Raw genomic sequence first — 59,023 nt, 5'->3', positions numbered from 1 at the left:
CGTAAATATAACTTAGTTTTGTTTTAATTTTTGAAATACATATTTGATTGACTTAAGTAATTTTGTTGTGGAACCGTGAAAAATAAGATTTTCACTAATAGATCATGAATAATTATATAAGTAAATTTAACATCAAATTTTAACTTAAAACATTAAGGTTCGGATTTATGGATCTTTCTTTCACTTATAGTATTCAACTTTCTCATTCTTATATGATGTGAGACTTCGTCTTATACTTATACTTCAACTATCTCTATTTTTATGGTGGCCATTGGAGGTGGCATGCTCAAGATACTTGCACTATTACTACACTCACGGGACATGCAGCCTAGACCCACTGTCAAAAAGACTTTCGATGCAAGGAATCCCTAGGCTAAGGATCCACCACCACCACCTTACTCATCCGAATCGGTTACCAAGTCGAACCATCAGCTCTGATACCAGTTGTTAGCAATAGCACCTTGAATTCAAAAGGAAATGAGAAAAATCATATGCGCACGCACACACACACAAATACAAACACGAGATTTAATGAGGTTCAGCAAGTGTGCCTACACCATCAGAGCAAAGCTATTTCTTTTCTTTTTTTAAACCATTAAATTCAGAATATGGTAAAGTAGTTTCGGGATAGGGGAACTACTCCTTTGATGGGTGTTGCAATGACTCTATTTGTGATATTTCTATCTATTATTTTTTGGAGATTTATACTTCATCTATTTCACTCGATGGAATTTCTATGAATTAGATTCACAAGAATTGGATAATTAATTTTTCAACAGAAAGGAAAGTTAAACATTTTGGTTTCTTATTGTTTGTTAGCTTATTCCATTTTGATTTGGTAGTTTAATCGTGTAATTTTTTTGTTTTTATATTTTTGGAATATTAGAGTGTGATTTGTTTTAATTGATCCTATTAAAAGTATAAAACATAAAATGGATATGTCATCTTGATAGAGATGAATATCTAAGATAAAATCACACATCGTATAAAAAAAAAGAAGATTGAACACATTATTATTATTATGCACCTACCTAAGTATGTTTTACTTTATATCATTTGATAACGTACATTAAGTCAATTATTTTTTATTAGTTATCATTGTGAAAATTATTATACTGATGATGTACAAAAATCAAAATCTTATTACTATGCGTACAAAGGTCTCAGTACCCTAGTGGTTCTTATTATATGTGTGTGATTTAATAAGTTTGACCAGTAACTTACTATAATTAAATCAACGTCTCAGTAACCTCTAATAATATATTGACACTGAATCAGCAAGTCGAGTTTAATAAAATTAATTTAATAATTTATACCAGTAAAAAAAAATTAATATTAATTTATATTGGATTAATATAACAAAAGGATATTCTTTTGATGAAACGTAAATGCAAAACTTTCCACGAAACTCACGTATTGTTGAATCATTATAATAGTTTAACAATCACACCACTGATAGAATAAAATAAAGAATGAGAATATTCAGATGCATTATCCTTATATATTAGGTACATTGCTTTAATTTACACTTATTTCAAATGCTTTATAGATCATCTTTATATTGAATTTGTGTACTTAATTATTTTATTTTCATGTACGTTAATAAAGCATTGCGGCCTGACTCAAACCAATTCGTGTTTATCCATCTAAGGCCTTTTAATGGCTATAATGTCACACCCAGCCCCAAAATATTTGGCCAATTTCTTGGAGGCTTTTATGAGTGGAGAAATTATACTTCCTAGTTAAGTAGTGATGACCCATTCTCATGGGATGTACTTGGTAAGCTGTTGTTCGATCAGTTCATCCTTGACTTTTGCCATATTGTCCACTGGCATGTATCTAATTGGCAATTACCTTATTTGAGCGTGATTTTTGTTTATTTTCTATTTTCAAAAACTAATTGTTTTGAAAAAATAAAATTATTTGGTAAGAGTAATTTTCAAAAACTGTTTTTAAATTAATATTTCTGTTTTAATTTTTAAAATAAAGGAAAATAAGATTTGTTTAATAGGACCTCATTTTCTTCTTTTTCTAATCTTTAAAACTAGTTTTGAAAATTATTTATAAATGATTTTTGGAGACAAAAATCAAACACATCTTATATCACTTTGGATTTTTTTAACAAATATTTATTGAAGAATTAAAAAAAAACAATTCTTATATGAAAAAACCTTTAAAATTTGAGATGAATAAATTATTAATTTTTTTGGGGGTCACCTTGATGAAATAAATTAATTTTAACTTTAACAATAAATTTAATTGATTTTCATTTTTAAAAGCCAATTATTTTCTTTTTATAAATACTTATAGCAAAGTTTATCTAAAGTGATATTTGATAAAGAGTTTTGAGTTTTTAATATTTTTTTTTTCTTTTTATAAATACTTATAGCAAAGTTCATTACTTATTTTATTTATTTGTATTTTTGTCCCTAAAAAAATAGCCTTTGATCCAAAAGTGTTTGAACGAATACGCAAGTGAAGCTCTTTTCCTGGTTGACAAGACAATTTGTTGTCTTTCACCTCCTGTGTCTTTGGTCCCCAATCATCAATCATAAAAAGATAAAATAGTGACAATAAACGTGCATCTTCCATATAAAAATATTTTTTCAACATGTATGAAAACACTCAAGAATGACTCGTGTGAATATACGGATATCTTATTGTAGTAAAAAAAAAATGGATATCTTACTAGTTAAAATAAGAAAAGAAATTATACAGAAAAAAAAATGCAATAATCAATGTAAATAAAAAGAAAAGTAATAAAAATGAAATAAAAAGAGCATATATTAAATATTTTCTGGGATAATATCAGGCTTCTGTTCAATCCCATTAGTTAAAAGGTAGTAATGGACTGTAGTTTTGGGTTTTAATGCCCTCCCCACTTTAAAAATGTATATTTATTTCCTGTTTAACGAGATTCGCTAAAACACTTTTTTTTTCCTTCTAAAAATACATCTAAGGAGCTAAATATGATATACTTTACTCGCCTGTTCTTGTCAGGAAAACATGGACCCAAGAGAGGGTTTTTTTTTTTTTTTTATGACATGTTCGACCCTGACTTTGATTATTTAAGAAGATATCACCGTACAACAAAGCCAGAAGAGGTAATTAGGAGAAAACAGCCCTTTTTTCTTACCATATTTTGATCCATCAAGTTATTCAATTCATTTATTAAACAAGCATGCTTGCTGCTTTCACGAAGATCAGACAGCTCACAGTGGCCATATAAAAATGTCCTGGTATAGCTTAGTACAAAAGAATACAGAGTATCCGTGCATGTTATAAAAAGAATTTCTTATTATAATTAAGATTAAGATGAATTGATCAAGCATGTACATAACCAGATAAGGTCATGATAGTTAATAAAAAATACTGACATTTTTTAACACTTTTTATTATTATTACAGTTATAATAAAAGGATAATTTAACTAGTTCGCTTGGGTGACATGGATACTCAATTCTCTCATGCGCAGACTCTTGTGAGGAGAAAAAGAAATGAAATTCATGATTTATTCTTTGATGATGGGACTTGGCATATTGATCCGAATGATCTTCATCACGAGGCTACCAGGTATTTTCATTCTATTTTCTCGAAAGATAGTTCTCCTTCTCATTCTTCCTTTGAGGTTCAGAATATCCCCCAATTGAATGAGGATGAGAATCTTGCTCTTTCTGCTCATGTTACGATTGATGAAGTCAGAATAGCTGTGATGGGCATAAAATCATTCAAGGCTCCTGGCCTTGATGGTTTTCAACCATTCTTTTACAAGCAATATTGGCCTATCGTAGGCTTGATCTCTGGAAACTTGTTAGAGATGCCTTCCTTTATGGCACTGTTGATCCGGGCCTCCTTGAAACCTTGCCTGTTCTTATTCCTAAAGTGGAAAATCCAAATCATTTGAAAGAATTTCTCTCATTAGCCTTTGTAATGTGGCCTATAAGGTGATTGTTGTTAGACTCCGTCCTTTCTTAACTGAGCTTACTGACCTCTTTCAAGGAAGTTTTTTTTATCCTTGGATGAGGTACCATGTATATCTTATTCTTACGGGGAAATTGAGGGGAGTAAATACCTGAGACATTTACACCAATGAATTATATACAATCAGATAAGAAAACTTGACATTACACTTTAATTCAAAACTTTAGGATTCAACTTTTTCATTTCTATTCGATATGGGATTTCATCTCACACTTGTACTCCAACAATCTCTCTATTAAGTGTGAGTTTCTTTCATATCATAGTCTCTTCCTCGAGTGAAAGTTATTATATCAATTGTCAGAGAATTTTAGGGGAGTAAATACTAGAAAGATTTATACCAATAAGTCATGAGTAATCACATACATAAGGAAATTTGACACCATATTTTAATCCAAAATCTTAAAATTTAAGTTTATGAATCTTTTTCTTAGTGTTCAATTTTTTCACTTCTAAGAAGACTTAACCTCATACTTTTACTTTAACAATTCTAGCTTAAGAAGTGGTCCATCACATTCATCAATGCAACTCTAGTTCTGGAGTGCTTGCTTTGAAAATTGACCTTGAAAAAGCTTATGACCGCTTAAGATGGGATTTCCTTTAGGATACTTTATATGTTTTTTGGCTTTCCTTATCACGTGGGGTGTAAGTGGTTCAAATTTAGCTGTATTGTGGAATGGTTCGAAGCTTGATAACTTTTCCCCAGCTCGAGGTCTCAGACAAGGGGATCATCTTTCCCTTTATTTGTTTGTTCTCTATATGGAGAGGCTAGCATTGAGGATTGATGAGCTTAGGGAGAATAATACTGGCTCCCTATTTCCCTTTCCAGAGGGGGACGGGTCCTCCTTTGACTCACTTGTTCTTTGCAAATGATGTTCTCCTCTTCTGTAAAGCAACGAAAGACCAAGCCAGGGTAGTGGATTCTACCCTTGCTCTCTTTGGTGCTGCGTCTGACCTTAAAGTCAAGCTTCAAAAGTCTAAGATGATATGCTCTAGAGGTGTGAATGTTGATCTTAGAGGGAGAATTGAGAATATTATGGGATATAGTTGTTCAAACTCTTTGGGAAAATATCTTGGTCAACACCTCATTGAAGGTCATGCTATTGATAATGACTTTAATCACATTGTCCATAAAGTTTAGATGCGTATCTCAGCTTGGAATGGTAAACTTTTAAATCGTGTAGGAAAAATTTGTTTGGCAAAACCTGTTATCTCGTTCATTCCCATTTATTCTATGCAGCCTTATTGGCTTCCCAAGTCTACCCTTGATTTAATTGATCAATTATGTCGTCGGTTCATTTGGGCCAATGATGGAGTTTCTAGGGGGTGGTGTATGGTTTCCTGGAAAGAGCTAATTAAACCCAAAGATCATGAGGGTGTGGGGTTGAGGGATTCTCATTTGGCTAACATATCTCTCCTTGGTAAGATGATTTGGCAGTTGATTCATTTCAAGATAAACCTTGGGTTCCTGTTTTGAGACACAAGTATATTGAGAATATTTGTTTGGTTCGAGCCCTTGAGTACCTTCGGGCAGGGTTCACCGCCAAGATTGGTGAAGGATCTTCTTCCTTCTTTTTTGATGATTGGCTCGTTATGGGCCCAATCTCCAACATGGTGTTGTTTGCCCATATCTCAAATACCTAGCTTCGTTTATGTGAGGTCTGGTCAAATGTTGGATGGAATCTGAATGATGTTTATACAGTACTTCCTGATCAAGTAAGGAATCAAGTTCTAAGAGTGCGTATTCCTTCTATTAGAACTGGTGAGGACTCCTTTAGTTGGATTAGAGACTGTTTCGGGATTCACACAGTGAACTCGACATATAAATGGTTGCTTCAGCGTGATAATCCCCATCCGAATCCAATTTGGAAAAGAGTTTGGCACTCCCCTATATATCCAAGAGAAGCTTAGATTCTTCCTCTGGAAAATTATGCATGAAATGTGAAGCGGCTCCATTGTTATCTCTCAACCTCCGGTGCCTGCTCGAGGTGTTCAGCTCCTGTTGAAGACATCTTTCATGTCCTCATTCGCGTGAATTATGATTCCGAATGGGCATAAATTTTGTGACTATTCTTACGTGTGATAATAGTAGTGTTGTATAGGTTAGGCATATATTGTCTCCTAAGGATGCGTATCTCCTTGTGGCAGTGGCTTAGTGGGCTTGGATGTGGAGAAACAATGTTATATTTTTGAATTAACATTGGTGGGATATTCGTTATGTTTGGCAGTTAGGGTTTTCGGGGACCATGTGCTCGCTACGTTTCTAGCCATAAAGCATGGCCTTAGGTGTTGTTGTTGTTGGAGTGGAAGGAGGAGGTAGTCTCCCTTAGGAACCAGTTAGTGAACTGTTGAGAAGGGGTTGGAATTGCTCTCTTATCTTTGTACCTCGTGTTGCAAATGGACTAGTGGATACACTGGCTCGTTGGGGAACTCAAAGTATTGGTTCGAAGCATCCCCCGGATGGAGCCCTTCTTGCACTAGGGAAGGACAATAATTAATTTCTTTTTCCTTGCTTTCTATCTTTTATTCCATTGTACCAAACATAAGTTGAAGTCGGTTACATGAATGAATGACATGATTTTTCTTAAGAATTTCAATTATTGTCCCTCTTAGTCTCCCTTTTCAAAAGATCAATAATTTATAAGATAAATTGCCTATTTCTTGTTCTAAGGTGTTAGACGATGTCACTTTAATTCTTGAAAATAAAAAAATCTAAAAATGCAATACATCAACCACATTAGCCCATTTGTTGCATGTAATGTGTTACTTATGTGATAATAATTATGTCTTGAAATTAAAATGATATAAAATAATTAAGTTTACATATTTAGACAAAACATTTAATAATTTGTGGAATATATTTGAATTTTTCTTAATTTCAGAACCATAAAACAAAGCTTAACACTTTCACCACCATGATTTATCACTTATTATATTATAAGTATATTTATAGGCGGATTTATAAAATAAAATGTGTTAATAAGATTTCGTATCAGGTTAGTTACTAATTAGTGTTCATTGTTGTATAATAGATGTAGTGCATATTTAATTTACAGCTAAAAATGATGTTACAACGTAGTCCCGAGTATTTCTTGACGAGTTTTAATATGAGCAACACCAAATCCTTTCAAGGCCCCAACCTCCATTTGGCCTACTCGTTGGTGCATTCTAATACAAATTCAACATATAAAAACAAAATAAACGTAAAAACAAAAGTTTTGACCACAAAATTATTTTTGCCTCAAATATAATTTTACAACGGATTCTCAATCATGTTCCTGCTCTCCTGCTCTCCATCCTTTACAGCCAAAAAGAAAATCAACCAGAAGCAGCACAAAGTGAATGGAGAGAAAAGGAAAAATGAAGAAAAAATTAGAAAGAGGTAAAGAAGTTGGAAAGAGCTGCAGACAGTCTTTGCTGCACATGAACAAGTCATGTTTCATGAGCATGTTCGTCCGGGAACATGTGAGTGGAAAGTGAAAACAAAGACCTGCCATTTATTATTATTGTTTAAAATTCGAACCCACCAACTCAAAGTCACACTAATCCCTTCAGAAGCAACCAATGTTGATGACATGAATTAATCATTTGATATTTTACAAATTACTATAATGCAAAGTTGTGTAGCATGTACATAGCATAGGTTATAGCCTCTGCTATGTATGTTTGTCGCTTTAGAGGCAGAATGTGCATATACAATCTATTGACTCTGAGACTGAGATTTGCTGACAAGCTTCTATAAAGTTTCCACTTCTCCGTGTTACCGGCAAAGATATTAATTTAGTCAGCGGTCAACCACATTATGCAATTCTAAGTGTATTTTTGGGGAAAAAATGTTTTTTTTTTAAATTTAATATTTTTCCAAAAATAAATTCAATTAAACACAAATTAAATATAAATTCTCATACACGAGTGAGAAATAACATTCATGTTCTTGTTCCCCTTTTTATTTATATTGCGTAACTATGACTTAGCCGCACATGCAACAGATAAGGAAGAGCAACGTCATGCCTTCACTTTTCAATAATGCTTGGATTTAGAAGGAAAAAAAAAGTGAGAAATATTCCTGTTTTGGAGGGGTGGAGGTTTCACCTGTGAAAGGAAATAGGACACAGAAAAATAAATAAGAAATATAATGAATTTTGTTATTATTTTATTAAAGAGAAATATTAAAAAATAATATTGTAAAATTATTTGGTTTGGATAAAAAGATAAAAGAATTTTTTTTATTTAATATAAAAAAAATATTTTACTTTCACGTAATGTGTAACACACAGGTCATTTAGTCCATTATGGTATGCGTATATAATAGATTATACAGCAAACATAATAAATTATCAACGCAAACATAACAATTTTTCATGGCATCGGCTTAATTTGGTTGATTTTAGTGTGCATATATATAATCGATTATATGCACCTACAAGGAGGATAGTCAATTAAAATATGCATATAATCGACTTATCAAATCCATCAAGAGCTGCGCAACGGTTTAGCAAGATGAGCAAGTGTGAGAACAAACAAGGATTAGTTTAGGAAAGTAAACACTTTGTGTCCAATTCCAACCTGTTTCTCTTCTCCCAAGCGAGGGAATAAGACATGGTAAAAACCATAACTTTAAACTTATCACCTTTCTAATCCATTTGTATTAAACAACACCATTTTTTTTTTATCACCATTACGATTTCTACTCCCTCCACTCATTTTTTTATGTATTTCTATGTTAATACAGTGTAAATAAAGTTATGTTTGAATATATAATGATGAAGGACAAAAAATAAAATAGCATTAAATGAAAATAAAACAATGCTATTATTTTACTGCCTTAGATGTTTTAATATGAAAAACGATTATATCCCATATTCTAAAATTTACAAATAATGATATTGAAACTTTATCAGTTTCATTTCATTATTTTATCATGTTTTAAGCAATTCAAACAATAAAATTTGAAATCATTATATTTCATTTTTGTTTTTTCAATCCAATATATATAGCCTAATAATTAACTCACTTCTATACTTAGATAACCCGGTGCGGCCCATTGGTCTGATTCAAATTCGGTGACTTGCCTTTTGGGTTAGTTTGGTTAACAATAGAACTGACTGCTTTTTGTGTAATATGGTTGACTTGTTTCTAATTTTAATTTTTGGCCTTTGGTCAAAATAATTTTTTGAAGTTAATTTATTTTGCTTGGGAAAGTTTTGACTCCAATGTTAAATTACATGTTTTAAATATTATAATTAAATTATATTCTATTTAAAATATATAACATTTTAATATTATATTCTGTTTGTTTTTTTTTTTACTTTTTTAAGGTTTTTTTTTTAAATTCCTTAACTTGTTAAATTAATTGATAATCTTATCCTTTTTGTGAATCGACCTCCGATCCGAATCATACACCTATGCTCAACTACGTCCACATATATAATATTCATGAAAATGAATGACAAATTTATCTTTAACAATTATAGATTCTTCTTTTATTGTAAGCTTTATAGATTACTTTGCTTTCACTTTTTTTCTCTTTAGTATGTGAAAGGACAATCCCTTACAATAATATGCCTTAAGCAACATTTCTCATTGCCATGTGTTACTGCAAATCTTACGGAATGATTTTTCCCAGCATCCAATAATGCAATGCAAACACATCCACTCATTTTACAGTTGGAATAAGCAAAAACTGCACGTGTTTCACCGTGGCATGTGCTGTTTACCTCGCAGCTGAACCGGTCACAATCATGTCTGTGGTTTTGGCCATCTATGTTTGTTTCACTTTCTTATAAAGTTAATTTTGTATGTATTAACATAAAAATGAATTATAAAAAATATTTTATATTTAAAATAATATTTTAAAATATATTTGAAGAATTATTTTTACTTAAATATAAATGTTTTTTAAATTATGAATCTTGTATGCATGATTAATTGCACTTTTTTGTCCTCAAGTATTATAAGGTTGTCAATTGAATTTCTAAGTATTGTAATTGTCTAATTGAAATTAATTTTTTGGATAAAAACTGCACAATTCTCACATAATTGTGTTATATACATGGGAATCAATTAATATAATTAAAATTTAAGGGATTATTTACGATATCAAGGAACCTAATTCACATAATTAAAATTTAGGTATTAAAACAAAAATACTTTCATTTATATTACATCAAATTTTTTATTTAAAATATTTATATCATTTTATATACATTTTTTCCTTCATGCTTTTACTTTTTTTCTCCAAACCAATGCTTTTACTTTTTTTTCTCCAAACCAAGCATACTAGTAGTTGGTGTTAATTAATAATGAAAGAATTTTTTTTTGACACATCAAGATTAGTAATTAAAGTATGTTTTATCACATTAAATAAATAATTTTTCATATATAAAAAGATTAAATATGTTTTTGGTATTGAATAATATTTAAATTTTACATTTGATTCCTAATAATTTTTTTCTTTTCCTAAAAAAATTATATTTTATCTCTATTACTACATTAATTTTGTTAACTTAGTACATCATCATTTCATAAAAAAAACACACACTTTGATCAAGAAAGATCAATACCTGATCAATCACATATAATATCAAAGACATTATTTATACTTATGGGCATAATTGACTCTATGTTTTCTTCTACTACTAAACCATCACAATCATTTTTGATAAGGAAGAACGGTACCTACAGTAGGGATCATGTTATAGGTCTTGTGTTTTTATTTTTTTAGCAATAAATGCTAATTGTTAATTTATTATTGAATCCCTGATTTTTTTTTATCACTCAATCAACCTTAGATCTCCAAATTTGTGTTCTTATATTGATCATTTTCTTAAACCAATAATATTCAACTAATCTCTAATTAGCTGCATGTACACAAAAAAAGCCGTTACTTGTACATTCTCTCTAGTACGAACGAAAACTTTTTAGATGGTTCAAGTATTCTCTTTACCTCGTGTGTCGCTGATATAAAAATAAAAAAAAACGAGTACTAGTGCAACTCAATGGCACAGCCAATGAATCGCCTTGAATTAGTGATTAAATTAAACCTGAATCCAATTACAGATCATTTAAGCAAACCATTGATATGTACTATAATAAGAAACATGGTTATCCCACAACCCATCAGGAAAAGCTGTTCAATGAATAATTGTACAACCCTTTGAGAATACATCTCAGATGGTGACTAGACTCAAAGAGGGTATGGAGAGCACAAGTTTCTTCTTGATTCCAGAGTAGCATAAGGTTTTGTTGGTATTGTGTGTAACTTGTTTGGGTCTTCTGAGCCAATTTAATGGGTACTCAACACTGGGATTATTTAGTATTTACCATCATATGTATGTGCATATCATTCCCTACATAAGTTTCAATGTCATAGAATAATAAAGCCTCTCTAAGTTAAGTTGTATGGTGTGAAACCAACAAATTTTAATTCTTACTAACATGTCAATAGCATGTTAAATTTTTTAATAAATTCTTTTCAATTAATTTTAGAATTTTGTGATTAGATCGCCAGAGACTAACACCGTAATCTTCTTCCATTAAATAATGTTTACGCGGGAACCTCTATCCATGACCTCTCTTTCACTCCCATGCCACACTCTCTCTTTGAATTTTGTTTTTCCCAAATCATTATCTCTAGATGAAAAGAATTAAAATAAGATCATTGGCGATGATGCAAACATTAGTTTATATATATAAATTCTGACCCATTTGCCCGTGTTGCAGTGTCCTTGCTTTGTCCTCAGACAGTGGAAATGAAGCACTTGAATAAATCAAGGAATCGTACGTTTTTATATCAATTCTGACGCATTTCTTTGTTTGATCACTTTTTCACGTGCATCCTTTATTTGTACGTCTACCGCATTGGTGAATTGGGAGTGGGGGTACTACTGCTTAACTATTTATAAGTTATAACTATGGGCATGGCATGGAGTACTTTTGGTCTTTCCTTTTTTTGCTTCTTACCTGTGTTTAGGAGCATGCCATGATTGTCTTTCAATTATTATGTGTCAAATAATATTGCTCTTATCCTTTTTGATCAATTATATTTTTTATGTAACGAGTATTTTAGAAGGAATTTCATCTTCGCTCTTGAAATCATATGTATGTCAGTGGAATACAATTTAAACTCTGCATTGTGCTTCTTCTTTTCTTTTTCTTTTTTTTTCATTTAATAGCGATCTTGTGCGCACGTTTAAAAGACCTTTTCTTTTTGGTAGTTCTAGGCGGAGACCTTTATTTCAGAGTGAATAATCACTTATTTTGAAAAAGTTCTCTCACAAAGTTGAAATAAAATAAGAGATTATTTTTCTCAAAATAAGTTGAACTAAAAGATACATAAGTATTCACCTAATTGAATTATAAATTAATAATTAATGGGATAGAGATATCAAGTTTATGCTTGTCCATGTGATACCACAAGTTTGTGACAGATGTTAACGAAGTTAGTTCCACTGCATTAATTAAGATAGATATGCTAATAAAGGTTTTTATAATGCAGACATATATATTAGTGTGTGATGTTGTGAGAGAAAAGAAGAAAACCAGCGCAGTACTGTGTGAATGTGCGACTGTGCGAGATGATGGAATGCAATCTAATAGTTAATTAGAATAAAAAAAGCAATTAAAGAAACAGAAACAAGTTGAAGTGGTTGGGTAGTTTTTTTTTTTAAACAAAGATTTAACAGTATTAGTTTTAAGGATTTAATAACAAAATTTTAGAATTATAAGAATATAAAAGTTTTTAAATTATAGAGATTTAAATAAAATTAAAATTTAACCTAAGAAAATTTTCTTAACAATTAAGAAAATAAAAAATACACATAAAGATAACAAAAAAGTGATTTAATTTAAAATAATCAAGAAATTTTTTTTTTGAGTTATGTCATCTTCATGTTGATTCTTACAAGTGTTGCTTGATTAAGTTAAGCAACGTTACTTGTTTGACAAAATTTATTATTGTAATATTTCTTATATAAGTATTGTTCCTTATATTAGTAAGTTTTTTTTTCTCACCAAAAATATAAGCAAGTTTTTTTTTTCTTTCAAGGAAAGATACATTGCTTAAAAATTGTTAATGTTTTTTTTTTATGTTTTAAAAGAGAGAAATCAATACATGTTAAGATCAATAAAATTAAGTTAAGTATTTATTTTAACAAATTAGAGTAAATTTTTGTGAAAAGTATTTAAATCTATATATGATGTTATAGGACCCATAAAATATAGATAAGTAAACTTATTTAAGTAATTATGTATTGTGGATGTTCTTAGTAATTAAATTAATTTTAATTTTAAATTAAAATAAAGGATATTTTAGAAAAAATCTTATTAAGTAAAACATAAGTAATTAAGATTTACTTATATTTAAGATAAAAAATAAAAAAAATTATTATGTTTAAGAATCATTCTTAAAAAAAACACTCTTATTCAAAATAAATATTTTAAATTCATAAAGAGAGAGGGAATTAATTTAACCATGAATATTTAATAATCCTTCCTCTATAAACAATCGTGACTTAGAGCTGGACAATAAAGAATCAAAGAGCGCAATCACCAAATACCCATGTGATCATCTTATGAACCCTTCGTCCCTCCAACTTTTAGGTGTTTGTAGTTTCATTTGGTTTATTAAAAAAATATTCAAATTAAATATAAAAATAATATGTAATTTGATTCAATTTAAACTCAATATTAAATTTGAACTATACATCAAACTAACTTTTTGGAAATTAGTTTAAATTGGTTTGATAGTTTTTTATTTTTTTAAAAAAGTATATGACTTTTAAAATTATGTTTAATTTAGCAACTAACAAAATAAATTTACCTATCTAACAAATAAAATTATTAGCAATACTTGAATACATTTGCATAACTATAGGCAATAGAGTATAAAAAATAATAGATGACATATTACAAAATTTTATAAAAAAAAACATTACAAACCATTTATAGTTAACTAATTATTCATCATCAATGTCATAAACTCATAATTTAATTAACTAAAAAATGTTTGATATATATGAAATTGCATATTATCATTATTTAAAAGATTGGATTTCATAAAAGGATATAAAACAAAAATAATATAAATACAATATATAATATTTTACTATTCGATTTGATTTAATTTCCACTATAGAAACTGGAAAACAAACTATACCAAGCAAATGTTTTGTCAATTAAAATTTTGACAATAAATTATTAACATCTTTAATAATAATAATAAAATACATTTTTAATCTCTATGTTGTTAAATTTGGTTTTAGTTTTCCAAAAAAAGTTATTGGTTTTAGTCTATAAATTTAAAATTTTGAAAAATATTCTTTATTGTCATATATTCATAATATAATGCTACCACTATGTCACTTCAAAATTATCACTAATATATGACACATTACCACTGTGAATATGTGATAACAATCACCATTTAAAAATATATATATATATATATATGAAGGCAGAAATAAGGAAAATAGGATTGAGCAAAGGATATGTCTGAAAACTGAAAAGTGGAGAAATAAAAAAGAAAATGAAAGTGATGTTAATTAAAACTGTACACAATATGTCTCATAGTACAAGACTTGGCTCTGCCTTTTTGTGTGTTAGGCCCTCATAAACGTACTTGTAATATGCTTGCTCGCGAGTTGTTTTTTTTTTTTTTCAAGTTCAGTGGCTAACCCAACATGGTTAGCATCAACCCTTCTTTAGGTCATGCATGTTGTTTGAGTCATTTAATTTCTTAATGATTTCTTTTTTTTGCCGACAGATTGAATTTCTTTAGTCATCCTTGACAAAATAATAACATTCTGTTAAGTCTTCAACAAATGAGTAGTGTTACTACTTTATTCTATTCATCTTATCCTTACATATCCATCTTATTTTTAGCTATTCTCTATAACCATTACCTCTCTCTCTCTCTCTCTCTCTCTCTCTCTCTCTCTATATATATATATATATATATATATATATGTACACAGCACTATATAGGGGGGGGGGGGGGGGGGGTCCTAGACGGTTTTCTTGGTCATAGCGAGTACGTGGTTACAAATTTGAAGCAACGTTATGCATTATCCATATAATACCAATTTCTATTGTATCACAACAAGTTAATTATTCGGGTTCTATTGTATAGTTTCCAGCAAATCATACAATTTAAAATCATACTAGGACAACTAAGGAATTTTCGTTACATTTAACTAGTCAAAATATTATGGGGATTGCAGATAAATCAAATCTGTAAAGTGTTAAATACTATAAATAGTAAATTATAACCGGGATTCTTCCTAGTTCCAACTTCCAGAATGCAGTGTGATCTCTTGAAAAAGCAAGGAAGATTTTGGCTGACGAAAGCGTCCAAAAAATATTCAGCATCTATCCAATATTTTCTCTGCAATTTTTGTAATGTTGTGATTGTTGTCCTTTGTCATAGTAAAAATATCTTCACCAATGCTTATATCAATTATTTGTATCCTAAAGTTGAAGAAGACGCGTGGCTATCTTCGCACCCATTCAATCTAATTGCTCTTGTCGTTTTAGCATAGGGGAGGGCTCCACTTTTCTGAAAGCATGAAATCCTGGATCTAAAACACTAGAATTATAGTATTTAGAATCCCCGTTAACCAATATGCATATCATTGCGTAGTGAAGTGATGATTGGATGAAATTAAAGCACTAAATGAATGGCCAATTAAGAGTTATAGCAAATTCTCATATTATTAGAATATTTAAATCAGATACTAATGAATTATATTGTTAAAAGAATAATTAATATTTGTTAATTTTATGAAATAATAAATATTTAAAAAAAACATGTAAAATGAGACCAACCAATGCTATTACACAATGTCTCAAAAGAAAGGTCATCAACACATGCAACACCAAAAGGATTCTACAGAAGACAGTTTATTAAATATAAATATGTAAAGGGTGGGTTGCCTTTGAAGGAGGGAAAATGAGAGCTAAACCCTGTAGCAGATTCTTCCGGAGACCCTTGGAAAAAAACTTTAGATACTTTAACATATATAATCGTAGGTACATATCATAGATTGATTATAGACTCATACCCCATGATCGACCCAACATATATATATATATATATATATATATATATATATATATATATATATATATATATATGTGTGTGTGTGTGTGTACGTTAATGCGCATTAATAATTAATTAAATTGTATTGTTTGAAATCACCTTCCCCTAAATGGAAAGTGACTCATAGGCCGCCTCAAGCACCTCTTGATCATACCCTTAAAAGAAAGTGGTGGGCCTTGTTGACCATGACCAGAAAGGCAACCCTGAGAATAGTTATTATCATCGTTCAATTTCATATAGATACTTGTATTCTAGTAAATAAAAGATAAATTAAAGGTGCATTCTACTCATGATTACACTTTCCTTGATATTTTTGTGGTGTTTGTTTTCATGTTGTTTGATTGAGAATTATGTCAAGAATGCGTGTAATCAAAATGGCATCTTTAGTAATATTTCAGGAAACACTTGTCCTCTCTACAGATGCAAATTCTATTTTCTTTATGTTCCTAAAATCCTGTTTAGTGAGTTCCTTTTTTAGGGATGTACCTTAAGTTTCAAGGATTAGTTGAGGGCTAAGATTGGATAAAATTACTTACCATTTAAGCGAGTACAATAACTTTTCTTTTAAGTAATTCTCTACTGATAGTCCTAATATGTTTATTAACATTTTTTTCGGTAATATTAGAGGTATCTTCTCATTTCACAATTTTTTAGGCAATAAAAAGAACAATATTTTTAAGTTAACTTTTTTAGGTCGATCCCGAGTCAAATATATTTCTATCTTTTTATGTGTGTGTGTGTATATATATATATATATATATATATATATATATATATATATATATATATATATATATATATATATATATATATATAAAGTACAGTGTTATATGATAGAATAAAATTATTAACAAATTTTATGGATGGAATAAAATACATATTTTAGAACTCTTCAATCCATGAAAGATTCGCTTAGAAAATATTCTCTAGAATGTACTTAATAGATTTTGGAAATAAATTTTTGAACCATTTATCCATTTCCATTTTCCAAAATCAATTTGAGAACGTAGTTTTAAAAAATATTACAAAAATTACAAAAAGGAGGTGTCTAAGTAAAAAGATTAAACAAATAGCAATTGCTCTATTTTTTGTGTTTGTTGTTTCTCCTAAATGGTTTGAACTTGATCCATCTCATTCATTTTTTGGTATTGGTATCCTCCTCCTCTCAAAAAGTCTCAATGCAAAAAATACCCTTAACTCTAACATCTCTTCTACCTCTTTCCTATGCCGCCCAAGCATCCTCTTATCTCGAATATGAATGTGACACCACCAAGGTTTAGGTATTCAATTTTTGTGTAATCGTCTTCTTTTACCATCCAATACGAATTGACACCATTATTCTTTTGGCGATGACATTGAGGTTGTTAATGGTGGTGGTTGGACTTGTTAAGAACAGAATTAGAAGAGGGACAATAATAAAGAAAAGGGGGAGTCCTGGAAACTACGTTGGAACGATGATGGTGATGGTTGGGCTTGGTGACACGGAGGTGCAGACATGGCACACATTGACACGACGGCTTGGCAGCATGGATTCTGAGTTTGAAGAAGGGAAGGGAGGTCTTGTTGGCTATTTTGGAATAGGATACGTTTTCAAAATAACTATTTTGAAATACGAAAACTTATGTTCCAAAATAGCTATTCTTGAATATAAAAAACTATATTTCATAATAGTTATTCTGGAAATGTATCCTATTCTGAAATATAATTTTTCTTATTTTGAAATAGAATAAACACTTTGGAAACCTATTCCGAAGTAGATATTTCAAAATAGTTATTCTGGAAGAGTATTTTATTCTGGAATAGTCGTTCCGGAATGAGAGTGCTTGATAAATGGATATTTTTGTTAGCTGAAATCTTTTGGGAGATGCAGAATAAAAACACCTCAATTTTGACATTCTTGATAGATTCATATGTTTTTCTCCAAAAAAAAAATGTCACATTATTTGATTTGTTTATAAGGTTGTAGATATTTAACACTTCAAACTATGTAACATTTATGAAAAAGAATAATGTAAATAAAAGATGGGATAGTAAAAAAGAGTCTTAACTATGTACATACTTAATTTATGTTTTTGAAAGCATTTAAGTTATGTTATACTCTTGTAATAAGCCCATAATAATAATAATAATAATAATAATAATAATAATAATAATAAGGGTAAATAGCCACTTTTGTTATTGAAATGATTGACAACGTAGATTGTCAGCATAAGAATATATTTGTCATAATATTTTTTCTACTTTTCGTTTTTCCACTTCGTTAACAAATAAATCCTTGAAAGATGAAAATACAAAATTTAGTCCTCGAGAGTATAAAAAGTGTGACAAATATATATCAACGTTAATAATGAATTATGTACTTTTTAGTTCTTTTTACTAAAAGATGCGTGAGAGCACAAGCTCATTTTTGTCATTCCCAAAAAAAAATCTTATTTTTTATTTTCTTTCTTGATTACAATTAAACCATTATCAAAATAAATAGTTGAGTAAATGAAAAATTCATGGTATGCATTGTTTGGTAGATGAAGGGGGGTGCTAGGAACTTATGTGTGTCTACATTTGCTTTTGAGAAGTTGTACTATACGAATTGTTTTGTTTTAAGGAAGAGTCTCTTGAAGGTTTCATTCAATTTGAGGGATATAGGTAAAGGGGTCTCGAGGTTGAGTGGTGGAGGGGGGTTGAGAGTAAAAGAAGTATGCTACTGTATTTTCAGATTTACTAAGGTGTATGATCCCTAAGATCTACGTATAGTGATTAGGAAGGGGTGTCCCAAGGTTTAGGTTGTCATGCGTAGTGACATAATCGACTTGCTACTCTATAATTCGTTGACTTAGTGAAAAATTTCAAGTACTGTTTCTGGACTGAACATAAGTAATGTTGACTGAACCAAAATAAAATACTGGAGCACTCTTTCTATCCCTAAACTCTTTAATTACTTGTTTTTATTGTTTGTGCTTAAACTGCGTTGGGGTTTTGAAAATTAAATCAATTCTCTTCACCCCTTTTAGCTTGAATTATTGAGATCACTTGGTTGATGGAATGGATTTTTTATGGTTAGTTATGGTCATTCCAACATCATAAAGTGACTAACCTCGAATCATGACTCAAATTCTGGTTGAAGGTTTGGGCATGTGTTGGATGAGATATGTTGTAAGTGACTCTTTTTTCTTTTAAGAATACTTCAATTGGATGAATATAATGTTTGAGAGTGAAGATTTCCTAAAATGACCAGAGAGACTTACTGACATTCTCCTCTATATTTTCCTTTCTTGGTCGACAAGTGTTTGATATAGGTCGATTTTTGTGTGGAGGAGAGATTATCTTTTCACTCACTAATTCCATGGAATCATGTATGGTTGCAACTTAGTAGGTACGGTACTTAAGGGGTGCAAAATCTGATTTTTTTTTTTTTTTGGTTATTATGTAATCGCTAATTGCGGGGTAGCAGCTCTGGTACAATCTTTTTGTTTTGTTAAGAACTATGTAGGTGTATGGGGGAATCTATTGAGTGGTTACTTCGTATTTCGATCAATATACAAGTTTATTTGCCGATAAAAAAAAAAACTATAGGTCGATTTTATCTCTAGAGAAACTTTTGGTCAATCATAGACTTAAGGGAGGTAAAGATAGACCGTCAAATATAAGAGACGCTAATATAGATTGGTTAATGCTCCTAAAAATGGCTACTCTTTACATAGAAGCACCATGGTGACTATCTATCTTCTCGTTGATAAAATGTGTTTCCATTCTACATATTTTCTTGAGTTGGTCAATTTGACTCTATTTAGTCTATTGTCCTGTGTGTTGCATGAGTTAGACTTGAACAACTCTCCTCAATCTCTTGAATTGGATTTTTAGAGTGAATCGGTCTTGGTACAATTTTAGTATGATAGCAGAGCTGGTTTAGTTTTAATGTTGAACAATTTCTAGATGTCTAATCTTGAAAATTTCATTCTCAAGAGATGTTTAATTTAGGATGTCTCATATTGATTAAGAATCAATATAACTAGAACACTCGTTATACGACTTCAAACAATTTTTCTCTCTCGAGCTAACTTTTAAATACATGTTTGGTTCAAGTTTAGAAATTTATGTACAGTAAAAATCACATAAAAAAAACAATGCGAAAATAACTACAAGTTACTTTCTAAACCCACGTTGAGTGTTATCTAGCCAGATACCAAACACAAGGTAATTAAGACTAATTAATCAGGCTTAATCTATTTTTAATAATATCTTCCGCAAGGTTAATTTTGGTGTGGAAAGCCATATTTTTTGTTGCTTAGTATACATTTGATTTTGGTTAAGTAAGATGAAAATAAAGTAAATTTCATATGTCTAGGAGGTTTAAGGAAATTGTACATGTATTTTTTTTTTTATAAAGCTTGCACATATCTCCTTTGATGTTTAAGAAAATTACACATGTCTTTCTTGTATTTTTAAAACCTACACAAACTCCCTAAATGTCGTCTCAACATTTGGCAGTAACAAGTCATATACATTAACAATTTTGATTAAAAAATATTAAAATATGTTTTTCTTCCTTATAAATATGAAAATGTTTGAAATTAATCATTACAAAACTTTTTGTCTATATTTCATTCTCGCAAAATTTAAATGTTATTTTTATGTTTGAGACTAAGTTCAAGTTACTAAAATTTACGTGTATGTTATTATAGAATGTGTCAATTTTTTCAACTTTTTTGCATCATTTATATGTATAAACCATGCAGAAACATTGTTTTTGCATTATATAATTGATGTAAAAAAGTAAAAAAAAAACATGATACTTTCTACAAATTAATATACACTTAGTTTTAAACATTTTCTATATCGGTTATACATATAAATGATGCAAAAAAAGTTGAAAAAATTAACTTTCTACGCACCTAGATTCACATGTAGGTTCGGGTAACCCGAGTCCAACTCTAAGCCAAAAAATGACATATTTAAATTTTATAGGGATTACAAATAAACAATTTTTTACAGACAAATTTTAAACATTTTCATATTTACAATAATGAAAAATATTTTATTTTTTTTAATAAAAACGTCAACATACATAACTTGTTACTCTAAATAGTTACTCTTAAATATTTAGACGACATTTAAAAATTTGTGTAAGTTTTAAATACAAAGAAAGAGATTTGTAATTTACTCATAAAATACAAATATCATCGGTACTAACTTTTATATATATTTCTTCAACGTAATAAGCATTTATTCTGCAACATAATCAGGAGGGATACAAAATTTAAAGTGATGTTTTTATTTGGCAAACTAAATTGTAAGAGTTGTGACCCAACTATTCTTATACTGCTTTTTATCTCTCTTCCATTTGAAGGGATCACAGACGTCTACACAGGGTTACGCCATCCCCAATAGAAACAATTGCTGATTCCAAGCGAGAATCGTTTGCTATAAAGTTGTTGAATTCAATCAAAGGCTTTCTATTCTGCCTCAGAATATCCCACTTTACGTCTTCCTCAGGCATAGCAACTGTACCAAAATATAAAGTGTTGTCATATGCAATTATTCCACCCTTTTTCACCAATTTTAACACCAACTCGTGATATTTTATGTATTCTGCTTTATCCGCATCCACAAATACATAGTCAAATGAGTCTTCATGCTTATCCTGCAATTTTTGCCTTGTTATTTTTCTTTTTCACTCTTCAATGATTATTAATTAAAGGAAACAATAAAAATGCAACCAAAAAGTGGAGAAAAATAAAATATAGGATATTAATAATAAGAGAAAAAAATTATTGACTGCATAAAAATTTTATATCATCATTTAATTATAACTCATCATATATAATAAATTTACTGATTTTTATGATAATTGGTCATAATAATAACAACAAATTATAATTAAACAAGACATAATTATTAAACTCTAATAATAAATTATAACAATGACTTTGTTTGGAAGTACTATCAGGAAAATTCATAATTATAATTAATTAAAATTTTGAATCTCATACCGTAAGTTTTGATTGAGTATTACTAGTTCAAAACTTTGAATACTATAGAAAATCGTATATTATCACATAAAAAACCAGTTTAAACTGTCAAGTAATTACCATAACACAATTTCAATCAAAATATAGAAAAACTTACATTAATAAGATCGTTGAGAACTGATAATGCATCACCAAGGATAAAGTCAATTTTGTGCTCCATTCCTGCCTTTTGAATGAATGGCAATCCAATCTCGTATGTTTTTCTATTTACATCAATTGCTGTTATCTGAAGCACCCAATAAAATCGTTTTTGCTTACTTATTAGAATGTGCATACTTTAATGAAAATGACTTGAGATATTGTTTTTAAAAAATATCTTTCTATGGCCATATGCTTGTTCAGAAATATCTTTCAAAAACTTGTATTTGTCTAATCCGTGGTCATAACTCTGCTTTCTTCGACATTATCGAGTAACGTGCTTTTATCCTCTAAAATAGTTTAAAAAATATTTTAAAAAATTAAGAAACACAATTTAACTCTCGTTCTTATATATTTTATTTGTCCTTTTGAGTATATACAACACTACAACAATGTGATATGGTACCTTGCCATCATGAGGCAGAGCAAGAGCTGTGGCAAGAAGAGAATAGCCAGTGAATACTCCAATTTCCAGTGTTTTCTTCGCATTCATGATTTTAAGCAGAATAGATACGAACTGCGCTTCATCCACTGGCACATTCATGATATATTCCCTGCCAACATATATTAACCCTTTATAAAAAAGAAAGTATACTTCCGAAAAAATCAATATTTTATTCTACTATAATTACATGTTCAAAACAAAAGAATATTCAAAAAGAAGAAAACAAATACAATTCGATTCAGTTAACTTACGAATTTTCCTGGCACTTCTGTACCGTGGTCTCTCTGAGTAGCTTTAATTGTTCATGCTCTTTTGGATAGGCACTCGTTTCAAAGATGTACTGTACAAAATATATTTTCGAAAAAATTAATATCTTTATTCAATTTGTATAGCCGTAAAATTGATTATTTTTTTCAAAAGCAATAAAAAAATAAATAGTTGAGTGTTACATGTTTTTTTAATCCCAAATTAACTATTTAGTCCTTTATCTTATTTTTTTATTTATTTTAGTCTTTTATCTTTTTAAAAGTTCATTTTAATTTTTTCTTTTTAAAAAAGTTTAAAGTGATCCTTTCTTTAGTTTGAAATTAACATCGTTGACGATAATCAAATACCAGCGGCTAAAAGTCATGAAAAATCCTAATCCACTTTTTCTCAAATTGAAAATCACAAGTCTCACATTCAAATTGAAATCCTTAAAATCGTACAACAAATTCAACTTGAAAAATTACCAGACATTCAAGAATCAAAGTGAAGAGAGGAATAAAGAATTTCTCATTTAGATGGACGTCCAAGTTCTTGTTGAAGGGATGAGGGAGAATTGCATTACAATGTCTTGCAGATGATTTCGTTAGAGAATCAGAGTTCCTGTTGTATCCAACAACCTCCTCGAGTTTGGGTACAAAAATAGTTGTGGATTAATGATTTTGTGAGTTGAGATGAGAAACCAAAGAGGATGTTATGCAAGTGATTTTAAGAAAGGTAGGTTGCGCATCAAATTTATGTGGATGATGTTATACTAAAGCTTAATCATTAATTAAATTGTGTGAGGTTTGTGAATTTTGATATGGAAAAAAGGAAATTATGGCTTGTGAAGGATGAAACTGATATTGATACATTGTTGTTTCTTTCTTATTTTTTGTTTTATGATGACTTTTAGTAGTTGGTATTTGATTATTATTAGCCGTGTTAACTTCAAATTAATGGAAGAATCATTTTGAATATTTAAAAAAAATGAAAGATCAAAATAAACTTTTTAATAGATAAAAAATCAAAATAAATAAATAAAATAATATTAAAAAAAATCAAATAGTTCATTTAACTTTTTCTGTTATGTTTTGTGCTCTTAGTTTAAGGATATGAGTCATTGGGGTGTTGCATGCCCAAGGTATATATGAATTTGGTGAGTGTTTATTTCCACTTTTCCTAACTAAAAGTATTTAAAAAAAAATAGAAAACAAATGTACTGTATAGTTTGATTAAATTATGATGTAAGAATTGCTGTACTTTTTTTCAAGAAAATAAGTGCTGGACTTTGGAGTATATAAATAAATGAATTAATCAAATGGGTTTAATTTAATTACCTTCATAAGTGCTGAACTCTGGAGAATGCTCTTGTATGCTAAATCACCCGACATGGTTGAAGTAAAATGCAATCAAACTGCAGCGTATACGATATACTGTATATATCTATCTATGAGTAAATAGTTTCTCAGTTTAGTGACTTTATATAGATTATATAGAGGAGCGAGTGTAGAGATTTTGAGCAAAGGAAAAGTAAGCATTCCCCACTTTCCCGCGGTACAAGAAGAAAAGTTTGTTTTTGAGTTTCTATTTTTGCGTCGTTGGGCTGATAAAGACTGTTAAGTTAGCAATTTATTTTTCGATAAATGATTTATTTGGTCTATGAAAACTTAAACTTAGTGTTAATTTAATCCCTCAAAAATGAAATCAATAAGTTATTAGTCTAAATAAGAGTTTTATCTAAGTAAAATTTTGGATTGAATTTTGTTCATAAAAAATGTGATTGGAAATTTCATCAAAGATAGTCCATTACATTTTTTAACATAAATTAATCATCAATAAAATTGATTGATATTTTAAAATAATAACATGATTAAAAAAAGTTTCTAAAAAATTAAAAACACTAATTCAGTTAATAAATGTGTAAACATTGGAATAATTTAGCCATTTCGTTTGTATCATTGTAAAATTGATAAATTTTTAAAATTATTTCAGAAATAAAAAATGAAATAGTTGAGAGATGTTTCTCTTATGTTTTGTGCTCTTAGTTTAAGAACATGAGTCATTTGGAGTGTTGCATCTGTAAGGTATAAACTTGGTGTGAGCATTTATTTCCTCTTTTCCTAACTAAAAATATTTTTTTATGAAAAGAAATCCAATCAACCATTAATTTTTTCCTTTAAAAATATATTTTTATTAGTTTTAGTTTTAAAACATTTAATTTAAAAGAATGATTCATGTTGTTTTATGGCAATGTGGCATATGCGTCCAATTATATCATATTATATATTGTAAGTTGGAAATTTTTATTTTTGATTATTGTAAGTTTACTTTTTTAATTTTAACTTTTGTAAGTTTTTATTTTTTTAAATTTTGATTTTTGTAAGATATTATTTTTATTTTTAATCCGTATAAATTTATGTTTTTTTTTTAATTTTAGTTTCGATAAACACAACCTTATGAAAACTATAAATGAAAAAATTATAATCTTAAAAAACTAAAATTAAAAAAAATAATATAAACTTATAAGTAATAAAATTGAATACAAAAATTCCGAAAGACCAAAATTCAAAAAACATCAATAAATTAAAATTTTAAAAAAATGAACATACAGACAAACAAAAATATTAACTTACAGAGAAAAAATATATATTTAACGCTACTTTTTTTTAACATCTTACACACTATATACTTTTGTGTCATTTTACCCATCATTACACGTATTTTGTGTTCGTGTTACCTTATATTGTTTATGAACAATTTTTAATAATCTTAATAATTTTAGCATACAAATAATGCAAAAACATTCATAATATAATTTTTCATAATTTGTGAGAGTATTTTGACTATATTTAAACAAATAACTGAATATTATATATACTGTATATATTAGTATTCACTCCAATTATTCATCTATTTTTTTTAAAAGTAATTCATCTGAGGTGACATTGTCAATATTATATTACTTCATAACAATTAATATATATTTCAGAGTTTATTGAATAGGACAAAAAAATATAATCAATCATGTCTTAAATCCTTTACAAAATAGACAAAGGAATAAAACATTATGTCTATAATCAGATAAAACATAATCATATTAGATAAAAAAATCAATTAAAAAATCTACACACTCTGTATATTTCGTGTATTACACGGATTAAAATTTAGTACTTCGATTAAAGTAGGATGATCACTGGAGCTTTATATATAAGAAAAATCAGCTTGCAAGTATTAAGCATCAGTCTCAGAAAGCAAAAGATTTGCAAATAATTTTTCATATCAATTTTGAGAAAATAATTAATCTAGATTTATAATTTAAGTATATTTCTCAGCTCACAGGCTTTATATAAGGGTTATTATTAACATACATTTTTTCTTTCTTCCACGTTACTTATATTCTATTTTTCCTTTTTATTTTTTATCACATCATTTATAACATTTATTACTCTTTCTCTTTCTTTATTTTCTTTCTTCTAATCTGTTTCTTTTTTCTGCCCTGCACCGCAAAAAAAATCTACATCGATAATTTTTTATTTAATTACTTATTTATCTCTATAATTATAAAAATATTTTAGTCTTTGTACTTAAAATCTCATTTTAACCGTTACACATTATTTTTAATTCTTTTTAATTCCTACACACATCCTTTTTAATTCTATTAGTTCCTATGATGAAAATTAAAAAAATTAAAAATAGCATATTTATAAAGATTAAAATGGTTTAAATATATATATAAGTTTAAAGGTAAAACTTTTGTAATCATAAGAGCCAAACGAAGAATTAAACATTTTTTTTATATGTAAAAGTACCGAATCGTTAGAGCAGCCTACTCTCACTTTCTCGCGGTCACAAGACGAACAAAGTTTATTATTAACAGGAGAAATGTATTTTTTTTTTCTAACCCTTCAGTTCATTACTGGAAATGAATCTTAATTAATTTAAAATTCAATCGAAAAATAAATAAAATTTGAAAAAAAAAATATTGCTATGAAAAAAATAAAAAAGTATAAAGCAAACAATTTAGTCCCTTTTCAAATATTCCAGAAGGGAGATAAGTATAAGTATACTTGTATAAAAACCACACACACAGGTCTACCCATCATTTGCCTTAATTCAAGCACGCGTTTTGTTTTTCAACGATGGAACTATAATTCCTCGTTTCCAGGGCCCCTTGCTGAGTGCTGATTTCACTGCGTGCGGAATCACTTAGACTTAGGCGGTATTTGATTTGTATTTTATTTTTTGTTTTTATTTTTTAAAATTATTTTTATTTTTAAAAGATTAGAATTCTAAAAATATGTTTGGTTTCACTTCTTATTTTTTATTTTCATGAAATAAAAATATTAAAAATTTATGATATATTGACTTCTTATCATTTTGTATTTTTAGATTGTTTAAAATTACATTTATTATCACCGTAATTTCATTTTATTCGAAATAAGATTTCTGTTCTCAACTGAAAACGAGAATTTATTATTTTTATTTTTTGGTTGTTTCTTGTTTTTATTTTCACTGAAAATATTTTTAAAAATCCAACCAAACACATATATATGTATGTTTTTATTTTTGGTTGCACTTTTTATTCATTATTTTATTTATTTTTCACATATACATATATATGTGTGTTTTGAAAACATCCATCCAAATAAATGAAAGCAAGATGATAACAACTAAACGACTCGTATAGAGAGTATTATTTGATATCAACTCATATAGAGAGTAGAAAAGTTAAAATATAAATGACTCGTGATTAATGTTATTGCGTTTGTTCGAATTTTCTTTGCTTTGTCATCGTCTAGAAGGGTTGTTTTACAAATGCAAAACGAGAAGCCATGACCGGTTCAAACTTCAAACGTTCGCGTCACGGCCTCTTCTGTATTCTTAACTCACAGCCAATGATCAATTTCTCTTAAATTAAAAAAAAATAAAATCAACAAGTGAAGACAACCACTCCAAAAAAATCTTGTTTATTAAAGTTCCAAACAATTGAAAGTCATGTGACTTGTTTCGCTGAAGAACCTCAAGAGCTTTTCTGTGACTTTGAGTTCCCATTATTGGAAAAATTAGTACTGATGGCATGTTATTGGTTTGAGTACACCAATTTTACAAAGCATATAAGTCATATTCCAACATGTTATTAGTTCAAGTAATATAAGATTCGATTCTTAAGTAAAATAATGCTGAGTTTGAGATTTAGAAAAGAAAAAAAGTAATTGAAAAGCAAGATTTTATTATAAGTGATTAATTGAGTTTTTATAATGAAAATTAATAAATATTTCACACAAATATAATGTAATAAAAAAATATACGTCGTCATACGAGACGAAAAGAGAAGAGAGGATGATGCTGGAAAGGTTATTTCAATGTAAAAGGCTGCAATACAAAAATATTCAAGGGTGAGGTATATAATATATGTATGATTGTTTTGACTGAATTTTTATTTTCCATTGTCATTTTTCTCCTCTTTTAAAAGTTGATTTAAAATAATTCAATTATTTTTCTTAAATAAAAAATGATTGAAATGTTGATGAATAAAAAAAAGGGCAATAAAATTGAAATAAAATAATAAGGTATGCCATTTTGTTGCCGTAACACAAAGAAACGTGCACTCTGATTTTGCCCTGGTTTAGTCACCAACTTGTAACCTACTACCATTCCCAAGCTAAGCTTGAGAATTTTTTCCACCAAACTTGAGTTTCTCTGAAAGGAAGAGCTGTTGATAAAGAAAAAGAAGAGAAAGAAACTAAAAGGAAAGAGGTGATGTTAGAAACTAATGTAAGAGAAAAGGTATTAAAAAACACACATTGTGGAATAAAAGAATCTATCTTATATTTAAATTATATTATAAACAAGTGACATATTAAAAAATGTACCTTGTTGATGAGCTCTTAAAGCATAAAAATTCGTCAATAGTGTGAAAACTCTAAGTGTATCCACACGAGACTAACCTCTATTCGCCAACAACTTTGACAAGTGAAAAAAATAAGAATAGAAAAATGATATTGGGATTCATTCAACGTGCAGTCCAAGACTCTATTTATAGCACGTTAAGGATATCAAATTTCTGGTCAGATCAAAATCATTATTGATAGTATCCTTTTTTAAGCTATATTATTTCTTGTTACCTTTTATTGCTAACCATTTAACAATTAAAATTGAAATAATAATTGATCAAGTCAAACTTATATCTAGCCTTCTTTTTAACCCAAATCCCAAATACAAAATCATACATGCTTGTCTCTCTTCTTTTACCAAATCTTTCATATTATTTATATTTTTAGTGCTATCAAAAATATAATAATATTCTACCTTTCTGAAATCAATTAATCATTTGATTATATTAAATTCTCTAATTTAATTAATCATCAAATATTAAAATAATTTCTTTAATAGAGATTATAACACTCGTCTGTGTGTGACCTCATAGGTTCAATACTAAACCGGTAATATATTAATCAAATTAATATACTAATCAAGGTAGGCGTTTAGCAACACTCCTTAACGTCCAGATAACATGAAGTAACATTTTACTTTCAAGAACCATTAAAAGAGTGGTGTAATAATTTCTTTCATCTTTACAACTTTGGGTTAACTCTAGAATATGGTATTATTGTCAAACCCTTTTGAGTTAACTCATAATGACTTAAGAAACTTATTTCTTCTTTCATTTAATTTTCCTGACTAGGATATAATTTTATTCATAGAGTTGAAACTCATTACCAAGAGTTGATGAATTCCTTCTTGATTAATCATTAATTCTACAGGTATTTAATTATATCTAATATTCATTCAACAAGCGTTGTAAAGCATTAGGTGTCCGAAATCAAAATACAACAAATAACATGTTAATTACTATGACAATCTCAGGTCAAAAAAAATTATTGTACCTCTTCTTTTGAGAATTTTCTATTGACAGTTTATGATAAATTGTAATCATTAAAAAATTTTAATTGAGTCAGTTCAATGATCACATCAACATGTGACTCATTTATATATGCAAATTAATAAATGAGATCTATTAATATTTATCCAATAAATACTATTACATATATATTAATCTATCCAAATTATTGATATCCTATCTACAATAATCCCATGATCAAGAACAGTTTAAATTAAAATTAGAACAAACTTATTTTTCATTATCATAATCTCTATTATAATAACAAGTCTTTAATTTTAATCGAGTACATTATCAAATTGATCATTTAATCAAATAGTAAAATATGATAATAAAAATAAAATAATACTTTATTATTAAAATTAGAATTGATTACATAATAACTTGGATCGTGGGCATACAAATTTATTCCCAACAACTAAAATATAAAAAGTTTGCTCATATTATTTTTAGGGATCGAAAAGTTAAAATGGTGTAATTATAAGAACTAAAACATCGAGCTTAGATATGTTATTGCCACATCACCGCTACATCAATGTCATACTACCACAATGTTAAAAGCTTGAGAGATTTGACGACAAAAATTAAAATGTAATTAAAAAATGTATATGCAAAGACTTAAACGTGTACTTTCTAAATATATAAATCAAAACTTAAAAATAATACAAATGCAGGAATCAAATGAATAGTTAAACGTTCATGATATACATGTTCCATTGGACATCAAAAAATAAATTTTCGAAATTCAGTCCATTTCTCCTTGTAAAATTTACCAAGGTGAGACCTTAGATTTGAAACCGATGACATCTTGTGTCTGGATGGAAAAAAAAAATGCATAGTTGCTGCATTATCTTCTTTAATGCCTTGATTCATTTCCTGCATAAGGTTGGTCCTTTGAACATTGCTCTCATTATTGTTTTTTGGGTTCTATTCCAGCAATTGCTACTTACTGGTTCACTTTTTGGCCTTGCTACCTTCTCCTACTTGACTGTTGAAGCTCTTGGAGACACAGCAGTGGTAACAAAATAACATAAAAAAAGGTGGATAATTTGGAGATTTTCAAAATTATAAGTTTAAATATTTTTTTAGTCCTTGTAATTTAGTGATTTTTTGCTTTTAGTCCTTGTAAATTTTTTTTTTGTTTTTAGTCCTTATAAATTATGTTTGTTTTATTTTTCATCGTTACGACGTTTTAGATAATATTTTTTTATTTTTCAAAGTGCTATCTAAATTATTTTAAGGACTAAAAACAAAAAAAAACATAATTTTCAAGGACTAACAGAAAAAAAACCAGGAAGAAAAATAAAATAAGAAAACTAAATTACAAGGAACAAAAATGTATTTAAACCAAAATTTTAAAATTAAAAGGAGGTACAAGGAGAAATATGTGGGGTGCAAGAAGTAATGGCCTGGCAAAGTTTATCATAATGATTATTGGACCTCCCACGGGTGATAAGTAGAGGGCAATTGCACCCGGTAGGTGATAAGTAGAGGGCAATTGCACCTTCTTGTGCACCCAGTAAATTTTTTGTAAATTCGTATGAACATATAAATTGTAAATTTATATTTTCAATTTTTTATTAAAAAAAACATTTTTAATGTTTTTTAATAAATTTAATTATAGTTTTTTATAATTATGATTTTTGATTTTGTCCTTATTATAATTAATTTTGACATTATAATTTATTTTTTTACATATATTAATTTTAAATAAAAATCATAGATTTAATAAAAATTTATATATGTCAATAAATTAATTATTAGATCAAAATTAAATGTCATAAAATTTATTATATAAACATAATTGACATTAATTATATGTGTATTAAATATACCTTAAAAATTTTAGTGTTATATATAGTGATATTAATTATTTTATAACATAATTGACCAGCTCTAAGTGATTAGAGAATCATACTAATAATGCAAAAGTCAAAAGTTCAATCCTTTATGAATCATTAATTTTAAATTAATTCATAAAACGCATTTAAAAAAATTAAAAAAATTTGTAATCCATATATGAATTGCAAATCTATATGTTTATTAGTAGGGGTACTTTCAGAATTTACAAAAATTTACTAGGTGCATAAGAAAAATACTAGGTGCAGTGCAAGAAGCAATTGCCAAAGTAGAGGGATAGCTAATTTATAAGTAATTTTGGGGTTAAGTCCAATTCTAAGAGAAGCGAACAAGCCGATAACAAAGCTATTATCGAAATCTCTTTTAAGTAGAGGTATAAAACCTGCAAAGCATTACAAACTAATTTATTTGCCTTTGTTCTCCACAATAAATACATACATACATATATATATATATATATATATATATATATATATATATATATATATATATATATATATATATATATATATATATATATATGACCATCTCATAAATTCTCTGATAAAGTCAATGGATTACCACAAACATTTGTTACTTGATTGAAGAAACTAAAATAAAAAAATTTAAAATTTTACAGGACTAAAAAAAATCTTTAAACGACTAAAACAAAAAATAAGATATTTTATAAGGACTAAATTGTTATTTAAGTCAAAATCAACTTACAAACAACCAGCATCACATGGAAAATGGACAGAAAAATGTAACCAAATCATGAAAGTAAATGAATTCTAGGATTAAATTTAGTTCTTTAGCATGAATGGAGATGTACAAATTATAAAGTGAGTGAACTGTAGAATGACAAAGTGGAAATTGAAATCCCTTTCTCACGTATCTCCCCCCCTCCTCCTGAGAGCATATCTTCGATTGCACAACTAGAAAGTCCATATTCAATCGAAATGACCCAGAAGAGGAGATACAACAATTGTCTAGGAAGTGGCAATGTTCATGAACATCAAGCCCCCAAGTGAGATGTCACTAAATGCCCACCAAATTAGAAGCCAATGCTAAAACAAATCACAGATTAAAACTTATACAAAAATCTCAATTTCAAAATGTTGAGATAAGAAGACGTATTAATGATATTCCTCCCTTTCAGGGATTGTCCCTGTAACTGAAGAATGTACAAGATCAACACGAAAGCCCCAAAAATCATCTCCCCTGCCACCAATCTGGGATTTTTAACCTCCGGTTTCTATGAACAGAAAGTTTCACCCCTGGAAGTTTGTGCTTGACCTGTCTCCACAGCATATCAACAGCATCTTCTCTTTTTGGAGGATATCGGAATTCATAATGATGGGAGATGCTTTTTAGTTGCCTCCACATTTCAGTCCATTTCTCCTTTGGAAATTTACGAAGTTGATCGATCATGTAGCCAGGCTGTAATGCCTCTTTGAAAGAGAAGAAAACCGAGAACTGGGAGTAGTCAATCTCATCCTCAAATGGGAGTTCAATTTGATCACTCACAATGACAGGAATGCAATGACTCACAATGGCATCAAAAAGCCGACAAGATGATGGTGTGTCTCCTGCTGGATGCAAACAGAACTTTGAAGAACGCATCCCTTTAGATGACTGTTGTATCAAGAGCAGTGGATAAAGGAACACTGTAGTTAATGATTTTAGCATGATACGAAAAGATTAAAAAAAATTGACTATAATTCCTCTCCCCTAGCAGATATCATCTTGGTTATATTGCAAAAAAAGTTTCAAAGTCTTTGCACCCTCAAAATGAAGCATGTTTTTTATTCAGGATATCATATGATTGTTTTTGAGAGAGAAAGTGAGAAATCTAAAACTAGTACTAGATTCATCAGGTTTGGTGGGGGGGAGCTCACAAACAATTCATTTTGTCCACAAAAAGCAAATTGTATCTCAACATTCAAATTCTCAAGAGTCAGAATGCATGGGGAATACAATATGTAGAGAAGTGCAGCACATGGGTAGTTCTTACTGTGTAAGTTATCTGAAATATCTTTCGCTTTTTTAAAGGAATCCTGAGTCATGACCTTTGATTTACAATGAAGAAGAAAATAGTTGTAAAATCAATCTTTTAAATGGTTAACCACAAATATTCCAACTACAGGTAAGGTAAGCAAAGATCAATTACGTAACTATACTGCATACCGCTTTTATGTTCTCTTCTGTAGCAACACTTCGCTCATAGTGAACATCATCATAACCAGCCAATATCTTTGCTAGTTTAACACGGACAATCCCTTCCTGCAAACATCACAGACACCACAAAATCAATTATCATGGAATTTAAAGAAGGAAAAAGCTCATGTAAACTTAGATTGGCTTTAAAGTGAGCAAGAATGGGTATATCCACCTTTGGATTACTGAGTTAAGATCACAATGCACTTTACTTGCTCACTTTAAAGACAAAATTACTTTAGAAGAACCTTGTCCTATTAAGAAACACATTATTCGTACAGCTAACTCTCAGTTAGACATACATCTTTCCTGTAAGTCCTCCCTCGGAAGAAAAGCAATGTGGAGCGAGACTCGTACGGATCTTGAGGCTCATCATCTGTAAAAGAGTCCACAACATGCACATACGGGGACACCACATCTTTGTTCAAATTAGACATGCCCCTAGGATAGCGACCGAAATCCACAACAACCTGAATCGATTCATTCAACTGATCTCGTAGGAACCTGAAGGCATTGGGGTGCGTCATGGGAAATACATGGTCTCTACCTCCAGACCTCTGCCAGTAATTGGATTTCTTTAATAATTCCATTAAATCAACCTGACACCAGAAACAAGCCCTGCTTAACATTGACAACAGAGATTTGTAAAACAATAGCTATGATGCACAGATACAGGTACAACCACACACTGTACAACACCCTGCATTTCTCAAAAAAAAAAAAAATACAATGTAAGCATGGCAAGAAACTGTATAACATACATAAAATCCATTACATATCAACTCAAGAAACAATTCAAAACAAAAAAAGCAAACAATTGTCATAACACATCATAAATAAGTGGAGAAAACAGCTTTTATGTTCCTCAGCACAAATTCCAAACACGACGGAACACTAGCTGTTCCAGATCCCTCTGGGAAGGATTCAGACCTACAATTAAGAATAAAGCCAATGTGCTAGCCCAACATAATCAAGCACAATAGCTGACACATAAGGCCTAACATCAAGAATCTTCTGGCACTACACCAATCCCAGTATAGTCGTAATGTACCAGATCTGATGCCAAAGTTCGTTAAGCAGACTCAACGGATTTCACAGGGTTGACCCTTGGAGGTATTTCTCACGCCTCATCAAGTAAGAAGCACCACCATAGCCTATAGGAGAATAATATAAATAAATCATATAAATAGGCCCATTTTCCAACTTTACAGTCTCTCATTCTCCTCCTGCAGCTACAATTCTCAAGCACTGACTTAGCGATGGAATCCATGCAGGTACATGAGCAGAGTTCAACTCGTGCGATCCTGAGAAGACTTCATTATGATATTCCAACCTTCTAGACTGGTGTGAAGTGAACTCATTCATTAAATTCTTATGATTTTTCAGCATCTAATGCCGTTTAACAAACATCCTGTATCATAAATCTTCACGTGATCTTACTAATCGCAATCTAAGGCTAAACATGCAAAGCCTAGCTGTGAAAAATAACTCTCACAGCATAGCATCTGAATGATTCACAAATCAATTCGGAACAATTGAGAAACGTAGCGACGCACCTGCAATTGGCGATCAATCTGCGTGGCGGGATCCTTCATGGTGTGACCATGCGTGTTGAAGCTGAGCGACGAGAAGAACGGCACGAAGAACGCTTGGGCGAGTTCCGGATCCGAAACCCTAACCACTTCTCTGCCCCCGCCGACGTTGAGGAGCGACCCCATCATCCAGTACTCCACGCTGTGCTGCTTCTTCAGCCCCCAGTTCACCGGCCACGCCGGCCAGTCCTCGACGGTGACGGGCATCTCCGCCGCGCTCCGGCGGTCAATCATGCCGACGTTGAATCGGCGAGGGAGATCGTACATGAAAACCCGAAGAGGCGGGTCGGGTGCACAGGGAGCAGGTGCACCAGAGGGTAACTTTAGGCGCGGGAAGAAATAAGGTCGAATGTCGAGGGTGCCTATGAAAATTGAGTAAGAAAGGACGAGCAAGAGCACGAAAATGAACGAGAGAACCACTTTTCCATACATTGCAGTTTCTTTTTCTTCTTCTTGTTTTTTGAAATATTCCGGGGAATAATAGTGAGCCTGATTGATGCTTGTAAGTTATCTTCTTCTTCTGCAGCTTCTGATACGACTTGCTTTCTTAGCTCTGCGATCAGTTGCGATGTCAGCCAAATGTGAAGGCCAAGAAGATGCATTTCTTCCAGAGTGAGCTTATGTCGTTTTCTTTTCTAATTTCTAATTTTAATCATCTAATGGGATGGGAAAAAAATACTATTAATTTTTTATAAAAATAAATATTTTGTATATTAATGCTGATAATAGTTTTCATACTATTATATAATCACAAATTTTATAATTATAAATATAATAATATTGAAAGTAGAAAATATTTTATGCTAGCAACACAATTCTTTTTTTAACTCGTCAAAAAAACAATTTTTTATATAATCACTAATTAATAAATAAATATAAGTATTTTTTATTCATTAAAATATAACCTCTTTATTTTGGAGGTAATAAATCTGCAAACATTGACAAAAATTTACGATTGAATAAAGAACTTTGATTTTCTTCTCATTCACTTGTAGTTGATTTTTGTCCGCGTCCCTTATAACAATTTCAAAAAAATTGCATGTGCACTTTGGTAGTTTTTATTTTTGCATGTGCACTTTGAATGTAGTATTCACGGATCAGGAGGATCCGGCAGATTTGACCTTTTAAAATAAATTTTCATGTGCACTTTCGTGTTTTTGAATGCAGTGTTGAGGATTATCATATCCTAATTTTGTTCGGGGACTATTATTTGTTGGCATGCGACCTTCGTTTGATCACGTAAAAATGTTTAACACCCATCGTTGTAGAATCCGTAAAGTTTCGAGATGTTTCGGGAAAAAACCGGTCAAAAACACAAAAACAGAAGTGTATTTAGAAAAGTCGAGTGTGTGTAAATAAACTGTTACACTCTAATTTCATCCGAGGACCATTGATAATCGCTTTGGAAGGCTTAACACTCATCGCGGTGGAATCCGTAAAGTTTTGTGACATTTCAGAAAGAAAACAACCAAAAACACAAAAACGGGGGGTGAACTTATCAAGATAGGGGTGTAAATAGCAATTAGAATCAAGCCCCTTCCAAAGCATTTTGGAAGTTGGGTTGCCTAAGGAGGAAGCAACTAGGCGGCAAGCTCTTCCACGTTTTGTTGAAAAATGGTTTTTGGGGCTTCCATGACTTCCGTAAAATTTCCAAAAACCTTGGGTAACCATATTTCACTTAATATTGGTGAAAAGGAAGAGAAAAAAAATGAAAATCAAATCCAAAATACTTCCGTAAGGTACGAAAAGGGGGGTGAATTTAGTATTTTGGGTGTGCTTAGAAATCTTCCTCAAGAAGTCTCTGGGCGGCAACGTTGGCAAGCACCTCCCTTTTTTCCGATAAATAGGGGATAAGGACTGTTTCAAAACTGTTCATGACCCCTAGGATATGCATTTCAACTATTTTAGGTATAAAAAAAAACACGTTTCCGTGAAGAAAAATCAAGTTGAAGTGCTTCCGTAACGCTTCCGAGACGTTTGCATGAGCAAATCTGTGATGATTTTCCTCCGTTCTTCACCTTTCTTCGTCCGTTCTTCGTTCTTCAACCGGTAAGTGTTCGAATCCGAGACTTTTAATTCATTTCTTGTTTTGTTTGCTTTCATCTTCATCTCGTTCACTTTCAATTTTCTTTTCTTCTATTTTTAACGTGTTTTAACCTTTTATTTAAGTCGTTATCTCGCCTAATAAATGATAAAATGAATTTCAACCGATCATTTGTGTTGTAATGTCGTTTAATCACTATTAAAGCAAAATCTAACCGATCGTTCACGTTGTAACCTCGGTTAAATAAAAAAATAATAATAATAAAATAATCAAAATATCTTGAAAAAAAATAATAGAATAATCAAAATATCTTTGAATAAAATAATCAAAAAAATCAATCGGACGTTTTTCTTTCAAAGTTTCCTTGAATTAATTGACTAATAACCAAAGTGAAACTAAGGCTAAAATCAACTCACAAATCAAGCTTTATCCGTAAAAGTCAGTTAAAATTGTTTTAAGGTCCAACGCCTTAAACAGACCTCTTTGCTTTTATTAGTTGACATGGACCGTTCAAAAGCATAAAACCAACACATCACTTTTGCAAGAACTACGTAGGTCTGATTTCCTCATCACAAACGTAGGAACAATAGCCTCGCTTTTGTCGACCACCCCAAGAGATCGTTAATGATCCAACGCCTTAACGTTTTCTCTCATTTCAAAACCAAGAGATCGTTAATGGTCCAACGCCTTAACGTTTCTCTCCTTTCAAAATCAAAAGATCATTTAATGGTCCAACGCCTTAAATGACCTTTGTTCAATTAAAATCTATCTTGCGAAAAAAAATAAAAACAACTTAACCAACGTTTAGTTCTAAAAGAACTACGTAGGTCTGATTTCCTCATCGCAATTGAGGATACGTAGGAGCGAAGGAAACACCCTTGTCGACCAAAAAAAGATAAAAAATACAGAAGGCATAAAAAAGACATAAAAACATAAAAAAGGGAAAATAAAACAAATTGAAGACATGATATTGCACATTTGATTAAAGGTTGTCGTCCTTTGTGAGAGACGCGTGGGGTGCTAATACCTTCCCCGTGCGTAAATACAACTCCCAAATCTTTCACACTCAAAGTTCGTAGACCACACACGCTTTTCAATTTTTCTGACATTTTTCCCCAATAAACGTTGGTGGCGACTCCATGCACCTTCCTCCCTTCGAAGACGCACCCGTGAGCCCTGTGTCACCCTCCCGCCGAAGGGTAGGTTGCGAGAAGGATATGATAGACTTGACCTTTAAAAATTAGACTCAGTATGTTTTGATATACTAACATTTTGAGTTAATGCTGTAAAAAAATCATCTTAATTTGAATAGGTGTTCTATATGGGGTATTTGGTCATCCGAATAACCAGATACACCCCCTCAATTACCTGAAAAAGACATACTTAAGTAAGTCGTATATCCCTACACAAACAAGGAATTCAATTATTCAGAAACTTGTATATCTGCAACACAAAATTGATGAGAAAACAAGCTCGTATGATACTCGGATGCTTGTAAGCAAGTGGCGATGGTTGGAAGAACATACGGGTTGAAGGGAGCATATTGTCCCAACTCCCAACCCTTTGGTCTTAAACACATAATCGAACACCCTATTCGACCCATCCAATAACCAACATCCCGCACAAAGATAACTAATAGTAATTGATTATGATCTAAACCCTAATTAAGGTCATAATAACCATTAACACTGTTAGGAAGTGATAAGGAACCAAAGGCAACAACAGAGAACATATTCACGAAGCCAGAAGCAAGGGTGCAAACAGAGGTGCAAGAAGTAAACAAGCCCAAAAGAAGAATTACGAAACCTTCGTACCTTAAGGATTTCGTATGAGCAGTGTGATCATGCGGGTAGTATAATCTTACTATAATCAGCTTTGTCTGCCAATAGGGGACAAAGATAAAAAAACTCTGTTATTTGTAATATTCTTGCAAGCTAAAGGACAAATTCAGTTATTAGGAAGCGTTATAAATAACCTTATAAATAAAGCAAGAGCAATGAGAAATATAGAAACACTTCCTTTACTCTTCTTCTTCTTCTTCCTCACGGAGGCCCTAGTCCTCAAAACCAGTTCTTGAGTTGCAGACTTGTAACATTTGGTGCTTTCATTGAGCTTCCATGGCTACCATACCAGCTCCAACCACGGCAACCCACACCACCCGCCAAACCACCTCTCCTCATTGCTTCCTCTCCACACTACCCTCCATCAGCAACCACCTTCCCTTCTATTTCAGCACACACCTCGAATGGCGGACGCCAAACTTTCTCCCGCTGGCGTGGACTGCCTCGAAGTCGCCTTGGCCAAACTTACCCTCAGTCAACTCAACCTCGCCACTGCTGTCGACACCTTAGCCACCACCATCGACGACCTTCTTCAGCGACTGAGCCTTCGCAATCCCACTCCACATTTTTCATCTTCCGTCCCTGCACAGGAATTGATACCAGTCACCATCATATCGACTCCGTTCATGTCGACTCTGCGGCTCATGCCATCTCTGCCACCCATGCCAACTCCATTGCCCATGCCGCCTCCGCCGCCCATGCCGACTCCGTCACCCATGTCGACTTTGCCGTCCATGCCACCTTTGTCGTCCATGCCGCCTCCGATTCCCAGGCCGACTACGCCTCCATGTCCTGCACCCGTGCAACCATTCCTTCCACCATTGTCAGGTCCGCTTCCTATGCCTGTTCTTCATCTGCCCAATCTCGATCTCATTCGTACCGCCATTTCCTTCAACAAGCTCATCGGCATTGTTCCGCTTTATGACCATGTAGTTGTTCCGAATGACAAGCCTTGGAAAAATAAAGACATGGCGTTGTTTGAGATGGGGCATGTGTCCTATGGGACTGCCATGGCCGCACAACCATTTGCCTTTGCACTATGCACAACTGCTAAATGAGATGCAATTCGTCGGAATAGACCTTGGGATCCTGATATTATTTTTGGAAGCCATAGTTTGAAGCCCCAACACCTTGAGGATAAGGTGTTTTTGATGGGGCAGGGAATGTTAGGAAGTGATAAGGAACCAAAGGCAACAACAAAGAACATATTCACGAAGCCAGAAGCAAGGGTGCAATCAGAGGTGCAAGAAGTAAACAAGCCCAAAAAAAGAATTACGAAACCTCCGTACCTTAAGGATTTCATATGAGCAGCATGGCCATGGGGTAGTATAATCTTGCTAGAATAAGCTTTGTCTACCAATAGGGGACAAAGATAACAAACTTTGTTATTTGTAATATTCTTACAAGCTAAAGGACAAATTCAGTTATTAGGAAGCATTATAAATAACCTTGTAAATAAAATAAGAGCAATGAGAAATATAGAAGCACTTCCTTTACTCTTCTTCTTCTTCCTCATGGAGGCCCTGGTCCTCGAAACCAGTTCTTGAGTTGCAGACCCATAACAAACACTATAAGAAATAATCAACAAAGGATTACCAAAAATGGTAATCGTGCGTAAAAGTTCACATGTCCAATATCCATTAAGATAGATATATATAAATAAGGATGAGATTTTTTAAATACAACACTTGATTTTTATTTATTATATCTATTTATTATTGTACGTTGTGTCCTAATTTAAGTGTCTGATTTCCTTTTTACAAGTATCACAATCCTCCAAAGAATTTGACAACCAAATACTAAGGAAGAACTGTTGAATAAAGAGAACCATTATGGAGTACAATTATTTAGTCATCTCTTGACAAAAACATGTCCTGTATTTATTTAGAAATACTTGCTAATTCCTTCTATAAAATTAAGTCAATGTACATTAATAAATGTTTATGAAATTTATTAATATACACTCACTCTTTAGAAGGAGTATGTTAATGTAATTATGATTGATATGGCTAACATATTTTTTTCTAAAAAAACCAAATAGGTGTGTGTTAACAAATTTTTAATTAAAAATATATATTTATCTTATAATAATATATCAATAATAAAAAGTATATTAATGTGAACTTGACCTATGTATAATTAGATCTTATCATGTGTAATTGGATCTTATCAACATGTCTTAAACTTTCTCATGAACACCTTAATGTGAACATATCAATAATAAAAAGACATATTTGAACTAATCAAATTCGAATTCAAATAAATAAATCAAGATAGTAGTAAGAATTCAAATAAACATGTCTCAAACTTTCTCATGAACACCTTAATATCAAATAAGGGAGATTTTATCTACAAAAGTAATTAAAACACCCTTAAACTTTAATTGTTGAATAGTTGCACTTAAGAGTGATAGTTTCTCTCTATTCTTTCAAGAATTATCTTGTTCAAAACCTTGAGGTTTGTCGTATTTTTTCCATAGTTTGGGAGTTAAAAAAAAAAACCTCTCCAATTCTTACCAACATCAATGTATCAAGGATTGAATGAAGTTTGAGGATCATTAGATCCAAAACTAATAAAAAATAATTAGCTTAAGTTAGTTTAAAAGTAAGAAATTACAATGAACAACATAAAGTTAAGTAAGCGAAATCAAATATAAGTTAGTTTGGATGGATGTATATATAACTATAGTTTTCTATTTCTTACGAGTATTATTTTTTGGAGATAATGGAACATTGAATATATGCACATATTTTATTGTATATGTATTCTAAAAATGACACATGGTTTTGGAAATACATTTCTAAAATATGAATACTTTATTTCAAAAAGTCATTTTTGATAAAAAAAATTTCATCTCATCACAACTTTATTTATTTTCTAATTTTGTTTTCCACATTGAACATGAAATATGACAACTTTATTTATTTTCTAATTTTATTTTTTTTATATGTGAACATGAAATATCCTCTCAGTAAAATGTCTAAAAAGATGAACATACCAATTGATGGGAAGGAAGGGGTAGCGAAAGAGAAGGAGGGACCAGAATACAATTCGGGCCTCATCGGCCCACCTTATATTATATGGCTGAATGTTACAAGACTAGTTTTTAAACCTATTATATAACCACTGTGATGCCAACTCTATTGTTGTCGAGAGCCAATTTCTTGTATGTACGCTTGTATTTTGCCTGTAATCTCTTCACTTGCTTATTTGAATTCAATTGGCATTAGATATCCGATTTATTTTCATAACATTATCAAATTGAAAAATGAATTTTTGACAAATAACAACAGTTAGCTGCACATCATTATCAAAAATATTATATTGACACAATCATTTGATTTAACTGAAAAAATTAATAATAAGACTAATTTATTACTTTTTTAGTAAATTCAAGAATAAAAAATTATTTTTTCGTCTTTCAAATATCTAATTATCAGTACTTAATAAATTAAAGAATGAATATGAATATTTATCTTTAGAAAATGAAATTATTGAATGTCGAAAGAAGACCTATGGCATGGAATTGGATCTGACCGTGGTTAAGATAACAGAATTGTGAGACGTGGTTGGAATTGGAATAATGATGGTGAATTAGGGATTTTTAGAAAGAGGAGAAAGGATGTTTCAATTTCAATATTTAAATGGTGATTGGAAAAAAGAGTCTAATATAACTTGGAAATCTACACAGGATAAGAAGGGAGAAAGAGATGTGATCATGGGAAAAAAGAGAAGAGGAGATTTTGATTATCTATAGTTTTTTTTTTTAAAAAAAATTACATAGTTATCCTTTACTCTGCATGAAGTTTAAATAAAAAAATTGGTTATTTTGTCAAACATAAAAAGTGCAGTGTTAACATACATTTTATAATTTTTAAGTGGGTCTATGTTGTTTTGTTTTTTTTGGATGAGAGGGGCAAAATGCCCTCCAATGCATCAATTAAAACCCATGCGGGAAAACAATCGACATTACATCGGTCAAAACATCTATAGACATAAAGGGTAAAACAAAATCATAAAACTCTCATATGAGCGAGTCTATGTTAGCAAATTATATATATATATATATATATATATATATATATATATATATATATATATATATATATATATATATATATATATTTGATTTGGTCTTTGTTTGAGCCCAAAATGATATGGAAGCAACTATTAACACTACCATATCTTCTATTGATAGTTTGACACTACCAACTTTTGTAAAATCTCTTTTTTACCCACTCATCAAATTCCTACACCCTCCTCTTCCCCTCAAAATTTTCATCAAGCCACCCACCCCTATCTTCTAGCACTCCTGCACACCTCCATCTCCATCCAGATCTAGCATTGTTGCACGCCCCTACCTTGCCCAAATCTGCGCTCATCTCCATCACCATGCCACCACCAAACCCATAGCTAATACACCATCTCTGTCCCAGATTTGAACCTAGCGACCACAACACTAGATGCACACAGCACCACCACGGTCTAACAATGTCACACCACCGCCTTACCTAGAACCCATGACCCTTGCACACACAACCTCAACATCTGAGGCTTCATGCGTGTGACTCCCCTGCACCACTATTGTGCCATCGCGCACATCCATCATTGCCATTGATAGCCTTATTGTTCTTGTCTGAGAGGTAGTAATATTTTGCCGCACAAAATTGTTTCCATTGGTGGAGAAAAAAATACAATGAAAATATGATTTTGTTATACACTATACAACGAAAACATGATTGTATTGTATATATATTTTTCCACCACCACTTAATTCAATAGAAACAAGATTCTGCTGTTCAAGTATACAAAGAAATCATGTTCCCATGAAAATGACATTTTTTCAAGATTTTTTTTAATGCACACCTGGGTAGTGCCAATAGCAAATCCAGTAGTGTTAACAGTTGCTCTCAAGTGATATTTTAAAGGGGTATTTTCAGGTTTGAATGAAACTGACCGTGGGCTGAAATAGATGTTGGGCCTCATTGCTCCACCATAGTTCCATATAGCTGAATGATGAGACTAGGGTTTTAAACTCATTATATTATATAAACTCCGTCAATCTTTGTGACAAGCCAATTCTTTGTGTAGGTGCTAAATCCCTAGTAAGCCGCCATGGTATGCATTTCACCTCTAGTCCCTTGAGTTGCTTAATCCGATCCTTTTCATATCATGCTTAATATTATTGCTTGAACATCTGTTTCTGCAGGTGAAGTACTCAAGGGAGCCTGACAATCCAACCAAGTGTAGGTTTCATTAGTAATCACTTTTTTGTGTTTGTAGAATCGACACTTATTCTCTAAACGACGACGTTTATAATCTCTCTCAATCTGAGCATTTTTTTAATCGTCTTTCATATGCAGCTTGCAAGGCTAGAGGCGCCGACCTTAGGGTTCATTTTAAGGTACTGAGTCCCGTTACTTTGGTTTTCTGTTTAATTATTTTTTGCAAGTCGAAAAGTAAATTTCAATTGAATAGCAATGCCATCAATGTATAACCAATTGTGGACAACTAACATCAATGTTATAGTTTTTTTTTTTTTTTGCATACACTTTGTTTCTTGATCGAGTATGGTTTGATTGATCAATGGTTACATGGATTTATACTTAGCAGATCCTGATGAAAAATGCAGGGGCCTTTTTATCCTGTTTGACCTTGGCCCTAGATAACTTGTTTTGATAAATCACAAAATCTGGTTTATAGAGCTTTTCAAATAATCTAAACAGAGTGGTGGCTTGTGAAAAAAGATCTAGAAACTGAATGGTTTTTTTGAAGCTAATCCAAATGAACCTTGTCATCCCCTTCCCCGTAACTGCATTAATTTTACTTGAGGTTGTCCCTTTTGCTCTAGTTTAACTTAATTTGGATTGAGTGGGAAAACTTTTTCTAAGTAAAAAATGAAGTGGAATAAACCTGATGAAAAAAGCAGGGGCATGTTGCCTGTGTGAGCAGGCCTCTCGTAACCTTCAGGGACATGATAACCATTGTTATTGGGTGAACCTCTGATCTCTGTTTGTGACTGAAAGGTTCAGTAAATGATGGAACACATGGTTTAAAAAACTGATGAAAACTTATCTTAACAAAAGAATGAAGTTGAATAAACCTGATGAAAAAAGCAGGGGCGTGTTGCCTGTGTAAGCATGCCTCTCGTAACCTTCAGGGATATAATAACCATTGTTATTGGGTGAACCTCTGTTCACTATTTATGACTGAAAGGTTCAGTAAATGATGGAACACATAGTGAAATCTGATGAAAACTTTTTTAATAAAAGAACGAAGTTGAATAATCCTGATGAAAAAAGCAGGGGTGTGTTGCCTGTGTGAGCATGCCTCTCGTAACCTTCAGGGATATAATAACCATTGTTATTGGGTGAACCTCTGTTCCCTATTTGTGACTGAAAGGTTCAGTAAATGATGGAACACAGTGAAATCTGATGAAAACTTTTAGTAAAAGAATGAAGTTGAATAATCCTCATGAAAAAAGCAGGGGCGTGTTGCCTGTGTGAGCATGCCTCTTGTAACCTTCAGGGATATAATAACCATTGTTATTGGGTGAACCTCTGTTCCCTATTTATGACTGAAAGGTTCAGTAAATGATGAAACGCAGTGAGATCTGATGAAAACTTTTTTAGTAAAAGAATAAAGTTGAATAATCCTGATGAAATAAGCAGGGGCAAGTTGCCTGTGTGAGGACGCCTCTCGTAACCTTCAGGGATATAATAATAATTGTTATTGGGTGAACCTCTGTTATCTGTTTGTGACAGAAAGGTTCAGTAAATGACGGAACACAATGCTTTTGTTGCATCATGAATTTGATTCATTCTGAGCTTGATTTTTGATGCCTTCTTTTTATGTTTTGTTTTTAAAAACAGCAGAAAATTGATGTTTTACCGAATGGAGGCAGTAGTTAATATATATTTCTTCTTTGTGGATGTTTCATTGATGCTAGAACAATGCTATTGAGTTTATTTTATTCTGAGTTATATCATTTTCCTAGACTTGAGACATTACCTTTTAAATTGTACTTACAGAACACTAGGGAAACTGCCTTTGCAATCAGGAAGTTGCCCTTGGTTAAAGCTAAAAGGTACTTGGAAGATGTTCTTGCGCACAAGCAGGCCATTCCGTTCAGACGTTTCTGTCGTGGTGTTGGAAGGACAGCTCAAGCAAAGAATAGACACTCTAATGGCCAAGGAAGGTGGCCTGTCAAGTCAGCAAAATTCATCCTTGATTTGCTCAAAAATGCTGAGAGCAATGCTGAAGTATTATATACTCTTTTTTTCCTTTTCCATATGGCTATTTTATGATTTCCAAACTAATTAACTGAAAATTGTTTCTTTTCAGGTGAAAGGTTTGGATGTTGATGCGCTTTACATTTCTCATATCCAAGTCAATCAAGCACAGAAGCAAAGACGCCGAACATACCGAGCCCATGGAAGAATCAATCGTATGTCAAATGTTGAGTTTTTTGTTTTAAGGCTTTTTATCATTTACACGGTTTTATTTATGGAGACTGTTTTTGCAGCTTATATGTCATCTCCGTGCCACATAGAGTTGATATTATCTGAAAAAGAAGAACCTGTGAAGAAGGAGGTATTTGATTCATCTAGTTTTGTTGATCCTCTCCCCCCCCTTTTTTTCAATGATTCATTATCTAATTCCTATTCTTTTTTTGGTTTGTAGCCCGAGACTAAGTTAGCAACAAGCAAGAAATCCCAAGCTCTTCGAAGTGGCACTTCATCTTAGATTACCACTAAATTGTTTGAGGCCCAATATTCCTAGATTATGTCAAGTGGAGAGTTTTGTTTGTTTGTTTTATTTTTGTTATGGTTTGGTATGAGTTTCATACTATGCTTCAAATTAATGAGTTAATTGAAAACTTAGTATATTTTGATTTCCTTGTTATCCTTCGGATGAATTACTTAACATTAGTTTCAAAAGAAATACTAAATGTTAGAACATAAATCGATGGTTAAGTCGTACTGAATTATTTTTTTGTTTTCTTTCCATAATTCTTTCGAATACCTTTTATTCAAAGTTAATATATTCATAATGAAACTAAATTATTACGTTGAAACTAGCTTATATTTGTTTTTATAGAAACATTCGTTCCTAAATTATTACGTTGAAAATGTTTTTGAATTACAAAATAAAATTATGTTGAAAATGTTTGAATTACAAAAATAGAAACCGAGTCCTTTTTTTTCTTGCTTTAAGGATTTCTTGGTATCGGCAGGGTTGATTCATAACGATTTTTTTTATTATCATAATGCATAACGATTTGATTGCCACTTTAGGAGCTCACTCGTGAAGGAAGCTGTCGACTCGTTTTCTTTGAAACTGTTGGCTATTATCCTAATGGTTCATGATGAAAGCTAGCTTATGGTGGAAATTCTAAAATGAATGAATGTTTGATTATTTTTGTTGATTTTTTTTCTCTTGAAAAGAAGTGTGTCTATCTAAAAGCTCTTTTTAACTTTAATAAGAGAAGTGTTCTTTAAAACTGCCCCCTTTTTTTTTCATGTCATCCTAAATTGCAGCTTACTCCCATTCTTTTGTAAAAAGAACCAGTCTTCATGCCCTACTCGTGCCAATATAATTTTTGACATTTTTTTATTTAATTTTGTACTTGTTTATGTTTCATCTCCTGTGTGTATGATAGAATAAAATTCCATAAAATCTAAAGATTTAATAAATTATAAATTATAAATATACAGAATAAAATATAAATTATATCAATTAAAACAACACCAAGGCTAAGGATTTCATATAGAATTTGCAATAGTTTTTATCAAGTACCCCCTTTAAGTTTCTGATTGCAAAAAATTTCCAACTTGGAAGAAGCAATTTCTGCCGTTTTAGAATGAGAACCAAGTGGATATGAACAAGTTCAAGTTTTTTGAATCTGATCCATTTTTAAAATGGATCAACGACACATTGAAATGGAAGCTTCTAACTCTTTATGCTCCTTAGCACACATATTGAAACGGAGAAGTACCGACAAGAGCATGGAAACCACATAAACTATGTTATCCCTGACAAAAAAAAAGCACAAATTCATTAGTACCAGTTTTAGAGACATGAGTATATCTATGACATAGGCAAAGACTCACCATAGTATCAGAACAAAGAGAACATTTTGTTCTCCTTGACTTTGGTCTTCATCTAAATAGAATGAAACCATAGTGTAAAAAATTAACACCAACAATCACACCTATCCTTGTAGCTCTCTTTATAACAATATCCTCTCTTAGCCATCTCGTCTTCACCACAATTGATGGATCTGTCAACTAAACTGCTCTTACTTTTTTTTTCGTGCTTTGAGTGGTGTTGTCAGTACCTTCATCTCGTCTTCTTCATGATTTTTATGGTTTTAGCTTAATCGTTTTTCTCCGGTCAAAATATTTGCAAGTTGCAACATCTCATCCTTTTTCAAGTCCATGCAAAAAACCACAAAACTTTCCATTACTGCCTTTGTTGGTTACTGTTAAGCCTTTCAGAGTAGCAAGAGATATGCTATGTGAGTGTTTGGTTTGTCTCTTCTGCAACTCTTTGATGCTCATGTTGTTAGTGGACACTGAGACTTTGGATTCAGACGTACATTACGGGAGATATGTAAGGAATAGTCTTTTGCTGGCTACAAAGAATCAGTCAAAGGCTTGATAAATTGTATTCCGGTTAACATCGGAAGGTTAAATTTTGATCTTAAAATTTGAGTTTGACATAGAGGAGTGGTAGGAATCTGGCATTACTGATTCTTGTGGATTTCAACGAAACTAATAAAAAAGGTTGAAATGTTAAATCGGAATTTTTTTTATTTGGATGAGATATTAAAAAATGTTGATAAACACCAAGGCTTGATCCTTTCACCCCCTAACCCGTGTGGGCATATCAAGCTCCAATTAGTTGCACCACTGAAGCTGAAAGAATGTTAGAATGTTCTTTGTTTCTTGTGTTTTTTTGTGCGGATAGAAGCATGAAGAAAGGTATGAGTGTTCTTTGTTGTGTTTTGTGTGTGTGTGGTGGAGCAACAAATCCATGTTGCTTGTGTTTTCTAATAAATGAGTGGACTGAAAAAAGCGTTGTATTATCATGTAAACCTAGTGCTATAGTGCAAGACTAAAGAAAATTAAATGAAGTTTCACGCTCAAACAGCGTTACAAATATTTATACAGTTTCTTTTTGCTAGAGAGCAATTTATTTTGACATAGCTGCAAAGTTCGACAGATTGTATATCCCTATCAATCAATCATTGACTCAATATCAGATCAACAGTGAGTTTCGTGATTATACACAGTTCCAACAGTTATTGTACTCCTGCAGTTTTGGATGAGGAATCATACTGTGTTTGAAGCAGCCAATCAGAAAGTGTAAAGCTAATAAATGGAATAATGTTTTTGTAAACGTGATAATGTTTAGCGTTTTTGGTGGGTGCTGAGGAGGTGGCATCATAGAGAGCCAGCACTTATTAGTTGGTTATCATGTTTGGCGTTTTTGGTCAGTTGTAATGTTTTTCTTTGGTTGATGAACAAGTGCAGTTTTTGAAAATAAAGATTTTTCTTTGGAGTAATTATTAAATTTTAGTTGTTATTTACATAAAAGAGGCAAGTATAAGAAGTATAAAATGAAATAAATAATAGAGATAGAGTCATAGATACAAAATGTTATAACACGAGTTGTTTTGTTTTCTTAGTATTATTCAATTGTAATTGATTTTAATTGAAATGAATTATGTGTAAGTTTTATTCGAAAACAAGAAATTATAAAAATGTAATATAACATTAGAAGGATTTATTCATCGTAATTAATTTTTGGATGATGCATGAAAATATACTATGCCATAAATTTGTTAATATGAATTTTTTTAAAGTCGGCGTTAATATAAAATCACCCACATTGGGATTCCTTCATCTGATCATTGTGGCTTGTGGATTAAGGTGAATGATGGGACTTTTAGACAAACTCCTTCCTATTTTAAGTTCCTTGATCATCCAGAGTTCCAACCAGTCGTTCGTAATGCGTGACATATTGGAGACACTTGGAATGAAAATATTGAAAGACTTATATACTAGGTCCCTTAGGACTTGGTACCGTGACTGTTTTGGAAACATTTTCAAGAAAATGTTGTTGGCCAGACTTCAGGGTATTCAGAAAAACTTATTCTCTAATAATAGTACAGGTTTGATTGCTTTGAGACAAAAACTCTGGAATGATTATATCCAAATCTCTAACCAGGAGGAACTGTATTGGTACCAACTGTCTTGTTCGAATTGGCTGAAGTTGGGGGATAGAAATACCCGGTTTTTTCACCAATCTTTCTTTAACATGAGGAGGAAAAACTAGCATTGGTGCCCTTAAAAATGACGATGATGTTTGGGTCTATGATGAGGACGATATCCCGAATATGGTTATTAACCATTACATCAACCTTTTTGCCTCTGAAAGCCATGATGTTATGATGCTGCAATCATTCCATTCCTTCCCTCCGATTAGGGAAGAAGATCTTTTATTGATAAACAGTGACTTCTTTGTTTAAGAAACTAATCATGCATGCTTTATTTTCTATGGGCAACCTTAAGTCTCCTGGCCCGGATAGATATCATCCTCTATTTTTTAAGTCTCAATGGGAGTATATTGGGGAATCTATTTTTGAGTTAATTTATTCTGAAAGTCAAAGAAGACCCTAAACTTATAGCTTTAGTCAACAAAACCCTCCCCACCTTGGTCCCTAAAGGAGCTGACCCTTAATATATGTAATTTAGACCCATTGCTCTTTGCAATGTGATCTATAAAATTGCCAACCGTGTTAACATTATTCTCCCATACGTGGTAGGGCCCCTTCAAACCAGCTTCATTAAGGGTAGAAATTCGGTTGATAACTTCATTATTCTCCAAGAGCTTGTTCATTCTTCTGAGCATAGAGTTGCCAATTCGGGCTTCATGATTCTCAAGCTTGATTTGCAAAAGGCTTTCGATAGAATTGAATATTTCCATGTTAATCTGGGAACCTATAATGGGATTGTGGCTTTAAGATGGCTAGAGAGCTGAATTTGCAGAATGTTCACTTCGAAATGGAGAGCTTCTCCTAACCATTTAGGAAATTTCATGTAGGATATCAAGCAATCCCTCCATTAGGACTCTTGGACCACTCTTCTTACCCATGTCTACCGTGAAGCAAATACAAGTGCTGACTTCTTGGCTGGTTTGGGCCATCAAGGGAACTACTATCCTACAGTTCTGGATTCCATTCCTATTATGTTGAGGATTATCATCGAATGGTTGTGGTGTAGTCTTTCGTTTTCTTTCCCCTTTATCCAAAAAAAAATAAAAATTCATATTATGATAATTTCATTGTTTTTCATCCATAGAGTACAACTATTTTCTAATTACATTTGAAGTTATTTGTGCTGCGAACTTTAATCTAGATTATTGGGTTTGATGGTGGAGTAGTAAGTGGAAAGAATAATTTAATATTTTAGTTAAAAAAAACTGAATTATAGTTAATAAATATTTATAATTTTTTTAAATTTTTTTTATAATAAATTGTTTACAGTTTTGTTGCTTTTCATGTTATCATTAAGGTTTTTAAGTATTGATAAGAAAGATATCAAGACTTAAGTATCTTATTTAACTAGTTGAATTAGGAATTAACAACACTTAGCTATCTTATTTATTTAAGTAACTGAAGTAAACCTTTCTTTGGTAAGACTTAAAATCTAAACCTTTAGTCAAAATAAAGAAAAAGTAAAAGAATACTGAAGTGTTTTTTAACCTTAAATTTATTATTTAAAAAACAAAATAAAAGGGTTGAAATTGTTTTGTGGTATAAAGTCGAGGAGGTTGAATTGAGTACCTCACTTTGCTACACTCTCCGGCGTTCAATCGATTTCACCATCTTCCTCTTCTGTCTCCCCCAAAGGTATCGTCTCATCTCACTTACTTTCTCTTTTGATTTTCCTCCCTTAGCATTCACATCACACACACACACACGTGCCAAACCCCATTCACCCGACGACACTTTCTGGGGGTTTTATTTCACTGAACATCCCGATGCTTATACGACTCGTCGTGTTTCTGCAATTGAACTTTATATTCACTTTTTTGTCGCAATTTTCCCTTTTCCCCAAATTTTAAAGCATAACCTAGACCGGGGCTTTCACACAACCCAGGTTACGGCTGTCCCAGATCTGATCTTGAAATTTGTGTTATTACAGAGATAATTTCTTAAATTCTTGATGTTGTGGGAAATTGTAGACAAATGCGGCTAATGTGGCCGAAATTGTGGTCATGCCGATTCCAAAAACCTTGATGTCGCGGTTCTTGATTTTGATTTTTGGCATTGCATTATATGATCTCAATTAACATGTAGGGTTGCTGATGCTGTGTATTTTCCCCTTAATTGTTGTTGATTAGATTAGGATGGATTGGCAAGGGCAAAAGCTGGCGGAGCAACTGATGCAGATAATGCTGCTTGCATTTGCTGTGATTGCATTTGTAGGTGGATATGTCATGGCTTCTTTCCAAATGATGATTCTCATATATGCTGGGGGTGTGGTTTTCACCACCTTGCTCACTGTCCCCAATTGGCCCCTTTTCAATCGCCACCCTCTTACGTGGTTGGATCCAAGTGAGGTGGAAAAGCATCCCAAGCCACTACCATCTGCCAATGTAACTCAAAAGAAGAAACCTGTTAAGAAGTAGGTTTTTTTTTTTTTTTTTTTTTTTACATTTTTGGGGACAATATATCTTTGAATTACATGATGCTTTGACAGTAATTTGCTGTTCTTAACCTCTTTCCCCTTCAGTTGATATTACAGTGTACAACCATATTTTTACTCTCTTTTAGATATTGCTTATAGCTGTGTTGTTGTGTTGGTTAGCCATTTTCCTTTTTTCTACCTGATTTCTTGATTTATGATAGGGGAAGAGGAACATTTGGCTGAGTTCTGACCCTTGATGGTTTGTGGTTTTAGTTTTAGTGTACAATTTTGATCATTCCCACAAGGTGATTACCCAAAGGACAAAACTTAAATGCAGTTCTGTAGTGTTTTTGGTGTTGTTTTCTAATCAGAATCAGAGTTTTACCTCAATAATCTGTTTAATGAAGGTTTCCATCAAAGGTCAACATAGTGGTCAAACTCCAATTATGATTGGAAAACAACACCAAAAGCACTTATGAAATTGCATTTAAGTTTTGTCCTAAGCCAAACCAAATGATATCATAAGCCATTCAAGATATAACCTATCTAGATTCATGAATCGATTTTTTGCTTGTTAGGCTTTTGATAGTTGATAGACCTTGTTGATTTGTGGATTCAGCTGGCTCTTCAATTTTAAAGGAATTTACACATTTTGTTTTATGCTAACTTGCATTTTTGGTCTTCGTGTACTTTCTCAATTTCATGAATTTCAATCTTCATTTTTTTTTCTTCACGAATTTGTTCCCTAGCTATTGTGCAATTTTGATCCTTATGTAAACTTAACATCCAATATTTAAAGGAAAGAAATTGTTGAAATTGAGAAAATTGGTGCCCAAAATGCAATTAAGTCTGTTTTAAGATCGGAGGGTGTTCCTGATTGCGATCTTTCGCGTGAAAAAACACCCATTTTGATCTGTCTCGATCCTTAGGGGTTGGCTTGTGGGCCGTATTTATTATGTGTTGGGTTTCAGTTCGAAACCCATATTTTCTGACTCGGCCCAGTTCACAAAGCAGAGAAAAAGAAACACCTTCTGATTTCAGTCATTCTTTGCAACTCTCTTCATCCCCTAGGGTTCACCTTTCAAGCTTTTGGTCCTCTGTTCTTCGTTCGTTGTTTTTGCCCAGGATCTTCCCTTGTTCTTCATCTGAAACTGATACCTCAAGCGCCCTATTCTTCATCTCAAACTTGACGTTTTTCATTTTTTCCTCTAATCTTCATCTGAAACTGAGAGCTTGCTGGGTTCTTCATCTCACTCGTTTCTGCCTTTTGTTCCCCTATTCTTGCATATCGTTTTTCATTCTCCATAAATTATAATTTTAATAATGTGTGCTCGTTTGTCATGTTTTACGGTTTGTGTTTCGCTTCCACAGTGCACATGTTAATATTTTTATGTCTACCTAAAATGACAAAATATCTTTTATCAATTGTGTTCTGGTTCTGACTTCGTGGTTTTGTCTATCATTTTAATGTGGTATTGAAAAGTTTAAATGTAAAAATGTTTTTATCAAGTGCTCATTTTAGTGAGAAAAATAAATATGCCTCTTGAACATTTTGGGCCTTTGGCTGAATAATTAAAATTTTAGCTTGATGCTAATAGAGCTTTCTCTTTGGTTCTTTCTTGGAACCTTGATTTTCATCAAAGAATTTCATTCCCTGTGGTGGATCTACCTTAACGGCTTAACTCGTCATTTCATTTGAATTGTGGTATTATTCTTCCACCTCTAGTCTTGATCTATCTTTTTCTTTTTCCTTTTTATTTTAATGAAGATTTAAGTCATGGTGGTTCTCTTAAATATTATCACGGTGGGTTTGCATCCATCATGCACTCACGCAATTGACACCGTTCTAAGAACAAACATAAGGGAAAATTAGGATGATATAAAGGCACACACGTTAATTTTCCTCTCAATATATTTCGTTCATTCATTAGAATGTCAAGAGTCCTTGAAAGTGACCACATCAAACCTTAATTCAAAGGATTTGGCTGAAGATTAGCTACTCCGGTATATATATATATATATATATCCCTTCAACAGATGGAGAACATGTACTATTTTAGTGTGAAGCAACATTTGATTGAAAGTAGTCGTTTTCATTGTAAGGATTTCTTTACATAAAAAAATATTTTATTTTTTCTTACATCTTTTTTAATTAACTAATAAAGAATTTTTTTTAAGTCAAAACAACTGAAAAGTATTTTTTTTCTCTTTCCTTCAACTTTTTCCCATACTATTCCTTTCCTCATTTTTTTAGTTATATCTAGATTGATGAAAGAAAATTAAATAAAGAGAATAATATTATGTTCTATTATTTAAATTATAAAACGAGGATGAAATATAATATATAGAATGAGAACTTTATCACCTTGGAATATTACGATGTGGTTGGAGTCCCTTCAGTCCAATTGGAGGTTGACATCCTCCTTAATCGTTGTGAGGATGAGTTATTTTGTATTGAAAATTGTGTGATCAGTTTTATTAGGAGACAAACCAATTGGGTGGCTCATCACCTTGCTAGAACAACTCAATTTCATGTTAGTCACCAAGTTTATGATTAGATTTTCACTTATATTGCAACATACATGATCAATGAAATGACTTTTACTTGAAAAAAAAAATGAGAACTTTAAGAGAAGAATTGGTGCATGGAGGTGCTGGCATTGCAACCCATCTTGGTGGCTCAGGCCATCTTGTTGGCCAAACTACAGGAAGATAAGCTCGACGGCAGTTGTCAGAACTTCCATGCTAGAGTAAACCCACCACCACCGACACCCACCCCACCTCCATTATTATCCCCTCCCCTTCCTTCCTCTTCCATTTCACCTACATGGCTACACCCCCCAAAACCCAGTCTAAGCAAGTGAGCCTTGAAGACATTGCCCTGAAACACGAAAAAAGGCCTCTGCTATAATTGCAAGGACAAATGAGGTTCTAACCACCGTTGTAAGGCACGGTTCTTTTTGTTGGTAGCGGAAGACAACGACATTCCTCTTGAACCTACCCCTCAGTCCCTCATACTCGACCTTGAACCACCTCCATTACCTAACTCCTCTAACACCGATCATGCTCAGATTAGCTTCAACGCACTCTCCAGCACTTCGGCATCGGAATCCCTCCGCATATATGGTGACGTCAATTAGTCTCGCGTCACAGTATTGATCGACGGAGGCAGTACCAATAACTTCATTCAAACCCGCGTGGCTAAATTCCTGGCCCTTTTGACAACGTTGATGTTGACGTTGGCATTACAAGTCACTGTGTGCAATGGCATAGTCCTCCCCTGTACTCTATTATGCCCCGATACTGTTTTAACCATTCAGGGATACCCGTTCACTTTCGACTAACATGTTCTTCCCATCAGTGGTATGGATATTTTCCTCGGCTTTCAATGGCTCAAGCAACTGGGTCCCATTGTTACAAACTATGGAGCTTTAACCATTCAGGGATACCCGTTCACTTTCGACTAACATGTTCTTCCCATCAGTGGTATGGATATTTTCCTCGGCTTTCAATGGCTCAAGCAACTGGGTCCCATTGTTACAAACTATGGAGCTTTAACAATGAAATTCATCCATGATGGTGCCTCGATTATGTTACGTGCAGGTGTTCCTTCCCTTCCTGAGGAAGTCTCACCCAACAGGTTAAACGTTTCATTCAAACTCAGTCCGCTTCTGCTTTCTATCATAGAGCCATTACAACCCCACAACCTCCTTCTACACCACCTCCCCTCACCCACCAAATACCGGTCGTTGCTTCCTTGCTTCAGAAATACACGTTCATTTTTCAACCCCCCACTCTCCTCCCACCACCCAGACAAATCACCCACCAAATCCATCTTTTACCAAACACCAATCTCGTGAGCATTCGTCCGTATTGGTACCCTCACTTTCAGAAAGCTGAGATCGAGAAATAGATTGTGGAAATGTTAAACACTTGATTTAATAGATGAAAGTTGCTTGCTTGATATACCTTGGTAAGAATTGCACATGATTTATATTACACCGATATTTAATATTGTGTTCATCTGCTGTATCTAGTAGTAAAAAATATTTGATTAGAAGAAAAGAAAATGATATAGAAAATCCTTGAAATAATATGCGATGAACAATGAAATCGTTGAGGAGGTGCAAATTTTGAATTCAGCAACTCTTAATACTTGACATAATGTAATCCATGAGGAGGTGAAAATGATGATTGCAGAACAGTTACTCCCAGTACTACCGGTACCAGAAATACGTACAAGAACATTGTCTTTCACTCTTACTTACAATGGGGTCTTATAGTGAACAACAAGAAATAGCTTAGCAGCCCGAGAAGTATTGAAGTGTTACACTAACTTGATTCTTGCTGCTCTCTTGAGCATGCATTAGGATTTATTGCTCAAAGAGTAGAAGACTCTTGGGATGTATTAAAAAAAATGGACGTAATGAATATGAATATATTTTATTTATATTCTCTTTCAACGATGTAGTATTATTTAAGCGTTTCAAACTCTCCTTTTAGCCTATAGTTAATTCATACATGCCTGATTCACATTGGCTTAAAGATCCAAGATGAAGCCATTGTTTCAGATGCAGAGAGATTATGCATAATCCAAAGCAATGTCAAACAAGTGTAGCTCTTCCCCTGCTTTGCCAAAGTGCTACTGATTTTAATTTTCATCATGCATTGCCACATAAATACAAGATTGTCTCTTGCAGTGGTGGAGCTTGACCATAATTTTTGAGGGGGCCAAAATAGTAAAAAATATTCATTTACTAAAATTCAAAATAATATAATTATATAACTTTTTTGTTAAAACATAATTATATAACTCAAAACACAAAAAAGAAGAAGAAAGTAATAAAAATATCAACACATGTTAAACTAATCTAAGAAATAAAAGGTATTTAAATTTAACATAAGAGACAATAAAAAATATACATTATTAACCAAGGATTATGTCTTAAGTTGTGAATCCATTTGCCGATCAAAATACATAATTAAAATTCTAACAAAAATAATAATTAATATTTGTCAATAAAAAATTGACAATACGCATTTTATAGAATAATATCTTAAAACAAGCATTAACATAAATTCATAGAACTTAACAAAATACAATTATTATTATTATTATATTTAAATATATATTATTTAAAGTTTAATTACTTATTTGATTCTTATAATTATATAAATTTTATCTTTTAATTTTTAAACTTAAAAATCATCTCTTTTTAATCTTTATGCATAATATTTTTAATCTCTTTTAATTCTCATTATGAGTTTAGACGGAAGGGATTAAAAGGAATAAAAATGATACAAACTAAAAAAGATTAAAAATAACGGGTAAAGATTAAAATACATGATTTTAAGTGTAAGAAATAAGGTAAAATTCTGTATAATTATAAAAATTAAATTTTAATATAATACTATTATATGAAAATTTTTGTTTTTAAGAAAAGTTCTGAGGGCCAATTATCTATGCCTATATAATGTGAATATATGTTCTGAAAAAAAAAATAGGGGACTCTCTTCGTTTGTCAAATAGTTCCAGTGAAAATTATGTGTTATTTGTATATACATAATCAATTATCATGTAAGTATGAGATATAAGTCTTAGAATGTATAATGTGAGAGATCTAACTCAATCCCAAAAATTAGTTCAAGGAGTGAGGGTTGCCCCTCACTTATAAAGTCTAATATGACTTTATTGTTAGCCGATGTAGGATTTGGATTATTTCCAACAATAAGATTGATTTGGAAAGAAACAGGTTGTAGGTTTAAACTAATAAATTACTGACTAATATTTGTTGATACATAAAAAAAACTGTTAGTAAGCAGGCAACATGTCATGTAGATATAGTTCTTGTTTGGACATCTTGTTCAAGCTAGGACTACTGGATTTAAGTTCTTAATTTTCTGGCACAATATTAGCAGGAATTGATTGAAACTTTAGCATGGGCTCATGAAGGCACACC

At 31.6% G+C, this 59,023-nt stretch overlaps 5 protein-coding genes and 5 non-coding genes across 14 annotated transcripts; 8 read left to right on the top strand and 2 right to left on the bottom strand.

Annotated features, from left to right (window-relative positions):
• Window positions 1–21,252: 21,252 nt before the first annotated feature.
• Window positions 21,253–24,384, bottom strand: LOC100500657 (putative caffeoyl-CoA 3-O-methyltransferase). The gene is made up of 5 exons (NM_001250549.2): window positions 24,267–24,384; window positions 22,935–23,023; window positions 22,645–22,792; window positions 22,198–22,326; window positions 21,253–21,712 (listed from the first exon to the last, which is right to left on the bottom strand). Exons 1-5 carry the CDS (start codon window positions 24,318–24,320, stop codon window positions 21,422–21,424), a joined length of 711 nt encoding a protein of 236 aa, NP_001237478.1. The 5' UTR covers window positions 24,321–24,384; the 3' UTR covers window positions 21,253–21,421.
• An 8,077-nt stretch (window positions 24,385–32,461) lies between these two features.
• On the bottom strand, window positions 32,462–36,100 carry LOC100797646 (probable arabinosyltransferase ARAD1). Of its 3 annotated transcripts, XM_026128473.2 has the most exons (5): window positions 35,443–36,100; window positions 34,189–34,485; window positions 33,857–33,952; window positions 33,684–33,738; window positions 32,462–33,304 (listed from the first exon to the last, which is right to left on the bottom strand). In XM_026128473.2, exons 1-5 carry the CDS (start codon window positions 35,908–35,910, stop codon window positions 33,297–33,299), a joined length of 924 nt encoding a protein of 307 aa, XP_025984258.1. In that variant the 5' UTR covers window positions 35,911–36,100; the 3' UTR covers window positions 32,462–33,296. The 3 variants fall into 3 exon arrangements, with proteins under 3 accessions (XP_025984258.1, XP_003524893.1, XP_040871461.1); XM_003524845.5 differs by lacking the exon at window positions 33,684–33,738 and having other exon boundaries at window positions 35,443–36,099; XM_041015527.1 differs by lacking the exon at window positions 32,462–33,304 and having other exon boundaries at window positions 33,322–33,738.
• Window positions 36,101–39,767: 3,667 nt separating this feature from the next.
• Window positions 39,768–40,421, top strand: LOC106798866 (myosin tail region-interacting protein MTI1-like). The gene has a single exon (XM_014776051.1). It carries the CDS (start codon window positions 39,768–39,770, stop codon window positions 40,419–40,421), a length of 654 nt encoding a protein of 217 aa, XP_014631537.1.
• A 3,974-nt stretch (window positions 40,422–44,395) lies between these two features.
• Window positions 44,396–47,375, top strand: LOC100499784 (60S ribosomal protein L17-2). Of its 2 annotated transcripts, NM_001249062.2 has the most exons (7): window positions 44,396–44,481; window positions 44,573–44,609; window positions 44,727–44,767; window positions 46,395–46,625; window positions 46,708–46,810; window positions 46,889–46,956; window positions 47,047–47,375. In NM_001249062.2, the coding sequence occupies exons 1-7, from the start codon at window positions 44,479–44,481 to the stop codon at window positions 47,107–47,109; spliced, it is 546 nt and encodes a 181-aa protein (NP_001235991.1). In that variant the 5' UTR covers window positions 44,396–44,478; the 3' UTR covers window positions 47,110–47,375. The 2 variants fall into 2 exon arrangements, with proteins under 2 accessions (NP_001235991.1, XP_040871110.1); XM_041015176.1 differs by having other exon boundaries at window positions 44,401–44,481; window positions 46,708–46,956; window positions 47,047–47,261.
• On the top strand, window positions 45,283–45,412 carry LOC113001756 (small nucleolar RNA snoR74). Its single transcript, XR_003267243.1, has one exon. It is a non-coding gene; the product is annotated as a small nucleolar RNA snoR74 (small nucleolar RNA).
• On the top strand, window positions 45,473–45,602 carry LOC113001754 (small nucleolar RNA snoR74). Its single transcript, XR_003267241.1, has one exon. It is a non-coding gene; the product is annotated as a small nucleolar RNA snoR74 (small nucleolar RNA).
• Window positions 45,659–45,788, top strand: LOC113001755 (small nucleolar RNA snoR74). Its single transcript, XR_003267242.1, has one exon. It is a non-coding gene; the product is annotated as a small nucleolar RNA snoR74 (small nucleolar RNA).
• Window positions 45,841–45,970, top strand: LOC113001758 (small nucleolar RNA snoR74). Its single transcript, XR_003267245.1, has one exon. It is a non-coding gene; the product is annotated as a small nucleolar RNA snoR74 (small nucleolar RNA).
• Window positions 46,025–46,154, top strand: LOC113001759 (small nucleolar RNA snoR74). Its single transcript, XR_003267246.1, has one exon. It is a non-coding gene; the product is annotated as a small nucleolar RNA snoR74 (small nucleolar RNA).
• A 4,756-nt stretch (window positions 47,376–52,131) lies between the features above and the next one.
• On the top strand, window positions 52,132–53,221 carry LOC100797100 (probable signal peptidase complex subunit 1). Of its 2 annotated transcripts, none has more exons than XM_003524844.5 (2): window positions 52,132–52,282; window positions 52,777–53,221. In XM_003524844.5, the coding sequence occupies exon 2, from the start codon at window positions 52,783–52,785 to the stop codon at window positions 53,062–53,064; it is 282 nt and encodes a 93-aa protein (XP_003524892.1). In that variant the 5' UTR covers window positions 52,132–52,282; window positions 52,777–52,782; the 3' UTR covers window positions 53,065–53,221. The 2 variants fall into 2 exon arrangements, with proteins under 2 accessions (XP_003524892.1, XP_006580118.1); XM_006580055.4 differs by having other exon boundaries at window positions 52,164–52,282; window positions 52,782–53,221.
• Window positions 53,222–59,023: the final 5,802 nt, after the last annotated feature.

Source organism: Glycine max, chromosome 5, assembly GCF_000004515.6.
Source record: "Glycine max cultivar Williams 82 chromosome 5, Glycine_max_v4.0, whole genome shotgun sequence".
NCBI lineage: Eukaryota > Viridiplantae > Streptophyta > Magnoliopsida > Fabales > Fabaceae > Glycine > Glycine max.
The sequence above is the reverse complement of the archived record's forward strand: the minus strand, read 5'-3'. Positions and strand labels throughout refer to the sequence as shown.

What these genes read in the sequence shown, in the direction of transcription:
- LOC100499784 (XM_041015176.1), top strand. An exon ending in ATGCTGAGAGCAATGCTGAA is followed by an intron (nt 46,626 to 46,707) that starts GTATTATATACT and finishes GTTTCTTTTCAG; the next exon opens with GTGAAAGGTTTGGATGTTGA. An exon ending in AAGAACCTGTGAAGAAGGAG is followed by an intron (nt 46,957 to 47,046) that starts GTATTTGATTCA and finishes TTTGGTTTGTAG; the next exon opens with CCCGAGACTAAGTTAGCAAC.
- LOC100797100 (XM_003524844.5), top strand. Translation starts at nt 52,783, where the DNA reads ATGGATTGGCAAGGGCAAAAGCTGGCGGAGCAACTGATGCAGATAATG.
- LOC100500657 (NM_001250549.2), bottom strand. Translation starts at nt 24,320, where the DNA reads ATGTCGGGTGATTTAGCATACAAGAGCATTCTCCAGAGTTCAGCACTT. An exon ending in CAGAAGTGCCAGGAAAATTC is followed by an intron (nt 22,793 to 22,934) that starts GTAAGTTAACTG and finishes ATATGTTGGCAG; the next exon opens with GGAATATATCATGAATGTGC. An exon ending in CTCTGCCTCATGATGGCAAG is followed by an intron (nt 22,327 to 22,644) that starts GTACCATATCAC and finishes TGGGTGCTTCAG; the next exon opens with ATAACAGCAATTGATGTAAA.
- LOC100797646 (XM_003524845.5), bottom strand. Translation starts at nt 35,910, where the DNA reads ATGTATGGAAAAGTGGTTCTCTCGTTCATTTTCGTGCTCTTGCTCGTC. An exon ending in GGAGGACTTACAGGAAAGAT is followed by an intron (nt 33,953 to 34,188) that starts GTATGTCTAACT and finishes TGATGTTTGCAG; the next exon opens with GAAGGGATTGTCCGTGTTAA. An exon ending in CAGAAGAGAACATAAAAGCG is followed by an intron (nt 33,305 to 33,856) that starts GTATGCAGTATA and finishes TTGATACAACAG; the next exon opens with TCATCTAAAGGGATGCGTTC.
- LOC106798866 (XM_014776051.1), top strand. Translation starts at nt 39,768, where the DNA reads ATGGCGGACGCCAAACTTTCTCCCGCTGGCGTGGACTGCCTCGAAGTC.